Source organism: Oryza sativa, chromosome 5, assembly GCF_034140825.1.
Source record: "Oryza sativa Japonica Group chromosome 5, ASM3414082v1".
NCBI classification, from domain to species: domain Eukaryota; kingdom Viridiplantae; phylum Streptophyta; class Magnoliopsida; order Poales; family Poaceae; genus Oryza; species Oryza sativa.
In genome coordinates this window covers 19,246,074-19,317,486 of record NC_089039.1, presented here as the reverse complement: position 1 = coordinate 19,317,486, position 71,413 = coordinate 19,246,074, and the positions used below count along the sequence as shown (strand labels likewise).

At 43.7% G+C, this 71,413-nt stretch overlaps 6 protein-coding genes, 2 long non-coding RNA genes and 1 pseudogene across 8 annotated transcripts; 5 read left to right on the top strand and 4 right to left on the bottom strand.

Annotated features, from left to right (window-relative positions):
• Positions 1–6,570: 6,570 nt before the first annotated feature.
• LOC136356512 (uncharacterized) lies at positions 6,571–10,395 on the top strand. Its single transcript, XR_010741384.1, has 2 exons — positions 6,571–7,364; positions 9,917–10,395. It is a non-coding gene; the product is annotated as an uncharacterized lncRNA (long non-coding RNA).
• An 8,090-nt stretch (positions 10,396–18,485) lies between these two features.
• Positions 18,486–26,289, top strand: LOC107281072 (small polypeptide DEVIL 21-like). Its single transcript, XM_066310520.1, has 2 exons — positions 18,486–18,734; positions 25,843–26,289. The coding sequence occupies exons 1-2, from the start codon at positions 18,616–18,618 to the stop codon at positions 25,859–25,861; spliced, it is 138 nt and encodes a 45-aa protein (XP_066166617.1). The 5' UTR covers positions 18,486–18,615; the 3' UTR covers positions 25,862–26,289.
• On the bottom strand, positions 21,021–21,791 carry LOC136356776 (uncharacterized). Its single transcript, XR_010741735.1, has 2 exons — positions 21,568–21,791; positions 21,021–21,493 (listed from the first exon to the last, which is right to left on the bottom strand). It is a non-coding gene; the product is annotated as an uncharacterized lncRNA (long non-coding RNA).
• Positions 26,290–32,613: 6,324 nt separating the features above from the next.
• On the bottom strand, positions 32,614–37,679 carry LOC4338698 (protein ALTERED PHOSPHATE STARVATION RESPONSE 1). The gene is made up of 4 exons (XM_015782313.3): positions 36,241–37,679; positions 34,658–34,833; positions 33,728–33,951; positions 32,614–33,570 (listed from the first exon to the last, which is right to left on the bottom strand). Exons 1-4 carry the CDS (start codon positions 37,442–37,444, stop codon positions 32,778–32,780), a joined length of 2,397 nt encoding a protein of 798 aa, XP_015637799.1. The 5' UTR covers positions 37,445–37,679; the 3' UTR covers positions 32,614–32,777.
• A 2,105-nt stretch (positions 37,680–39,784) lies between these two features.
• LOC9269909 (glutathione S-transferase T3-like) lies at positions 39,785–40,698 on the top strand. The gene is made up of 2 exons (XM_026025303.2): positions 39,785–40,329; positions 40,425–40,698. Exons 1-2 carry the CDS (start codon positions 39,862–39,864, stop codon positions 40,692–40,694), a joined length of 738 nt encoding a protein of 245 aa, XP_025881088.1. The 5' UTR covers positions 39,785–39,861; the 3' UTR covers positions 40,695–40,698.
• Positions 40,699–41,405: 707 nt separating this feature from the next.
• LOC107281019 (protein ALP1-like) lies at positions 41,406–43,594 on the bottom strand (annotated as a pseudogene).
• A 4,120-nt stretch (positions 43,595–47,714) lies between these two features.
• Positions 47,715–49,376, top strand: LOC9267318 (protein Rf1, mitochondrial). Its single transcript, XM_015783131.1, has one exon. The coding sequence runs from the start codon at positions 47,715–47,717 to the stop codon at positions 49,374–49,376; it is 1,662 nt and encodes a 553-aa protein (XP_015638617.1).
• A 421-nt stretch (positions 49,377–49,797) lies between these two features.
• On the bottom strand, positions 49,798–55,865 carry LOC4338696 (CSC1-like protein At4g02900). Its single transcript, XM_015782349.3, has 12 exons — positions 55,586–55,865; positions 54,845–55,236; positions 54,536–54,685; positions 53,624–53,759; positions 53,382–53,483; positions 53,030–53,149; positions 52,825–52,905; positions 52,324–52,664; positions 51,164–51,409; positions 50,680–51,004; positions 50,305–50,538; positions 49,798–50,199 (listed from the first exon to the last, which is right to left on the bottom strand). Exons 2-12 carry the CDS (start codon positions 55,156–55,158, stop codon positions 49,945–49,947), a joined length of 2,304 nt encoding a protein of 767 aa, XP_015637835.1. The 5' UTR covers positions 55,159–55,236; positions 55,586–55,865; the 3' UTR covers positions 49,798–49,944.
• Positions 55,866–58,195: 2,330 nt separating this feature from the next.
• LOC4338695 (isoamylase 2, chloroplastic-like) lies at positions 58,196–60,896 on the top strand. Its single transcript, XM_015781810.3, has one exon. It carries the CDS (start codon positions 58,350–58,352, stop codon positions 60,750–60,752), a length of 2,403 nt encoding a protein of 800 aa, XP_015637296.1. The 5' UTR covers positions 58,196–58,349; the 3' UTR covers positions 60,753–60,896.
• Positions 60,897–71,413: the final 10,517 nt, after the last annotated feature.

Below are 71,413 nucleotides of genomic sequence, written 5' to 3'. Positions count from 1 at the left end.
AAGAATTAAAAAGAAAAACATAAAGGTTTCCACTGTTATTTGACATTGCCATAACAACGTGAAGCATGAGCAATTCTACGGTCTTTCAGGAGGTACCATGAGGTACCAAAAATATAGTGTAAAATTTGGTACCTCATAGTATCTAGGTACCAAGACTTACCAAATTTATAATAGAAAAAGTGGTACCTCATGGTATCTCCTCAAGGACCGTAAAATTGCTCATCCAATGGAGTTGATGAATCGGCAAATCACATGATGCAGTGATACATTTATGCATTTAAATGTAATGAAGATGAAAATAAATTAGCACATCGGCAGTTATAAGAAGATGAATGGCTATGGCGTTTCAAGCAGCAGCTTTCAATTATTGCTTTACTGTTGGACTACAATTCTACAAACAGTCAAGTATCCTAGGGGGGCACCGCTCACATTCTGCACTTTTGGGCTTCAGAGAGCAAATCGATCTAACGGCTGGTACTCGGAGATGCATGTTCATCTAGCGGCTGACACAATCTTGATGACGTGGCTCGACGTGAGGGCTGCTTTATAGCAATTATTCCTATTAGTGGGTATCAACTATATAGGAAGAAATGATTGTTCTCCGGTACTATAATGAAGCGGCACCAGGGCAGATTCTCAAACAAGCAAAGAACGTCTATACAGCCAATTTTGCCTCTTTGTACTGTGCTCTGGGTCAGTAGCCAACCAGCCATGGCGCGGGGCAGCGGCGGAGACATCCCCTGACATGCCGATGTGGAATCGTGCGCGGTTCGTGGTTTTTTGAAGTGAAATTTCTCACTTTTCCAATTTCTTGGCCCATGGAATATTCTATTTTTCATATATGGCCGAGTTTAGTTCTAAAATTTTCTTCAAACTTTCAACTTTTTCATCACATCAAAACTTTCCTACATACATAAACTTTCAACTTTTCCATCACATTATTTCAATTTGAACCAAACTTTTAATTTCAGCGTGAACAAACACCCTTACAGAAGGTAACATGAGACCATGATCGAGCAATCCATGTCAAATCGCAAGCAGACTGATCGATCAACCGCTCACACTGTACACACGTACATGCATATTCCGTGACGGTGCAATGCACCAGTGCGAGCGCGTGTCATGCCACAAGCGAGGTAGGCCGATGGACCTTCACCCCAACCCTGCAGCTGCAGGTAGCGACATGTCCATGAGCACAGGTCGGCAGCGGCAGAGGTCGCACGATTCGCGAGCCGTACGAGGGGGCTGCATGGGCCAGCGACAAGCCACAGCCAGCCCGCGCGCGGTCCGTCAGTCCGCGGCCGAGCCGCCGCCAGCGCCAAGAGGCGGCGAGGGCTTCACGTGATGCGCGAACGTGCGATGGCGCCGGGCGCCCTGTGGTGTTGGTGTTCAGAGGGGGCGCAAAGCGGAATGTCGCCCAGCCCACAAGACAAGAGTGCCGATGTGGAGTTCATGCATGGTGTGGTCGACATGGATCAGAACTGGAGCCTGGAGCTGCCTCCTGCCGGGCGACCGGTTGCTCGCGGTTCCACTGCAGGTATACGGGTGTTTTCAAAGCTGGCTGGAGTAGCTCCCTGCATTGGTTCATCTGTTTTCGTATTGTGGCTGTGTTTAGATTTAAAGTTTGGGATCCAAACTTTAGTACTTTTCTATCATATCAACTTGTCATACACACAACTTTTCAGTCACATCATCTTCAATTTCAACCAAAATACAAACTTTACACTGTACTAAATACAGCCTTTGTGTTCCTAGCTACTACTACTCCTCTGTTCTCTTCTTGGTAGCTGCTGCTTCTGTGACTTGTCGGTTCTTTACCAGAAAAGGATATTGTTAAGATGTTGGCGCTGTTTTGCACAGGAGATTGCACAACTTATTTAACTTTTTTACTACCTCCGTCTCAATATAAGTGCAGTTATGATTTTTTATGTCCAACGTTTAACCGTCTGTCTTATTTGAAAGAAAATTATGATTAGTATTTTTATTTCATTAGATGATAAATCATGAATAATACTTTATGTGTGACTTTTTTTTTTAATTTATTCAAATAAGACATACGATCAAACGTTAGACACGGAAACTAATAACTGCACTTATATTAGAACGGAGGTAGTAAGTTTCTATAACTACTTTTGCTATTTTTCAATCCATTGTAAAACAAATTGATTCCTTAGGCCATTCATAATGCGTCCCATCCTCATACCTTGACCCAAGGAAAAAAAGCAAGAGCCATGTAGGCGGGGAGTTTTTTAGGTACTACTTCTATAATACACGGTGTCCTTAATGGATCCACGGTGCTATATGCAATTCAACCCATATATTTTTCATTGAAGTTCTTAGATTATATTCTATACTAATCATTTATTTTGCATAGGGAACCTTACTAGCTCTAAGATGCATACAAAAGAACCCCTACCCCACTAGTTAGTTGTCTCTCTTTTCTCTGCCTCAAATCTTGCCGGTTACTCCACCTCTGTCCTCCGTCACCACTTCCCTCCCATCCCCTCTCTGGCGCTGCTCTGCATTCCCAAAAATGACGCTACTCACCGCACCATCAGCGCTGCTCTCCCTTCCCCCCATCCGTCGACACCTTTCCTACCAACACCGCCGCCGCTCTACCTCCCCCACTCTGCTGGTGCTGCTTGGGAGAAGATGTGGCGGTGGCGGTGGCGGTGACTCGACAGCAGTGGGCATCTCTACCACCGTGGCGAGTTCTGCTCTCCCCTCCTCCTCTCTCTCTCTCTCTCTCTAATGGATTTAGCGGTGGCGGGGGCAAGAACGAGCTCAATGGCGTTGGGCGGCAACGGCGACGCGGCAAGGAACCTAGTGCTGCGAATGGGTCGGTGGCGTGGATCGGGGCACGACGACGAGCTCAGCGAAACAGCGACGAAAATGAGGTTTGGTGCCAAATCTATCGACTCCTCTTCTCCCGTAACCGCCATCTTCCATTCTTCTCTTCTCGGGGTGGTGGCCTCGCCGGCAACCGCCACTGCCTCGCACGGGGTGTAGGGGCGTCGCATGGGGCCACGCCCTCGCCCAACGCATCGCCCAACTCATGCCTCGACCTGCCCTGACAAACTCAGACGAAGAATGGGTGTCTCACTTTGGCTACGTGGTCTTCATGTTGGTAGCGGCAGATGCGGACGTGTTGCGAATCTCTGATGTGGCAGGCCAGGGCCGAACGCCAAATAAGCACACTGTGAATGGCCTTATCTTTGATATTTCATCATATTCATGAGCTGACCTTAGGGGTTGGTATTTGGTTAGACCGACACAATTCGGTTTGGTTTTTTAAATAATTTGGTTAGTTGAAAAATAAGAACCAAAAGTCACTGTACAAAATTCTCAAGACCGAGCGTCTCAGTTCGGTTTTCTGTTTTTTACTGATCTAACTGATTTATTTCATAAGCATCAATGGCATCAAATTTTATAGGGATCGATGGGCTAGGAAGGCTGACTGATTTATTTCCTAGGAAGGCTAGGAGGAGAGGCCGGATCGATGGGTCACTATAAGGAGGTGGAGGGGGGAAGAGGGGGGGGGGGGGGTAGGTGGCTAGTGGTGACAACAAATAGCGGTTGTGATTGCAAGGCGATGGTGGAGAAGTCTCATACTCACGTTGTTTGCCCTAGCTAGGGCCTGTTTCTTTACCCCCTACTTCTAGGCCATTGTGGGCTGCTCTCAGACTAGTTAGATATTCAGAGCTAGAAATTTTTTTTTGCTATATTTCCATTTTTAAAAGTCCATTCGGTTAATCGAGGCTCATGACCAAATTAACCGTACTTATATTTTGGTTAGTTCGATTTCCATTTTCGTGAAAAGTGTTGACCAGAGCCCTTATGTAGTGGCTCAGCTCCCGAACCATACATGAGCAAGCTCGTATGACCCTTCCTAAGAAGGTTGAAGCTCCCCTCTATAAAAGTCTTCACTCTTTTATTTTGGTTAATTATGCCCACTCCTAACTATTCTATCTAGGTATTTTTCAAGCTATCTATTCTTGACAAATTAATTTCTAGGTGTGAGTGAGGGTGGATGAGTGCGTGTAAACAGGGTGGAGAGAGAGAGAGAGAGACGGACGGTGCAATATGGTTGGATATTGGCCATCGATTGGGGGCAAGTGAGGGCATTGGTGCTACAACACAAGTTTTCTTTTTCTAATGTTGGTATAATTGTAGGACCAAATAGCAATAACTAAGCCAACCAGAGAGGGGGAATGGTTGTAGTACCAAAAACCAAAACTTTTAGTGGAATTAAAAATTACCCTTGAATCCAATGTAGATCGGTCTGACCGGAGTTGATCCGCTGGTCTGACCACACCTATGCTGCCGGTTTGACCGGTGTTGATCTCCTGATCGAACCGCCGAGCGATCACCTCTGCCTACTGTCAGTGTCGTCGGTCTGACCGCCGTATACCCGCCGGTTTGAATGGTGCGATATTGTCAGTCTGACTGCCGGTGTCCCACCGGTAGGACCGCCAAACTTGAGCAGACACAAACCGAAGATCCCTCAAAGTAGATTGAAACTTTATTACTTCTCACTGTATTTACAAAGTGCAACAACATCACTCATCACGAAAATTTTGACTAAACTCAAAACCTTAACTTTTCTCTAAACTCAACTCTCTCTAAAACAATACCGGGAGGCCACACACTCCCTCTCTATTTATATCCGAGGTAAGCAGCCTAAAGCCACGAACCAACCTTGTACAAGAAGTCCTAATCCCCTAGGAAACCTTTCTGTACAAGAAATAAACTTTACAAACTTCAATTGTACTAAATTTGGACTCCCTCCAAATTCGACTTCGTGTCCCATATGCACACAGTATCTCCATCGTATGCCATATGGAATCTTCACCAACCACATGCATTGATCTTTAGCCTAAGCATCCCGCATGATATCCTGATCGTTTGGACATCATCTTTTCCCAAGTTAACTCCCGATCCATCACCGGCAACACTCTCCTGAGGCATCAAGACCATCTACATATGCATCAACCAAGAAACCATATCCGAGCACAAGTTCTCACCAACTTGACTCATTGTTAGTAAACAATAGCATTACATAGGCATAGTATCCATCTAGAAGTTATAAACATGAATTATCCACGAATATCCAACAAATCAACTTGTAACCGAAACCGACGTAGAGTCGGCCGGTCAGACCGCGGGTTGGCCGGTCTGACCGCTCACATACAGGGCCGGCCCTGACTTTTTGGTGGCCCGGTGCGGAACAAAAAATAAAGGCCCCCATTCACCATACAAATACAAGATAATATTTAAAAATTCATTGTTATTAACGAATTTCACACTAATAAGAATCCTGCCTTGCCTACAAACTGAAAAGAAAACTATCATTGATATAAAAATCGAAATTAGTTTGAGTACATCTAACTGTTAGGTGGAGAAAATATAGACATGGGAATATGATTGAGGAAGATTTTGAATTGAACCCGCAGACTATGGCAGTCACGAAGAGATTAGAGATGCAAGCAATCGGGCAATGGGATGGGCATGACAAGCGAGTAGCCACGAACTCACGATCTGCTGTGACTGCGGGCTGCGGCGGCCGGGCGGCGTCGCAGCGACGCACTGTCTCCGCGTCTGGCGAAGTCAAGCAATGATGATATGCTCGATCGCTGATCGGTCTTCTGTCTTTTCTCTAAGCCTATCAGGCCTAGTACCATAGTATATATATTTTAGAGGTCCAGTGCGGTCGCACCGTCCGCACTGGCCCAGTGCCGGCCCTACTCACATAGCTCTGGTCTGACTAGCAACACCTGCCCGGTCTGATCGGTCCAGATTATCAGAGTTCATGTTCATCACCTGTAAATCCAATCATCTCCAAAATCACTTCGCCAAAAATCTTCCAAAAATCAAAACCAATAATCTCATATGTCAATTCTTCATCACATAATATGAATCAAACACATTTTGATTTTACAATAATAATATTCTGACCGTTGCAACCATAGTTGCATAAATCCATAATCACTTATTACAAGTTTTCCATACAAAGTGGAATAAAAAACATAAAGCAACTTCCTGAAAACAGTTTGATGAAACACACAATTTAATTTCACTTCGCACACAATCTATTGCCAAACCTCCAACCATGCGTGCTGAATAGCTCCATTACCACCCTCTCTAAAGTCTGTCCACGTCCAATAACCATCTCCCGTTGATCCAACAAATAGCTTTAGCTAGCTGACAAAAAAAAAAGGTTTGTTAGGCGGAGACCTAACCAAGTAACAACACACGGCCACGGGCGAGCCACCACTGTAAAATAGTATGGCAAAAGACGGACAACGTCGGCCAATGCGTTTGGCTTGGCCACGCCATAAAACGAAACATGCCACGAACCCTCGCGGTGGATGCTGTCCACTCCAGCTAGCCTCAACAACAACCGTTTCCCCCTGTGCGCGCCGCTGCGCACGCCAACACCCCTGTGCTGCTGTGCAGCAAGCAAAGCGCCCAAAGCAGATCGAGCTAAGAGAGAGCGGCACGTCGTTGATCTCCTCCCGCGGCTGGCTGGCACGCCACGTTGCCGGTGCGCTTTCCTCTCGTGGCGCATGAGACTCCCGGCGGCCGGCGCGTCCCCGTCCTATACAGTGTGGGGGCTTTCCCCTCGATCGGGTCTCGTCTTGTCTTGTATACTCGTGTGGGCGATTAATCTTGACCGTTCAGTGTTTTCCTCCGTCCAAACTGCTCCTCTACCAACTTCTGTTATTTTAGGTTGTTTAGTTGTTACTACTTCTACTAGTAAGGAATTGTCGTAGGATGGAGAAATAATTTTGGCTCCGTACATCGTCGGTTGTTGAGACCAGGAGGGGGCTGAACACGTCCACGAAAGCAATAGGAGTACAGCTTTGGTTAGCTACTGGAGAGTTGGTCGCTTTCAGCGCCCCGATCGATGTCGACGAGGAGGAGATGGATATCGACCGAAGTGGAGATGCGGAAATGGACACCAGACGTACTGCCAAGCAACACCATACGTCCCGTTCCATCATCGATCTTGCATCTGAGATTCTGAGCTCGCTCGCTCTCTCTCTCTCTGATCCGGCTGTACTCTATATAAAGCTCAGCTCGAGCTGAGCTGCCATGATCTCGTGGCAGAAGTGTGAGAAGAAGACCACCGCGAGAGCGAGAGAGATCGAGAGGCGAGAGGCGAACTGAGGCGCACCACCCGCGCGTGGCCGCGTGCGATCGAGCGAGCGAAGCCAGTCGTCGGTGGGCGCGTATGGGGAAGAGGCTGGAGAAGATCCAGAGCGCGGCGCGGGAGCAGAAGGCGAAGCTGTACATCATCGTCGCCTGCATCGCGCTGCTCGTCTGCGGCTGCACCACCGCCGCCCACCACCACCAGCGCAAGGGTACGTACTACGCAACACACACGCACGCACGCGCTTCTGCATTCGCAGTGTGAGCGATCAATGAAAAATTAATTTGCAAATGGCATCCTGCACGCACTGGCCGACCGACGAGTGACGAGTGACAGGCAGCATTACGCATTCACGCTGTGTCTCCAATTTTCGCCCAGGATATAGGCAATGCAAGTCTGCGAGATGCATTTGGCTTTCTACTGCAATATTGGGTGGTTCGAGGCTAATTAGTTCAGGGCTGAGCTCTAAGGCTAATTAGTTCAGTGGGAACTATGAGCTCTGCTTTAGATTGCCACTATACTCAGTTACTCACTGCTGCCACATTGTAAAATTGGAGCTGTTCGGTAGTACTGGCTGCAGTTTTGGCCAAATTGGCCTTACGCTACCTGTGTGCACGAGCTCCGTGTGTGAAAACATACTCTGCTTTGCTCTGTTTAACTAGTTGAACACAAACTAACATTTTTACTATCAATATTTTAAACAAAATATTAAGTACTTTAACTAGCCTGCACCACTAAATGGCGGGAAGTGTTCCACCTATAATGCAGAGTCACAAAATCCCTTGTTACATCTTGCAGCAAGTAAACGAGCCCACCTGATCACCAGTACATTGCACAAGGCCAATAAACGACCAGATACACTAAACCCCCATTCAGAAAGAGCAGCTTTTATGTCACGAAAGAGACGGCATTTTACTTTTGAAAAACAAACAAACAAACAAACAATTATCACACTCAGGCATAGTAGTTCCCTACTTAAAGAAAACAAAAAAAAAAATCCAATCCCTACAAATTACTACAAACGGAGAAGTGCACAGCTGCTAGAGATGGCAACGGATGTATACCCATAGGGTTCCCTTGCCCCACATCCACACCCGCGATGTCTAAATATTCCCACTTAAATACCCATATCCGTCGCGGGTATAAAATCTTCCCCATACCCACACCCGTGCGGGTAACGGGTATCCAACGGGTACCCATACCCATATAATTGACTTGTAGCATTTATATTTATGTACTATAATTAGCCATACTAGAGTTGTAAAACCATCAATATTTTCTCTAGCAACAATCTATTAACATGAGCGTTCAAAGACGAGTAAAAAAATTATACAACCACGTTACATAATTAAGAAATCAAATAATAATTTCATATAACTAGAATGGAACAATGCTTAAGATGTGAAAGGAGTTTCATACTATGATTTAGTAGTCATTAAGACTTATATTGCTTATAGTTTTAGGCTCAATCAACAGGTTTTTTCACCCACGGGTTGGTGGGTATGGGTGGGTAAACAACGGATCCATACTCACGTACCCAATGGATAAGAGTTTTGCCCATTAGTAAAACCATGGGTATAAGAGTAAAGAGTTAGAATACAATTAGCTCATAATAGAGTAAAAACCCGTCGGGTCTCGGGTTATGGGTTCCCATTGCCATCTCTAACCGCTGCTAACCGAGCCCCCTGCCCCTCCCCCAGTCATGGACGCATTGCAAAGGCGGAAGAGCCCAATGCAATGGCCGGGCTCCGTTCGCCGGAAAATGGCCGGGGCATCGGCAGCCGAGTCGCTACCTTTTTCTTATAGATGAGTTTTTTTAACCGATTTGTACATCCAACCGGATATATGCTGCCAAGGTTCCGTTCTTTTCTTCAATAAGAGTTGGATGAAGATTAAGATTTTCGTGGCACGCTTTTCAAACTGCTAAATAGTGTGTTTCGTGCAAAAACTTTATATATGAAAGTTGTTCTAAAATATCATATTAATCTATTTTTCAAGTTTATAATAATTAAAACTCAATCAATCATACGTTAATACCATATCGTTTTATGTAAAAAAAACTTAATCTTCATCTTTATATACATCTTCAGGAGAAAAGAACACCAACTAATTGGGAATTTAGCTTCTCAAACAATCCAACCTAAAATTCGCTCTTATGAAGATTTAAACTCAGAATTTTGGAGTGCTAAACTAGACTATGGATGTGTTGTTCAGTTGGGTTGGAAACTCATTCCTTCCACACGGAAAACGGAGCGACACATTTTCTTATGATTAATTAAGTATTTACTTTTTTTTTGAAAAATATATTAATACGATTTTTAAAAACAACTTTCGTATAGAAATTTTTTGTAAATATGCACCGTTTAGCTGTTTAAAAAGCGTGCACGTGAAAGACGAGAGAGGTGACTCTGAGAGACAGGGGCGGAGTTAGAGCGAAATGGAGGGTGATGCCACTTGCTTAATTTACTCTACTTTAGATTGAGTTTAAGCTGATGCGGATGCCTAAATTTGTATCGAGGGGGTTGCATACATGGTGAAAATAGGTGAGGTATAGCTAAATTTTTTTTTTGACTGAGTTCCTAGCCACCCCCTAATATATAGTAGCTCTGCCCCTGCTGAGAGAGATAGAGAGAGAGAGGGGTGAGTTGGGAAAGTTGGGAAATACCTAAGGCGTAGTATGCCAAGCTGTCACCGTGATATACGCATATGAGCGACTACGAGTTGGGTTTTGCTGACTCCAGTTACATGCATGGTTGCTTGCAGGGCAGAGACGGGATAGGAATAAGAAGTAGGTCGCGACGGGCAAAAGCTAGCGCTAAAAGTACTGCATTCACCACCATCGACAGTGTGCTATACTCCCCAGCAGACAGCTAATTTAGCTATCGATCGATCGACCAGCTACATTTATGCCTGCGTGCGTGACAAAATGCTGCATATGTTCTTGGTGCTTCATGTCCTAGCTACATATTACCTGCTGGGCACCAAAAGAAACAAAGTGACGGCCTAACGGGCAGGTCAAAGAACTAAGGAAACTGAAATTAAACCAGTACCAAGTGTACATGTAGATCGATCGATGCATGAGATGTCGGGGCACGTACAACGTACAATAGCCGGCCAACGGCATGTAAGTTTATTTTTTTGTCATCCATTAGTCGATTTATTAGTTGATTGATTCAAACCTATACTAGGCTTTATGTATTTGTAAAGAACTAAAGGTGAAGTTAGTGATTGAACTCTGGATATATGCTTCAAAAAATCTCAGCCCATCCACGTGGAGGCCGGGATTTTATTTCTAAATTCCGGCCCAACCACAACAAATACCGGCCCGCCAAACAAGACGGCGTTCGAAAAACGTTCTGTACGGTCGATATTTCACTAATAAAAACTTGAGAAGCAACTAGAGAATTTGGTGAAACTGATAAACTAAAATGGTTCATATCATCGACAATATACATGTTGAAACATAGACGAAATAGGGACATCCAGATGAAATATTATATAATCATCATGCACAAAAGAACTAGAATGTGCGCTCAAACTAGTCTTTAATTTTCACAGCTTGGCAAGCAACCCTGACAAAAAAAAAAAAAAGAAAAGAAGAAGACCTACAGTGCGAACATTCATGCTTGGGTCAGAGCATGAATCGGTGGGAATTCCCTATTAGATAAGTCCACTTGTCATCCCTCATCTTTATATCGAGTTTAATTGGTATCTCTAAACCACAATACCAGAAATCTTCACTCCTATCTTAGCAAAACCGTTTAACTCAAGTCCTAAGGTAGCATGGATATCCGTTTTGGTGATTTGGCATTGTATTGAGAAAAAAAAATTGAAACATGTGAGGCCCACAAGTAAATGGACTTCCACCTATTCCCTCTCTTCCACATGTCCACCTCTCCCCTCTCTTTGAGCTTGCCCGTCTGCACGAGGCTGTAACCACGGTGGGAGGTCGATGACGAGTCGACGAGGGAGTGCCAACGGTCCATGGCGAGGGAGCCGACGAGCTCAAGCCCACCAACCATCCTCGAGAAGGCCATGCAGCCACTATTCTGGAGGAGCAGGACCTCATCTCCACACGTCAACCCCACCATAAACTTTGTCGGTCCAAGCCGTCGAGGTGGCGAAGGGCTCGCTGCGGCTGGGCGCCTGGGGGACCACCAGCCATCGCCCCTCCCTCTGCACTGGACCAATGGGACCAAGCTCCATTGTTGCAGCGGCGCAGCTTCGCCGTCCAAGCCGCTGAGGTGGCAGGGGGCTGAGGAAACACACGGGTTGAGAGGAGAGGTAAGGGAAGGAAGAGAGAAAGAGAAGAGTCACTAATAGGTGGGTCCCACATGCTGACCCAACCTATTGGACCAGGTCAATGTGACACATGAGCGAAAATCACTCTCAAAACCACCGAGAGAGTTAAATTGCATCGATTTTAATAGTTGAGGGGTTAAGATATCTGGTATTGTGGTTCAGGGGTACGAATCAGATTCAGATTGTACCTTACATTAAGGGAGTCAAACTAGACTTAATCCAACATAGAAAATAGTATAGTAGGCCGTAGCGGCTCTTGGCCCAATAGCCCATCTCGTTCACGTTCAAGCTAAGGGGCTGTTCTCCATAGGCACAATGGGCTGCTAGTGGCTAATGGTGATGCCAGAAGGACGGCGAGGCGACAAGGCCTCCGTAGGAGCTACATGGTCACACTGATGGAGGAGGGCGGTGGTAGTGGTGCGGTTGTGGCACATCTGGTGGTGGGAGTCATCAGAGACGAGTGAGGAGGTGGGGCGGTGTACCTCTGAGCTCCAAAAGAAGGAGGTGCTTGGATCATGGCGAGAAGCTATGGCATCAAAAGCCATGGTGGGGGATAGTCGCACATGATTGGGAGATTTTAAAAGAGAGAACCGAAGCCTCTCTCAACCCTCTTTGTAACTACCCTATATGCGTCTGTAGATCAGATTCCTCAAACTAGCTCTAGACTTTTACAGAGGAAACTTGCTCTTCCAACCCTCACATGCCTAGGACTACCTGATCCGAAGATCTTGGCCAACATGCCTAGGACTACCTGATCCGAAGATCTTGGCCAAGAATCGTTCGGTCCTGATACCTTTTGTTAGGTTCCAAGGCCAAATTAAACTAAAGAAAAAGTTCAGAATTTAAGGATGGTAGCTACCTATTGGGAACCTACAGGAAGGAAAGTGAAGAATTTAAAGGAATGTGAAAGAAAATTAGGCACCGCAAGAACAAGAGATGAATTAGGGTTTATCTTCGATTGATAGCAAACAGAGAATCGGGTCAGCTTATATAGAGTCCGTTCCAACGAATCGAGATAAGACAGTGTAGCTTTGTTTCAGCACTAACGATAAAACATAGGGCATCCACAATGTGGTATAAGAGCTTATAATAGCTATTAAAGTATTCCTACTACCAGGTAAGATATATTATGAAAGTAGTAAATAACTACTACCAAACAATAGCCTTACTACCAAGTTATAAGCACTTTATGGTGGGCCATACATATTTTTTTAGTTGTGGCATGGCTTATGTTTGAGGATTTTTTAGGTGGGTCTTATCTTACCACCCATTTTACATATGTATATATTGTGGGATGTTTTCAATCTACTACTCCCTCCGTCCCATTTTAAGGACAACCATGAGTTTTCGTGCTCAATTTTGATTGTCCGTCTTATTTGAATTTTTTTTATAATTAGTATTTTTGTTGTTATGAGATGATAAAACATGAATAGTATTTTACTCATGACTTATGTTTTTAGTTTTTAAAAATAATATGGATAATAAAAGTTGAACGTGGAAAACCATGGCTGCACTTAAAATGGGACGAAGAGAGTATTATCATCTAACACGGGTCCACCTTACTATCTAGTTTTACAAAAAAAAAAATTGGATGCTACGCAAAGTGGACCATAGAATCTTCATTAGCGAATCGGAATCCTGACATCTTAGCCGTCCATCTCCAGGTTACCTCCTATATATTCTTGTTCTTTTGCAACATTCAGAGTTCTCACATCTTCAGACATCTCCTGTCTTCTGCTGGAAATCGGCTGTGTGTCGACCCACCCACAACTAACCCAGGTGCGCAGGATCGATGAGCAAAAGACCACACAACCGTGCGGCACGTATCTGTACACATATTTTCTCTACCTACCTTCCCTCTCGGCCGGTCTCTCGGTCTCTCGGACAATATACCGGTGATACGTTGCGTCAGTATACGTCACCACCTACGGCACAGTACAGTCTCCGTCCGGTCGCGCCGGAGGAATCCCTCTTTCGCCAAGCTAGCTAAGCTAGCCACGCGCGTACCGCGTGCGTCCGCGTGATTGCCGGCCTGCCTCCGTCGCGGATGGCACGATCACGACCAGTGAAAAGATGACGGTGGAGTCCACCGCTCGACGTGGGCGGCGCGTGGCCTCTCGCAGTAGAGGTTGCAAGTGGGCTTATCCACGAATCCGTTTATAGATAAAATTAGTATGTCTATTAATTTGATCTATAAATGGGTTTGTGGATCGACCCACTTACATATTTAAATACGGTAAATCGAACCACGACACAAAAACCGATAAATTATTATTTATTTGACCTATAAGTGAACTCGTGTGTCGCTCCGCTTGCATCCCTACCTCTCGGGATCCCCGGGTTTGCAGCCTGGGCTGCGTGGCCAAAGTCGCCCGGCCGTTTGGAAGCGTACAGGCACTGGACTTCCTCGTCTGCTTTTTCGTTTTCAAGGGAACAGAGCAAGGGACGACGAGTGAATTGTGCTGCTCATCACATCCTGACCACTTGAACAGCCCATGGACTGAACGGATAGACAGGTAGTGTGGGGTGGAGCAGGTGGAGAGCCTTTAATATTTTTTTAAGGGTGGAGGGCCTTTAAATTCACGACTATAGTAGGTAGCTATGGCCTTTGTCTAGAGGAGCTTAAACTTATAAAAAACAGCTAGTTCGTAGTCAGTTTATATTTTATAAGATATGAAAAAGTTAGGTTTTCTAGTTTTTGACTTTTAGTTTGTTTTCTATATAGATCTATATAGTATTAAAGTTTATCAGGATTTGGATGAGAATCAGTATTGTTTGGTGAGCTAGAAATTCGGAGAAAAGCTGCAAATACTAATTAAAGCCCTCTTTGCTTGATTTCCCAGGAATGAGAAGCGGATGCATGTTTTGTGTGTGTGTTAGTTAGTTTGTTGCAGACCGATTGAGAATGCCCTGGCCATCCTGGTCCAACTGGCCGGCCAACTGGGACTGAAATCTCCTCTGTAGTTTCATTTGCTGGACCAGGAGGCCAACTGGACACTGGAGAAGGAATTGGACAAAAGCTTAGGCAGGTCGCATAGCTGGGCAATAATTGGTTTTTCTTCTAGAATTCTAGTGGAACTTTCCAAGTGATCAATCAAACGTGCTGACATGCATGGTTCGTCATCGACTTTCCGGTGGGCTAGCTAGGAGATTCAACATGAACTAGTGGCAATGAATGCCAGGAGCTAGCTAGTCATAATTAATTATCAAAGGAATGCATGTAGAAAACGGAATAGTTACGAAAAAACTATCATTGAATTGTCCTTGTCAAACTGTAGGAAGATGTGGGGATAAACAGATGCAACCATTTTCATAGGATGCAACCATTGAATTGTCCGTGTCAAACTATAGAAATATATTTTCTAGGCGCACATCTTAAGCCGTCCGCCTACGAAGATGTATTTATGCAGGCTGATGGCCATCCCGCCTCCCACGCTAGCTCAATATTGCAGATGATCGTTTTAGAGGAAAAATTAGGCCCACCTGCATAGTAAAATGAACCTCGTCTGTGAAAATAGTTTTTCTAGTAATGACCTGATCAGTCTCTTATTGTGTGATATCTCTACTCACATGTTCGTTAAAAAAAATATATCTCTACTCACATACACATAACAGGAGTAGGATGAGACCCCATTCTTGTTCCTGCATCAACGAATCCTAGTTCCATATATACATAGACAAAATTATTAATTATTTGCGTAAAAAAATTATTAATTATGAAGTCCAATGCAATATTACTCGATTTGTTTTTTGATATTAAACGCACGACGACAGCACGGTGGGTGTGCTCTCAAGCACAAGGACCCTGTGTCGCCCCACTCCAAGGAACCACGGGCGGTGCAACCTCCACCACCACCCCTCCCTCCTCTCCTCTTTTCTCCTCTGCTCCTCCGCCTCGCTGTCGCGAGCGGCCACCGACAAAGCTGGGCGACGACAAGGACGGTAGGGGGGGCTCTCCCTTCACTCAAGCCACGGCGGTTGGGGGCAACACTGAGATCTGAGCGGAGGGGCGGCGGCCGTCAGCGCTAGTTCCGGTCACAACAGATCCGCCCTCCCTCCTCCCGTCCTCAGATTGGGTAGGGCAGCACCGGCGACACCGCTTCTAGCTCGAGGAGGAGGCTGCGGCGGATCTGGGGAAGCGAGTCCGACCCCCCCGCGGGCAGATCCGGAAGTTATCAACAGTGCGGCACAAAAGGCGGCGTGCGCGACCTTGGAGACGCATGCTCGCGCGGGAGGCGCAGGGTGGCCCAAACACAGCCAGTGGGCCGGGGCAGCTGGAGAAGGAGGAGAAGATGCGTGCTACGGTGGCAGGCGCGGGAGCCGTGCGTGACATGGCCGACGAAGGAGGATGGGGTGGGCGACGGCAGGGAGGCCGTCGCGTCCTATGAGAGGGCGACACGTCCAGTGGCAACGAGGTGGAGCCTGATGCATCTAGCAGCGACGAGGGAAGCCGACGCATCCTGGTAGGTAGTGAGGGCAGCTCGGCTAGTAGAAGAAGGTGGCCCCATCGGGTTGCGCTGATAGCAGGAGATGCAACGAGTGCTAGCTGCGCCGTCAGTGAGCTGCGGGAGGCAGATCTGGGCTCGCTGGCGGTGGGGTGCTAGAGCCGATGGAGTTTTGAGTTGGCAGAAGTTGTATAGGCGGTGGAGCTCTAGGGAGGTGACGACAGGGGTGGGTGTGGAGGTTTACCGGTGAAAGACTAGCTTGGGACTGCCTAAGCCGGCAATGGCGACATCTTCGGATGCCGCGTTCCCCTCTCGGGGCGTTGTCGAGCGGCCACTCTCCCCCTCCTCGACAGGACCCTCCAAGTGAAAACCGAGTCTAGTTAGATGGGCAACGGCGATGTCTATGATGCCATGACCTTCTTGAAGGCATTGTCTAGGAGGTCTCCATTCCTTGCCATCGTCATCTTCTCTCTGCTTGGACGCCGGTAGCTCTTGGTTGTCGTCATCAGGTTGGGGTGAGAGACGAGCGGATATCCTTCTCTCGCCCTCTCCCTTTCCTCAATCCCTCTACGTGAGAATAAACGGAACCTTTTCATTGTCTTTCAGAGTTAAGCTAGTGTTTTTGGTGAGGCGTTTGTAACCCCTTTGTTGACCTAGTGATGATCGACCACGTTTAGCGGCAGTCGGCTTGGTGCTAGTGTCTTCTCTGGGGTGTTGTGTGAGCAGCTGCCAGCTCTCACACAACACCCCAGATTTGCAGGTGAGCTCGTTCCTAAATACTTCTTTATGTGCTCTTGAGAATAGATTGCTACCTATTGATTTAATTATGATTAGGAATTATGGAGAGGACCATGGAGCACTTGGAGAGAGGCTAGGAGATGGATCAAGTCAAGATGGAGAACCAACTCATATCAAGTTCGAGTCCACTTCGGGCTCCAGGAGCAGTCCACATTAAATTCGTCGCCCAGGTTGCATTCGGACTCCGGTTTCGACGTTCTTCATATGCATGGAAAGATAACGAGATCAACTTTCCAATGGATCTGGTCCCATGTCAAAATTCCTTCCGAGTCAACAGGAATCTTCGAAACAAATTCAGAATCTGTCGGGGTGCTGCGTCATTGTCTTTGGGCCCGTTGGGCCGTGTATCGAGTCGAAGTCTAATAGGGTCGCGTCCATGGGTCTAAGGTCGACCCTAAAACCTATATATTCAGTAGCCATCATTGTGTTAGGGTTGGGTTTTGCTTAGATATTTCTGCCTTTGCAGTTTCGCTACTAGATCGGTTTGTGAAACCCCAACTTTGAGTCCTTGATAATCATTCATCTGCAATTGAGTTATTGTTTTTCTTGTTCTTACTTGTGTTCTTTGATTCACACGCAGGGATTAGCCTTCTCGGCGAGGTCAATCGGGTTTCGACACGGTTGATAACCAGAGGAGATGTTGTGCTAGGATTGCAGGGTTCGGATCGTGTAGATCGGAAGCCGGATCGTATGTGTCAAGTTTCCACCAAATCGATAGTTATCTTCACCTGACGGAAGATCGGGCATTCTGTTGCCATCACTTCCCTTATTCGAAACACATTTCATGTACTCCGTATGAGCTTTGATTCCGTATAAGACTTGGTATACATATATGGGTGAACCCGCCGAGCTTTAATACACAAGTATAAGGTACCCATATCCAGAGCACTAGCACTTGTAAAACTCAAAAATTCATCTTGTTAATTTTAAATATTTTTTTTGACTATTAAGTGATATGTAACAAACGAGATGATGCTCTTCCCTCAAGGGGTGGACATCCATATCCGCTCTTTTTAGCCATCTCGTGAGTGGGAACCATTCATGGCACTTCTAGTTTAAGCTATATTTTTTTATAACTTCTTAATGTAAAGTTGCAACTTGCAAGCCTACAGCTTCCAGTATATACGTGAACCAAAATAACCTAGCCACCAGTTAGCAAAGGTTGTGAAAATTTTAATTCTGTCATATGATTTTACGACGTTACATTTTGATAAAGGTGCCCAATCTATGATTTATTGTATAAAAAAAGACGTGAATATTAGGGAATAACCTAATATCAAATAATTAGAAGAAGTGATGCTTTGAATTTAGGTCATCTAGCCCATCATCCTATGGAGTTAGCCGGAAAATCCCTGGACGTCTCTCGATTTAATTTATACGATTCTATTATTGTGATTCTACTTAGAACTTTTAGAACTTCTGATTGTGATTCTACTTAGAACTTATGATTTCGGTTTAGGATTATGATTTTGACAACCTTACCAGTTAGGCAAAAAAATATTGGCAGGAGGACTAATAAAGATCACCTACTTAAGTGGCCCATGCAGACTGCATCAGAAAAGATGGACACCACACACCAACCTGTATCTAGCGCAACTGGCCCTGGTTAATTTTTGTACTCTCTTTACTGCAGCATCGATCTTAACTGGAGCATCAGCAGGGGTACATATATCAGCATCAACTTCTCTGGATCACTTTCCATCTCATTGCAACACATTTGCCGGCCCTCACTTTCCAAGAAGTATAGCATATCTGAGCTCAGCGCTGCCTCTCATATCTGTTCAGTAATCACCAGCCAATCTCTCTCTATCTATATATATATAGCTAGTGATCGAGCAACCAAGAAATCAGAGATAGCTAGCTAGCTAGTGAGCAGCAACCCAGAAATTAGAGAGAAGCTGCTAGCTCTGCATATACATGGAGGAATCGAAGGAGAGCTCGAAGCTGGAGAGGCTGCGCAGCACGGCGAAGCAGCAGAAGGGGAAGCTGTACATCATCAAGATCTGCATCTCCATGCTCATCTGCGGCAGCCCAAAGTGTGTACTCAACATGAACTAGCTAGTACTTCTCTCTATCCCTCTCTTCTCCCTAAGCTATATATGGCTAATATCTCCATCCAGTCAAGAAGATATAGCTATATCTCTGTGTCGTTTGTAAACTTGTGCTTCTGCTAAATTGTTCAGTGTACGTAGCATATATAAAAATGTTCCGACTATAATGCTAGATTATGGTATATATGCATGCATGCACGCATGCATATCGAGATGTTCATATATAGCACACAAATTAAAGTTCTAAATTATAATCCCCGGCCCATCTATAGGGTGTATGCATGTCGATTATATATAGGCATAGATACTAGTCTGAATTGATTTATATGTGAGTGCAACTTAATTCGTGTTTAATTAGCCAGCTATCTATTAATTACTTCGTCTGAAAAAGGCTTCCTTATCTAAAAGCTGTGTTTGTCGTCTGAATTAAGCTCCAAACATATATATCGTTTGGTTGATCCTAGCAAATCATTGAAACATTATGCCTCATATCCATCACATGTAACTAATTAATCAGAGAGTGGAAACCACCTCTTTCTTCAAAAAAAAAAAGAAGTGGAAACCACCTGCTAGTCCCCCGTACGTATATATAGTTGTCTTTTCCTGTGCAATAATCCATTGATTGGTATCTAACTATTTTCCTTTTTGCAATATTGAGAAATTTGGGTAGATAATTGTATGTTATGTCGTGTTCTGCTTCCTAGCTCCATTTGTATATATATCTGCAGATGTGGAACCAATATTGTTAACCTTTGGTTTCCTTTTAATATACAAGAGTCCAAGATTTTCTTGGTGGCCAGTTGTTTTTCTTGGCAGCCATTAATGGATAGAGTAATATGCTATCAAGTAGTAGTACATGTGCAAAACTGTAGGGACAAGTAACTAATAATTAATACAAAATATTATTTTAGAGCAATAAAAATAGTTATATTGTTATAAGTTCCATTCAGAAATTAACTCTGAAAATCACAACAAATTAATTTCATTTAATTGTTTGATATACATGATTGTAGAACTTCTCAACTTTCTTCCTACTCCCACATAAATTCAGACATATCAGAAAATTCAGTCTACACGAACATGTGAATCTAACCTTATGAGTTATGATACTTCAAACCTAACATAGTGCTGAACAAGAACATACTCATATATATATATATATATATATATATATATATATATATATATATATATATATATATATATATATATATATATATATATATATATATATATATATATATATATATATATATATATATATATATATATATATTCTGTTTAATATTATAAGTTATTTTGATTTTTTCTAATTAAACTCTTTTAAGTTTGATCACATTTATAGAAAAATATAAATATTTTCAACACAAAAATAATACTATTAAAATATATTAAATTTTAGCTTAGTGTACTAATTTGGTGTTATAGATATTGCTATTTTTTTCCGTAAATTTAGACAAGAAGAGTTTGGTAAAAAAAATCAAAGCGACTTATAATATAAAACAAAAGGAACGGATGAAGGATAATCAATTGGTTTTGAGCTTGCTTGCTGTGGATAGCCGAGCCTGGCCGGGTGCTGTGCATGGCACTTGGGAATGAAAAAGAAATGAGAGAAACTGGTGGTAACTGATATTACTATTTAATTTCAAAAATATGTATTAAGGCTTTATGACGATAGGAGAAACGCCTAGAGATTTTTTGTTAGCTCCACAATGAAAAAGAAAGGATGAATAGCTAAAGTGGTCCTCCAAGTTTCATCAGAGGCTCAGTTTAGTTCTTGATGTTTCAATCCATCCATATTAGTCCTCCAAGTTTTTATTTTAGTTCAAACTTATTCTTTAACCCACTTAGAAGCCACATGGCTAAACATAACCAACAACTCTCTTGATAAATAACACTTATACACTACGCTGGGTAGGGCTACCTGTGACAGGCCCAAAGTGTCACCTCTGACGGATATAGCTCTAGTCAGAGATTAGTGGTCACTGATGACTCTCCTCACCTTTGACGGGGTGTAGACCTGTCAGTGGTGAAGGCTACCTGTGATGGACCACATATAAAACCCGTCACAGATGACTGTTATCTCAAACGACCCATTATTTTGTGGCCCGTCACTGATGTCTTTAACCCAGCAAAAAAAAAAAGAAGCAGCGTGCAACCCGTCACTGGTGTGAAAAACAAACAAAAAAAAATGGTGCACGCTGCTGTGGTGGTGCTCGTTGTCACGGGCTCAGAGCTGCTTTGCTCACATTCATCATCACACAAAAAATTCAAACCGATAGATCTCATATAGAAGTATTCACACAAAGTGGATGGCAACAATTTCTCAATGCACAGACAACAATATCATATCAATGCAAAAGTATAGGGGGCGAGAGGGGCACACCGCACACCGGCGACAGATCTGGCGACCGGCGGGCGAGGGATGGCAGCCATGGTGACCGACCACATCGGCGGGAAAGAAAGGGTGGAGGCGCTAGTGGCCGGGAGGTGGGGGAGGCGTCGACGGCCAGATCCGTGTCCCAGAGGCCAGATCCGTGTCCCGGAGGCAGACTCGGCGGTTGTCGTCGGTGGTCATCGTCGTCGTCGCTCAAGCTTGGCGCCGGTGACCCCGAGCTCCTGAAGGCCGGCGGTCGGGGATGGAGATGGCCCCCGCCGGTCGGGGATGGAGGCCGTGACACCGCCGCCCACCTCCTCCTCGCCTCCGCACGCCGTCGAGCCCTCCTCACCGCTGCCACGCATCGCTGAGCCACACACCAGATCGGAAATAAGAGAAGGGGGAGGAGGGGAGAAAGAAGGGGGAGGAGGATGTGGGTACCGCCATCGCCGCTCGCCGCCTAGCGCCGCCGCACCACCTCACCGCTTTGCCTCCGCACCACCGCTGCCGCCCAGCGCCACCGCCGCCATGCGCCGCCGCACCACCTTGTCGCTGCGCCTCCGCACCACCGCCGCTGCCACGCGCTGCTGAGCCGTCGCCCAACGCCGCTGAACCACCGCCGCGCGCCGCCGCCGCCGCCTCTCTCGGGGGCCGTCGGGTCCTCCGCCGCCCCGCAAGAGCCTCCCCTCTTGCTTCTGTGAGTATGGATAAGGGAGAGAGAGATCTTTTGTTTATGTGGATAAGAGAGAGTGTGTGAGGGACAGAGTGGATAAGGGAGTACATATTAGTATACTCCGCCCCCCCTCCCCACCTGTGACGGGCTCCAGTGATGGGTCCGTTTGAGGTGAGTTAACCTCACCTTTGACGGTTTATAAGGATGCAACCCGTCACAGGTAACTAGTCACCTGTGACAGGCCGGATGTGGAAGCCGTCAGAGGTGAGATTTACCTCACCTTTGACGGTTTCTACTGTGGGACCGTCACAGGTGACTAGTTACCTGTGACGGGTTGCAGAAGAATGCCTCACCGATGACGGCGTCCCATAGGACCCGTCAAAGGTGACCCTCATCACTGACCAATACTAAAGCCCGTCACAGATATGCCGTCAAAGATGTGAGGATCTGGTGTAGTGATACCCCCTCATTCACATATATAAGAGAAAAAAATGCATGCAATGAATTTTTTTATAGATAATGCATAGTAATTTATGTAAAGAAAAAATAAATTATGTACTTACAAGTATATACGATAGCCATTTCTTAAGTTTCATGTGCACATGTTGAAATAATGGGAGGTACAAATGCAATGTTGTTTATTCATCTTGGTTTCTCTCTTTTCTGGTGTATAGTTGTATACAAATTAAGGGCAAAAGGGACATTTTCTAACATAAATACTGACTAAAAATAGCCATATGGCATATTATGTGGGTCCAAGGATGATTTTAAGCCAAAACAAATACTTAGGGGACCTATGTGGACAAAATGAAACATGAAGGATCAAATTGAACCTTCAGTGAAACTTGAGGGACTAAACTAGCTATTCACCGAAAAAGAAATGAGAGAAAATGGCGGAGCTCCTGGGTAAATTTACAAATCTGCAAACCAACCACCAATTTAGTTTTCAATAGTTTCTTAAGGCCTGGAGCCATAATTGTATGCATGTAGCAAAAAAATATATCTAAGCCAAATACTTCCGCTGGTCGTAAATATTTGATGTTTAGAGCAAGATTCATTTAAACTTTTAAAACATTGACCATCAATTTTATATTAGAAAAAGTTTTTAAAATCTATTGAATTTATGATATTACAACTTTAATTTTTCAAAAAAAAGTTATGCATATTATTTTTTGTTAAAACTAATTTAAGAATTTGAGAAATTATTGGTGGTCAAAGTTTCAGAAGTTTAAACAAATTTTATTCTAAGCATTAAATATTTATGATCGAAGGAGTACATATAATAGGTTCCCGCGCGCTTTGTGTTCAAATTAACGGCTGGCGTACTTAAATCACTAATATATGACAAATATATTATGATAATAGGTGAAAATGATGTCAGTGCATTTATCATGAAAAAAACTTTTATTTAGTTATATTTTCAGTAATTCTTATAAATAAATAATTAACAAAATAAATGATCAAACATGCAAATAAAATAAGTGTTGATGTCCAAATCAACAAATAAAAAAGGTATATATTTACCAGCTAAATTCCATTATATTTCTTCAGCTGGCTGCTAGGAAAAATACCATCGGCACCATTTGCTTTTCAGTTTATAAGCATACTAAAATTTAAATTTTAAAACTTAATTTAGTAGTTGATTTTGAGGGTTTATATCGTAGTTTTATTCAGTATTAGCTTTTGAATTGCTAAGGATATACACCCTCCATCCAGGAAGAATAGGATTTGATTTTTCCTGAAATGGAGAGGGTAGATATACAATTTTTACTCACATTATCTTTTCAGTTGCTAACAGTTCTAGGCCAAACAATCTCTTGTACTATCACACACAAGTATGCATGTGAAGTCTCTGGAAGCCCTTTGGGTATGTGCATATATACCCACTAAACGCATGGGCGCATGCTTACTTCTAAAATTACTGGACAATAGTGTTCACAAAATATATCATATTGCTATAGGTTTAAGATGATCATCTATCTAAAGGCAAATACAAATACAGTAGCAGACAGTAAAATTTTAAATATAATATCTATACTGATATGGAAAAGAGAAAATGTCGGGAAATATAAAAGTGTATGCTTTATTTACTGCTAGCTCCAACACAGCCCCCCAACGCAAAGTAGTGGAGGCTAGCGGTGGTAGGGCATGGGCGCATGGTTAGCTAATTGGATGGCATAGCTAAATGATAAGCTTAGTGGGTTCTAAAATATTAAAAAGTACATATGTGCAAACAACCAGCTATTCAATTTTTTTTCTCTTTATTTATTTTTGTTGACGTGGATTATTTTAAAGCTAGAAGTTCTTCGTTTCTCAAGTTTTGTGAGAGATTTTAGCCGCATGTGAAATGAGAAAGCTTATTACAATATGATTAATAGTAGTAATATAAACTTAAAAAAATTATTTGAATTTCTAAGGAGCTTCTATATAGAAAAATTCACAAAATACACCATTATATAGTTCGGGAAACGTGCTAATAAAAAACGAATAAGTTGTTTAGATTGCGGCTTAGAACTCAGCCTAGCTAACTACAGCACTACTCCCTTCCACTGTGGATTTTACCTGGGACTCGGTGGTCCGTAACTAATGCTAACAAAACTTAGTTGTCATGAAAACTCTGTTTTCAATCAAGATAACGTCAAGAATTGATCTACTGCGTGTTGGCCAACGAGCCCGAGCAACCGCGGCTGGGTCGTTGTACTTCTGCCGTCGTCAGTGGCGGACACAGCTTTAAAATATAGATGGGACGGAGAACGGAAATGTTCACTCGATATGAGCATTCGAACATAACGTATATCATATTAATAGTTCATTCGCATATATAACTCCCTCAATTTATTAGGTGTTCACACCTTGTTATTATACCGAATTTTGATGGCCCATAACTACTATAAGAGGGTAAGGGGGGTTTTGAGGGTGTGGGACGACACGAGTCATAGCTGAGTCGTACAACCCACCCCGCCTAATGGGTAGATCCGCCCCTGGCCGTCGTTGCTGCTACCCTATTACTATTTCGATAGAAGTTCTCAGCAATGTCCTAATTAAATTAAAATTAACATGCCTGCTGGAACTTTTAGGACTAATTTCCAAACATGTACCTATATCTTGCATAATGCATTGTTGTATTCGTGTACACACACACACACACACACACACACACACACACACACACACACACACACACACACACACACACACACACATATATATATATATATATATATATATATATATATATATATATATATATATATATATATATATATATATATATATATATATATATATATATATATATATATATATATATATATATATATATATATATATATATATATATATATATATATATATATATATATATATATATATATATATTACAGTTTGCACCAGTTAATAATGCTTTTTATATATCTTGCATTGTGTATTTACGATGCGGCATGGCTGACCACCGTCCATGTCCCCTATGATGTAACAAGAAAAGAGGCGATCGATCGACAGAAACAATTACATCATAGGGGAATAAACGAGTCCACAGAAGTGATATTATCAAGGGAATAAATGAAAGTGATTTGACAACATATAATTGGTTGTAGTTTGGTAATTGTATATCAGTCATGCGCAGAACTACGGACAAAAACTGCACTGTGTGTGTACTGTGAGAGATTCATGCTATACATTTAGCAGACCAATCATGACCAAATGCCAAAAGCATGATAGGAAAATGATCTTAATTCATATATGCGTTTCTTTATTATTCATTTATGCAACTGCTAATTTATTAGCAATGGACGGTTTAGATCAAAGCAGCAAGCTCCCTTCTAATGCGTTATTAGGCTGCTTGGAGCCTTCCCGCTTAGTAAGCCGCCTTCGGCCCTTCCTCCTTCTTACTCTGTTTGGTATTCGCTCGCGGGTTTGTTTTCAGGTTCTTTCGTTCTTGGTTGGCTCTCTCGTGGAGTATATCATATCCTGTATAAATATTTGCACACTACGTAATTCTTTATTGCATGTCCATCATCATTGTCTACATGTATAATCTGCAGGTCCAAGAGAGATGAATAACAAAGAGGATGAAAGCTTATCTGAATCCTCCATGGTCTCATCAGTACATATATAAATTTCAGTAGATATACGAGTGGCGTATAGAAGCACAATGCATATATCTATATGCTTATCCTTCGCTCGTACGTTTCTGATCACTTTATTTCAAGACAAGCTGAATGGCCGGACGTAAATATACAATATTGAAATTAAGCAAGCGAGATTAGATGTGGAAGATATGTGCTAAATAACGAAATGGTCTGATATATATTCCTGAAAAAAAAAGCACTGATTAATGAGATGTGATATATTAATATACATATATAGGATGTGATTAATTATGTCGATCGGAAAGAATATTTCCGACAGAGCGTGTGCATATCTGTACTACGACTTTATTCTGCGATTTGTGTGTATATGGAACTGGAGAATATGCATGGCCAGCAAAGTATCAACGTGTGCGTTTGGATCCCCATGCAAACAAAAACCGATCGATCGATCGCCAACTTTTGTTTTCTCTCGTGTCATTTTCTAGGGACAGAGACGACATATCCACGTGACGCCGAGTGCGGTCGCACGTGAACAAGGACCCATATATCTGTTGGCCATCAAACATCCGTGTCGTCGTTTCGTCAGTGCGTATTAATTTTATCATGCATTGCCACCTTAATTAATTAAATCAAAATTATATTACTTCTGTTTTATATGGTTATATATGTTGGATCGGAATCCTAGGTCCGATGATATATCTTCTTCTTACTAGGACACGTGGATCTTCCACGCTGCTCGTCAAGTCGTTTTCCTAAACTAAACCAGCAGAAGAAGCGCTAATGCAACCGTAAAGCAAGAAAATGTTTGAAAAATACGTAAAGTCTATTCCGTGCGCGCTCTCGATTTAGATTTATCACGCGACACACGCATGTGTCGCGCAATTAAGCGGGATGCGTGTACGGGCCATCTGATCAGCCGTAACAAGAAACTCTAGTGTGAAACATGACACCTATTCATGTACTGAGACCAACACCAACCAATTCACTAGCCCTTCCTTTATACTAACTCATACTCCCTCCGTTTCTAAATATTTGACGTCGTTGATTTTTTTAAATATGTTTGACCATTCGTCTTATTTAAAAAATTTAAGTAATTATTAATTCTTTTCTTATTATTTGATTCATTGTTAAATATACTTTTAGGTATACGTATAGTTTTACATATTTCACAAAAGTTTTTAAATAAGACGAATGGTCAAACATATGGTAAAAGGTCAACGGTATCAAATATTTAGAAACGGAGGGAGTATTATTTTTTTAGGTACAAAACCTTTGACAATTTATGTTTTTTAGGCTGTGTATAATTTTTAAAATCTGTAAAACGTCACTCTATACTCAAAATATATGACAAAACGAGTCCAATAATGAATATATTTAAACATTCAAAAGTAATTTACTTAAGCTCTAGAAGTAACTCAGTTTACAATAGAAGTAACTTTCCGTTGCATTGAAAGTAAACATAGTAGACAATTTTGAAAAAAAAAACTATGTGAAGTAAAATGTTGAGAAGATTCACGAGTAAATGCAATTATATTCTTTATTTTAAAGTGATCACTATGTTTTCTTTTTAAAAAGAATGTAATTTTCATCATATAGGGAGTATAGGGAGTAACTCTAAGAGGATACATGTAACCCTTGATGATATTAGAAGTACCTATATAATAAGGGAACAATAAATCTAATAAAATAATTACAGAAGTACACTACTAGAGAGAAGTAACTCTAACTCTAGAAAAATAGAAGTAACTTTTCACGGTATTAAAAGTAACTCTGAAGTAATAGAAGTAACTCTTCACGGTGTCAGAAGTAGTATATTGGTAGAGGATGCGACTCTCAAGAGAAATAGAAGTAAATTGTCATGGTATTAAAAGTAACTCTTGAAAAAAAATAAAATTAACCATCTAGAAATATCTATACTGTTGCGAGTAGAAAGTGCGAGGGAGATTGGGGGAGAGAGAATTGAGCGAATGAATCGAGAGTTACTTATTGATCAATACGGCACAATATATAGATGCAGAAGGGGTGGCAACCGTAGACACTATGGTTGGCCGTTGCCAAGGAGCACCGAGTAGTTTCTTAATATATACTGCTAGATTCCATCCTTTTATATGGATGAGATCACCCTGCAGTAGTTTCTTAATATATACTGCTAGATGATTTAAAAATAGGAATAAAATTTAGAGGTAATTATAATTTGTGTAAGTTACTTCTAGATATTATTGAGTTGACCTACGTAAATGTCTAAGAAGTAAATTAATTAAATTTTATAGAGTAAAGTCCATTACCGATCCCTAAACTTGTACCGTTGTGTCATCCCGGTCCCTAAACTCGCAAATCGACCGTTCAGGTCCTCAAACTTGTTCGACTGTGTCATCCCGGTCCCTAAACTTGCAGATCACTCGTTTAGGTCCTTCAACTTGTTCAGTTGTATCACCCCGGTCCCTAAACTTGGATTTGAATATCATATGTGTCAAATAAGACAATCTAAAGACTTTATATTTAAAAATAATTCATAACGTTTTCATGTGAACTGTAATGAAGACAAACTTTATATCAAACTTGTAGCCCTCGACACGATCTACAACTTTGTAGTTGAGTTTTTTTTTATTTTAAGTCATTTTTTGTCCCAAAATGTAATTTTAAAATTAAAATTTCAAAATATATAAACATGCAACAATATTTTGGGACCTAAACAGTTATAATTCAAAAACTTTTCAACTACAAAGATGCAAGTCGCGTTGAAGGCTACAATTTTGATATAAAGTTTGTCTTCATTAGAGTTCACATGAAAAAGTTATGAGTTATTTTTTGATATAAAATTTTTAGACCGTCCTGTTTAGGGACCGGGGTGACACAACTGAACAAGTTGGAGGACCTAAACGAGTGATATGCAAGTTTAGGGACCGGGATGACACAGTCAAACAAGTTTGAGGATCTGAACGGTCGATTTGCGAGTTTACGGACCGGGATGACACAGCGGTACAAGTTTAGGGACCGGTGATGGACTTTACTCAATTATATATATATATATATATATATATATATATATATATATATATATATATATATATATATATATATATATATATATATATATATATATATATATATATATATATATATATATATATGATAAAAGTAACTCTCAGATATAATAAAAGTAATTCACAACATTATTTTTTTTCATTAGAATATAATCGTGTAAGATCTTTTTAAAAAGATTTAATTACAACGAATATAATGTTATTATCGGATTATAAATTGGATACGTAATTTGAAAGAAAAATTTATTTGAAACTTAGCTATTAGGAATATATTTTCCTTGAAGTTGCATGGTTGCATACTTTTGGAAAGCACGCTTGATTGGCAGGTTACTAAGGGCATGTACAAAGATAGAGTCAGATATCTAGAGACTAGCATCCTACAACAGTTAAGAGATAATATGGTCTCTAATCATTAATGTATCAAAATACTTTTTCTTACTCTTCTTTCCTATCTTTCACCACCATGCAACAAAATTTGCTCTAATAAATGCTAAGAGTCAACTCTGAGCCGTTGATATGCATAACAACCATACTCCTTTTCTCTTTCTTTCATGCCATCAAATTTACTTGCATGACAATAGAGAGACCACTAATAGACCGTTGTACATGCCCTAATGATGGAAATAATTTAGTTGCGTGTTTAGTCTATTAAGAGAGCATCTCTCTGTAGTGGCGTCCAAAAAAAACGACCATATGTAGCCGATCGACTAAACAACCGTACAGCACACAACATACAACACAACCTCACCACCAACTAATAAACGATAAAGCCCAACATAGGATAATTGGTCCAACGATGATATATAGTGTAATTGTTTATAGTATCGTGCTCATTCTATTATATACTCTACATAAATATATTTAAAATAATTTCTTTTGGTTATTTATCGACTTAAGATATGAGATATATTCCCTCCATCTAAAATTCCATCGTTCAAAATTATCCCAATATATAGCTATTTCTTCAATAAGTAACCCCTCATCTCAATCTCAATCACAAACATCAACATTTAATTTTTTTTCTCAACCAATCACAACATTCCTCCATTTTATTCTTTCTACTTCCGCAATATCTATACCCAGCTCCAAAAACACTTCTGTTTCTATAGCCCATCATGGATGACTCATCTGTGATGGGCTCCAACTCTAACACGTCAAAGGTGACTCGGTCACCTTTGATGGAGTACTTAAGAGCTCATCATGGAGGACTCATTCGTGATGGCTTCCAGTTTCAAACCGAGAACAATATTGCTAAATCGTGATGGGGTATGTTCTGAACCTGACACCGATGAGCTTTTTCAAAAAAAAAAAACATTTTATCAGCTAGCCTCAAGCAATTGCTAGCTATACCTGCTGCAAATGACAGAAACAGAGATATACATTCCTAGCATAACTAGTTAAGAGTATCATTGTTGATATATATACACAAGGTCACCACCCAACGGAGAAGGGATGAACATATCATCTTCATATTGTTCTTCATTTTGTCCACCGTTCACTTCATCTCCAATATTCAACAGCTCTTGCTTTCTATGCATGGTCCAACATGTGTAACCCATCGTGAATTCTCGACATATCAAATGAGTGTGTATTCGTGCTCTATCGGCAAACATCTTCTCATTATTGCAATCAACATGGACAAGCCATATATTCATTGTTCCTCTTGTTCTTCTCTTGCTTCGCAGCATTTAAGAAATCCACAACACCACTTGTGCACTCTAGGCTCACTCGATCACTTTCATACATCAACCTCCCTTCTATGTGCAAATGTGAACATACATTAAATATAATATTTCTAGTTAATTTGTAGTCATGATTTATTTATAATTACTTAGGTAGACACCTTTTTAATTTTTTTCTTCAGATAAAGAGCAAATATTTATCCTTATAGGCTAGGTTGGGATAACCATTCTACACAAGTTTAATGGTTGAGTGGAACACATTTAATGGTTGAGTTTAAATCGTATCTCTCAGCGTAAAATTGGGTAAAACACATCCCTCATCTTTTAAAATTAGTACAAATATAGTTCCAAGATAGAATTGAAGATGGTTTCGGCTAACGTAACACTGGGAGCAAAAATAGAATATAAAATAACATATAGAACCCGCATGCATGTAACTGGAACAGCTATCTTATTCTTTCCTTATCCCTCTTTCTGATCCTCATCCTTAGGCTGCCGGTTAGATGGCATGCTTAGGAGCTTGATGATGATGGTCCTCCGGCCCGTTTCTCGTCGGTGAAACAGTGGAGCCGCTACTAACTGCAGGCTAGATTGTTCTCGACGTGTTGGTGATAGCCTTCGACGCCACCATCAACTACAGACATGAATCTCTCATGCCCATGCTGGTTAAGTCCACCAATCACATGGCACCAACCAAAACAATATGTGAACAAAAGTTGCATTCTTTTCGGATGTGAAGATAAAACCCCCCTAATCAAACCTTAGTAGTTAGCTCACCAAGATCGAATCTTTTCTCTACAAATTTTCTTTCAGGGAAAGTAGAGAAATTTCGATCGATTTTTCTTTACCAGCAATCCAGGTGATGGCCACTGGTTTTTCAACATGCAGCGCAACCGAGGTGCTGGCCACTGGCCATCGGTTGGCTGCATGCGAGGCCAACGAGGAGCAGCCGCCTGTTCCACTCAAGGCAGCAGGAGACGGATCGAGACCGGCAGCGGCGTGCGAGGAGAATAGTGGCAGCGAACATCTGTCATCGCCGCTCTGTTCTCCATCATCTCTCCTGGTGGGGCTCTGGCGGGGATGCGGCAGTAACGATGATGGCACCGCAAGAACACCAGCAACACGACAACAGGGCGGCGGAGTCCGGGAGAGAGAAATCCGGGTCTCATCTTTTCGTTTATACTTACCGTTATCTGTCGAAATTTAAATTTTCAACTTTAAACTTAGAGCTGATTTCGAGGTTTTTTTTTTTGAAGTTTATTTTTCAGCATTTACTTTTAGATCGCTAAGAACATGTATATAAAAGTTTTATTCATAAATTACTTTTCGTTTACAAATACGTCGTTTCGCGGAATAGCGCCGGGGATGAGGAATGGGGGAGAGAATATGAGAGAGGAGAGGGACGAGGTTGACCAGTGGCCCTTCATTAAGTGTAGGACCAGTCACATGATGACTTTATACAGTTAACACGTCATGTCAGTCAAAATCACTTTTGAAACAATCGAAGGTTTCAAAATCACATTTAACACGTCATGATGACTTTATACAGTTAACATTTATACTGATTTTAGACGATTCAATTTATACTGATTTTAGATGTCAAGGGAGACTCGATACCCGGTCTTTTTGCGGTTGAGTGACATGAATAAAACTGGGACTATACTTGAGGCTGAGCGACCTGAAGTGCCCTTTTTCCGCACGTAAATAACGGGCAAGTCCTCAATCTGATGTGTCGGCTCCATCTGTCCATCTGCATGGCCCAAATACCGTCTTGTTGGTCCAGTTGCCCAGGCCCTGGGCTTCCCTTTCGCTCGCCTCCTGGCACCGTGGGCCCACGGCCCATCCACATCAACGTTCAGCCAAGCGTCAGTTCATATCTGAAAGCAAAATTGCAGCACAGCCAAACGCCCACTTGTAGACCTAATAAAACTGGAGAGCATCACAGCAAAAAGAATTGCCATTTGCCAGAGACAAAGGCTGCAGATTCCAGGAACCCATGCCAAACTACCTCAACAAATTTCAATAGACAGACCACCTCACTCACCCAGTTCTCGTCTGAAGAGCTACACATACCGCAAAAAAAGGGGAGGGAAACAACATAACCGTTACAACAGTTGATAGAATTTTCGCTAGCATCCTAACTCCTGTACATGCTCTTCAGCTAGTTGTTACCCTGATCCTGCATGAGTGACATCAACCTCATCTTCGAGTACATCTCGAAAGAAGCAAGAGAGAAGTCGGTGAGGGCACGGAACAACTCAGGCAGGTGCGCTTTCAGGATCGAAAGGGACTTCTCCCTGACTTGCTTCGACAGCTTGTTGTGGGCTTCGACCTCGTCGTCCAGCTTGTTCTTCAAGCTCTCCACGGCAAATCTCTTCTCCGCAACTGTGTCCTTTTGGCTTGTCCCCTCGCCACTCTCTGGATCAACGTCGAACGCCCTGCGCTGTGCGTGCTTGTGATACCAATCCTCAAAAGCCCGAGCCTTCCGCATGTATTCCTTGCGAGTGTGTTCACAAGTCTCCTTTTGTTTCAACTCTTCATCTTGAACACTTAATATGGTGTCCAGGACTGCCCTAAAACTGACAATGGCAGTCTTGGCAAGATCATCAGGCAGCTTGGTTAGATGTTCATTCCACGCTTGGAGGAGGGCTTTAACAGGAGGTTGCTGCACCCTGGGTGGAGATGCTACTTTCTCCTTTAAGCTGCTCTCTATGGGTATAAGGTTCAGTTTCAGCCAGCTATATAGAGCATTTATGTACTCCTTTTGATAACTCATGAGATCGCTAAAATTTGTGGTCCACTTTTCAACAATATCACGCAGCTGGCGTGTGTGGCTGTGGTGATGATCACTTGTTTCAATATGGGAATCAGAAATGTCAACTGACTTCAGATTTAACACAGTTTTCAGCTGGTTTTCATGGTGCAGGTGCATGTCCTCCCACATTTTTGCCATCCTGAAAGCATAGCACCAAATGAAGAATGTAAAGGGTCGTGACTTGCCAGATCTATTCATAAGAGAACTAAATGTTTTTAAAGCACAATAAAAAAAACCAATGGTCACAATACTAGAAATATCATTCATGGTAAAGCTGCATCATGCGTCTAAATTACCTGTCAGCAAGATCCAAAAGTCTTGGATAAAGTTGATTATCACGGAGATGTTGAATTTCTGACACAGTTGAATCCATTGATTGCATATCAACTATGTATCTTGTGTGTAAATGGGTTACAGCAGCTTTAGTCTTCTCCAGAACCTCAGTGGCAGCATTGTGTTTCTTTTGTCTATTTAACAAAGCAACCTTCCTTTGATATTCAAGTTTCATAAGCTCCCCAGCCTGTGCAATTGAGGCATCAAGTGTTGTTAGACAGTACAAGTCAACAAGGATACTGTGGAATAGCTACAGCATCAATTAATTATTTGATCAACAACTATTTTGATCCTTTTCTCCTTTACTATGATGCTACCTTGAAGTTCATGATTATTTTCATTTGGAACATATTTTTCAGAATCCATACCACCTGCTGGATTATTGCCAACTTCATTTGTACTAACCACAGGTGGTAACAGACTAAATCATGGTATATATGAATTCCTTGTATGTTTTTTCCAAATGAGAACCATCATCACTGTCAGAAAAGATTTACAATATTCATTTTGAATTGAAGTATTAAAATGGTATGCATAAAACGCTAACAAATCAATGGTAAATCGTGTACTACGATAACTCAATGTATCAATAATATATAGTATCACGTAATATTATGAAGTGTTCTGCCACATTATTGTACATTCTCGCATGTATACATTTGTCCTAGTAATTATATGTATTAAGGCTTACTCTCAACTTGATGCTTTGAACAAGGCACAGAGAAGAAAGAAAAAATCAGTAGAACTTGGTAATATAATTCCATCTAATACTCTAGTAGAGAATAAATATTAGAATGTCTGTTATTGCAAAACTTCTTCAAACTAGTACTGTAGAAGTTCAAATTTCTAGCAGAAAAAACACACATTATTTTTATCAAAGGAATGAGTAGCACCTTCACTTCGTCATAGAGCTTTTTCTCCCAGGCTAAAATTTTATCTATGACAGTTGCCAAAGTCTCCCATTCATCATTTTCAAAGTCGTCCTTCCCATCATCTCCATTTTGCATGGCTCTGAAGGATCTATTCCATGTTATGATTTTCATGACTCTAGCAGAATGATCGATGTGCCCTGTTAAAAAAGATGTCATGAAAATAAATTTAAAAAATCAGTTAGAAGGTCATTTACACTCGTGTATTTACAAATATATAACTGAACATAAAGATATTGGAAAGGATTGTTATCATTTGAGGATGTCCATTAATTTCAAAACTTATATTGTATGAAGAATAGACAAGATCAGCAATGTTACTATAATATATTAATCAGAAGATAAGAAAAATGCTTGCGTTTCAAAATTAATTAAATTGACTCAATCCAGAAATGAGTGCATGGCGCGGAACAATATATCAAAACTGGGTAGAAACAGTGAAACAAAAGGGGATAATTCAGTACGCTCTAACCAGCTCAATCTTAACCTTTGTTCCTGATTAAAATTTAAGCTGAATCTTATTTGTGTATATAGAGTTTTAATTTAAAATTGGAAAGGTCGCTCAGCTTTCTCTTATCAAGAATCATGGCCAACCTGAATAGGAGAAGTGAGAAACTGACAACAGCAATCATGTGAAGTCCAACAGGAATTGTATTTAGTGATGGAGTAACTGGAATGTGTATAAGATATCTAGTGCTACAGCATAAACCAGCAGTCCCAAGCCTACCCTCTGTGTGTGCTGAACACAGTGTGCAATGGTTTTCTGACCCTCAACAATTAGTAGTGTTTCTATCCCTTCCAAACACATTCTTTAAAATTTGTGCATAATTCTTTCAGTGAGAGCAGCAAAGAGTCTTCTAGCTGTGCATTCCAAACATATAACAACGCATTAATTCAGCCATTCCTGCTTGTAAGTACCTTGTAGCACATCCATAATTCTTCAAATGGACCCAAGCTTCTTGTGTGCTATTTATAATTACGAGCACACATTTCTTCATTATTAACATGCATAGATACTGGATATGGCACTAAAATTGAAACAAAGAGAGGAAAAATATCAGGTCTTCTTGATCATCGTACACTGAAAGGTTTTATTGATTATTGAATAGGTTATACCCCAGAATGTCATTTGTATGCTAATTTCAATCAGTAGAATGTGTCGTCCAAATGGATTCTTTGGACCCTCATAATCAAAATCCATCAAGATATGCATTGTATATTTGTAACTCAAACCAATGGTTGTGTCAAAAAATCTCTTCTTTCCTATAGCTTGCTAGCTGCTACTACAGGAGCATCCAATTTGGAGAAATGGAATTGTGGGGTTTGGACAGCTCACGTGCCTGCCCAAGCAGAGCCCACCACTACCACCAACCTCAAGAAACTAGTTTTTGGTCTCTATCAACCCAAGAATCCATCACGCCGCTATCGCCATCACCCAAAAAGATCAAATTCTTATGATTAAATCATAGCGACAGGCACAAAGCCCCCCACTTTGGGGACTAAAACTTCCAAAACCGCAAGTATCAAGGAGCAATCAAATCACTGACCTCGGGTGTCAACGAAATTGGAGTGGTAATGCATCCTGTTGGCCTCCAGAACCTTGGACACCTCCCCGGCGCTCTCCGACGCCTTGAGGAACCTGTCGTCGATCTCGGCGAGCACCCGCAGAAGATCGATGCGCGGCAACTCGACGGGGACCACCTTCCCGGCCTTTCCCCCGCCGCCGCCGACTAATGTGACCGGCGGCGCCGACTCCGTGTGCTGGTGGTGCGCCGCCCTATGCTTCCCCTTCCCCTTCTTCTTCTTGGACGACACCGCAGGCGGCCTTGGCGGGAGCGATGGCGGCGGCGTGACCATCTCCGGCGTCCGTGGCTCTTCCTCAAACTCCTCCTGTGGCGCCGGCGCTGCTACCGGGGTAGGAGGGGAAAGGGGAGGGCGCGGCGGCGAGGCAGGGACATACTTCTCGTCTTCTGGCTCCTGGATGATCTCGTCGTCGTCGGGGGCAATGGAGGCCATCCCCTCGTCCATGGAGAAGAAATAGTCCCACGTGTCAACTCCGGGCTTCGAGTCCGGTGGAGGCGGCGGCGGCGGCGGCGGCGGCTGAGGCGTCACCGGCGTTCCCGGTGCGGGCGAAGACACGAGCGGCGGTACCTGCGGCCGGTGACGCAGCCTCCGCCGCCGGTCATCGAGATGCTCGTCCTCGTCCTCTTCCTCCTCTATCTCCGCCTCCTCCTCGTCATCCTCCCTAATCGAGTCGCTGTGGAGCACCGCGGGGCCCTTGGTCTGCGGGGGCAGGGGCATGCTCTTGGACCGGTGGATCTTCGCGGGCGACGGCGAGAACTCCGGGAGCGGCGGCGGGGGCGGCGGCAGCGTGTCGATGGGTGGCGGCGGCGGCATCATCATCGCGTCGACCGCGGCCGACGTCGGCGAGACCCCCGGCACGCCCATCCCGCCGCCGGCCGCGAGCCGGTCCGCCGCGGTGGCGCCGCCGCCCACGGGGCGCGCCTCCTCCCCCGCGGCCCCCGCCGCCGTCGTCGTCGTCGGTTGGGGCGGCGGCGGCGGCGGCGGCACGCCCTCCCCGTGCGCGAACTCGGAGAGCGCGGCGCCCGTGTCCCGCAGCGACATGGCGTACGCCGAGTGCGCCGCCGCGAACGCGTTCCGCGCCTGCACGGCCGACTTCATCCACTGCCTCCGCTCCTTGCATCGCGCCACCGCCTCCTCGTTCTCGATCCGCGACTGCGCGCACCCCATAATCCCCTCTCGCGACCTCACCTCTCCCCTCCCCCCTACCCACCCTCTCACCGCATTGCGCACCTACGCGACCAACCAAACCAACCCACCCACCAAGCAGCTCAGCTCAGAGCTCAGAGCTCAGCACGGCGACAGCGAGAGCGAGGCGAGTGGTGGTCGTGGGCGAGTGGATCTAGGAGGAATGGCCTGTTTGCCTCGTTGGGTGCTCGTCCCAAGGCGCAGCAGCCGAGAGAGCGGCGAGGGGCTCGGTGGTGTGGGGTTTAACCCGCGTCCTCTCTCCCACCGACACGTGGGTCCCACACTGCGCGGGGCCCACCGTGGCAGCGAGCGGTGCGGTGGGTTTCGGTGGTGGTGGGGAGTGGACCGTGGTCAGTGCCCCGCGCGTGCTTGTCCTTCGCTGCTTTGGGTGGCGCGGTTGCGGCCTAGCCATACGCGGTAAATAGCGGCAAATCGGAGGGGCTTTTCTTCTGGGTGGTGTGTTTTTTTTATTTTTTTTACTGGCACCTGCGCTTTTCTTCACCGCTTTTTGTTCGCTTCTCTACTTTTTTCTATTTGGACGCTGGCCCGTGTCGTCGGGCGGTGGGCCCGGCGTGTCCGCGGCGACGGGGAAAGACGTTGGTTGGGGCTCGGCCGCTTGCTCTGCAGCCTGCATGCGTCGGCGTATGTGTGCTCTGTTTTAACTCTGTTGCGAGACAGCTTGCGCTCTCCGTCTTTCTCTCGCCTCACATTTGTTTTTTTTTTCCTTTTCAAAAAAATAACCACGCCGTTCGAACACACTGGCTACAGCATACGGGCGCGGAGAAAACCCGTGAGGCTTCCACGTGGGGCCGCGTGTTTTTTTTTTTGACCCACACGTCGGCGTCTACGCGCGTGTCTTCGGGTGACACATTGACACGTGTGGCATATGCGTGTGGTGTTTTAAAGATGACGAGAGAAAAGAGAGCGTTGTTGTTTGTGCGGGGGAGGGAACTCAGGGCATCTCCAAGAGAATGCTAAACAGGTTACTAAAACATAAATTTTAGGAATTTGGTGAAAATCAGCCCTCCAACAGACTCCTAAACATGGTCCCAAAATTTAGCCACCTCCAAAACCAGGACCAACCTGAACCAAATATTGGGCAACTAGAAGCGCTCCCAATCGAAGCAATCGTTCCTGCCCGCGCCGTTTTTTCTTTTCCTGGCGCCAATTTTTTTCCTCGCCCGCGCTTTCCCTCAACCACCGTCTCTTCGTTCGCCGGGAGGAGCCGCGCCTTTCTTCCCCTCCTCGCGCCAGCTTCCTCTCCTCGCGCCAACTCCGTTCAGGGCGCCGCCAGCCGTCCGTCCGTCCGGGACGCCGCAGGTTCTCCAAGGCGTCGCCGGCCCTCCGTCCAGGGCGCCGCCGGCAGCCCATCTAGGTCGCTGCCGCCCCTCCGTCCAGGGCGTCGCCGGCAGCCCATCTAGGTCGCTGCCGCCCCTCCGTCCAGAGCGCTAGCGGCCTCCGTCCAAGTCACCATCGACTGTCAATCCAGGGACCGTCGGCAGTCTGTGCCCCTTCGTCCACCTCGCCTCTCAACGACGTGAGTTGCTACTGGATTTGTTTGAGGTAATTTCAGAGTAACAACTCATTTATTTTCTGCTTCTCTCCATGGATCTAACTCTCTTTGTGTTCAATTGAGGTTGACTCACTGATATTATCCCCATTGATATCCTAGTACTGACAATGTCCTTATGTGTATTTCTTTGTTTTCGTTGATACAAGTCTTAGATGAATATGTCCAAAATAGTCTTCACAAGTTGCTAACAGACCATATTCTTCTCACCCTAAAGTTCTATTGAAGTCCACTTAATTGTACTAAAACTATTTTATTCAAGAAGACAAATGGGACATGCTAGTTTCATATTCTACTGAAGATTTTATTTCTTTACTGGTATAGTTGAGGTTTTTTCCCCTGAACTAGTATAAGTTTTTTTTCCCTAAACTGCTATAGTTAAGTTTTTTTTTCACTGAACTGCTTTGCTTTGAATGTTGTATTCATAAAAGTCAGTATCACACTGCACTAAGGCCTAATCTGAGGTATGTTTCCATTGACCAGTTCCATCTGTTGTGTGTCATATGCTTGTGCCCACTTTTACTTCTATCATGATTAAGGTCAAAATTAAGGTCGAAATTTTTTTGAACAATGTTAGTATATTTTAGATCTTCAGGTGTGGCATGCTATCTGCCATGGTGCATGTGCACTTAAGTCAGCACACCACCTGAAAGGCTGCTGTCTACAAATCTAAAATATTATATCAAACGAAAAATCTGAATAGCATCTATCATCTTGTTTTTTTAGGCAGACAGACAACATTGCATTGCTTAGATAGACATGTAAACAAAATAATCATCTTCCATTTAACATACATGATGGAGATAATTGCTTGTAGGTCCTACTGATAATGGAAGAAGAAGGATTCTATACTAATTTGATGAATGAGGGGAACGATTCCTTAGATTGGGATAGTTTGAGTACGATGCCTGTGGAGGATGATATGAGTAACCAGCTTGATGAGAATGGCATGAGTAGCGAGCCTGTCACGCAGCAGTTCCCCACTATTGAGAGGACTACCGTGGCTAGACCAAATCAAAAAAGATCGAAGAATTTTAGTGAACAAGAAGATAAGATACTTGTGTCGGCGTGGTTGCATGTAAGTTTGGATCCAGTGCTAGGCACAAATCAAACTCGTGCTGCATATTGGACTAGAATATACGAGCACTTATACAAAACGAGTAAATCCACACCAGATCGCAGCCAGAATTCACTTATGCATCGTTGGAAAACTATACAAGAGAATGTCAACAAGTTTTGTGGATATCTGAGCCAGATTGAGGGTAGAAGACAAAGCGGGGTTAGTATACACGACAAGGTACTACATAGTTATGTAGCTTGTGTTTTTATGTTAGTTTATAAATAAAAGATATGATGTTTGCTAACCACATTCACTTGACTTGACATGTGCAGATTGCTCAGGCCATTGCTGTATTTAAGGAGTTGGAAGATAAGCCCTTCCAATTCCTGCACTGTTGGACTCTCTTGAGGTCACAATCCAAGTGGCATGATAAGATGAAGCAAATAACATCCCAAAAACCCTGTGCCACCAAAAAACAGAAGGCAAGCACAGATGGTTTGGGAAAAGCTATACCCACAAATGATGATACTACCAATCATGTTAATGAAGATAATGAACCTACAGAGACCGAAGAGCCGAAGATCAAATACCTTGCTGCATGATCAACTGATCCATGTGAGTGCATATTCAATTTCAGTTTGAATGATAGGTTACTGAATCCATATTTTCGACAGTGATCAGTCAAAAAAATCACTTGCAGTACTAGCTAGCTTCAATTATTGTTTACAGTACAAACATATAGGTAGCTTCAAATATTGTACATTACTAATTAAAATAGACTAGAAAACTTGGCAGCTCTATACTCTGTACATGTATTATGGTTAATTCGAACTCCATCTTATTGCTATCAACAGGGAAGCCACCTCGCTGAGACCTTCGTACATGTGAAGAAGCAACTGAACAAATTGTGACCAGATCAGAGAATGGGAGGGAAAGAGATGGCAATCGTAGCTGCAGTTTAGATCAGTGGTTTGTTAGAAATTTATCTAGGTTTACTAAGTCTGCAATGCAAACTATTTATATTCAGAATTGTGTCTTTTTGTTTTGTCCGAAGTTGGTGTTAGTAGATGGGTACTTCCCTTATCATGCCCTTGGTGTTAGTCTGTGTAATGAATCAGACTTTATGAGAGCCTGATGTTGCTATTGACCTGTGGTAATCTGTATTGTCTCTCACTGAGAGCCTGATGTTTGATTGTTTCCTGGCATGATTGAAAAGCTTCTGGGGCCTCTACCTCATCTGTGGCTTTTCATGATTGACAGGAAGACCACATGACACATTTATCACTGCCAGCCGACATATTCAACAAAATGCATAAAGGAAGTGCACTTTTATTAATTCTCCTGTACTATTCTTAAACCGAACAGTACACCATTTATTCAATACATGAAGAACAAATTAAAATGATTTTGCAAATCCTCACATATGTATACTATTTATTACATGGAATTCAAACATATAAATAAAACCTCAATATTTATCAGGATAATGTTGCCACAAGTGCTCCACTAGGTCTTCACGTAGCTGATAGTGAGTTTCGTCGTCCCTTATTTTTTTGTGCATCTGGATAAAATCATCAAGATCAGGTATTTCATCGTGGGACACTCTGACATTTTCTCCTCCCTCTGGGAACCGTTCTTCCCAATCAACTTCTCCCTCATCTTCAATAATCATGTTATGCATGATAACACAAGCTTTCATGATGTATCCCAGAGTCTTTTCATCCCAATGTCGAGCTGGCCCTCGAACAATGGCAAATCGAGCTTGCAGAACCCCAAAAGCTCGTTCGACATCCTTCCTTATTGCTTCCTGTGCTTTGGCAAAATATTTCCTCTTGTTGCCATGTGGTTCTGGTATGGTCTTCACAAATGTGGCCCAAGAAGGATATATGCCATCAGCAAGATAATATCCCATCATATAATCGTGTCCATTTATACTATAGTTCACTTCAGGAGCCTTGCCTTCAGCTAGCTTTGCAAATAGCGGGGATCGATGAAGTACATTGATATCGTTATGAGACCCAGGCATACCAAAAAAAGCGTGCCAAATCCAGAGATCCTTTGAAGCAACGGCTTCTAAAATTATTGTAGGCTCGTGCACGTGCCCTTGGTACATACCGTGCAATTCTGTAGGGCAGTTCTTCCACTTCCAATGCATGCAATCTATGGAGCCTAACATACCGGGGAAACCTCTGTCCTCCCCAAGTTCAAGTAATCGAGTTGTATCGTTCTCATTGGGTGATCTTAAGTATTCATGTTCAAAAACTTGTACAACTGCTTTCACAAACCTTCTCAGGCTCTCTATAGCGGTACTTTCTGCAATACCGAGATATTCATCCAAAGCATCTGCTGCTATACCATAAGCCAACTGACGCATTGCTGCAGTGACCTTTTGGTGACAACTGAACCCAATTAAACCAGCTGCATTTCTCTTCTGCACAAAATAGTCATCGTGATCCTCTACTGCATTCATTATGCGGAGAAACAGAGGCCTTCTCATTCTATTCCTGCGAATCATAACTAATGAGACATGCATATCTATGCATATAACAAAAATAAATTATATAAAATTTACTTATACAAACCTGCGCCTGAATAAAACTGGGCCATAGGTAGGATTATCGGAAAAGTAGTCTTGGTATAATCTCAAGTGCCGTGCTTCTCTGTTGCGATCAATCACTTCATGTCCCATGACTGACCCACCATGTCTTGGTGCATTGACAGAGTGCCAATAGCTATGGACGATTTGTGCCGTGGCAAAAAAAAAAATCATCGTCATCGTCAGACGATGATTCATCCACGAGTTGTTGAAACGAGGAGCGAGGTCGACTCATCTTGGATCAAATCAACTGCCAAACCATTATTCATCACAATAAATTAAGTTTTTCCCCTTGCGACGTTGTCAGATCAAATTAAAAAAAATGTGATTGGCCTTCCGTTTTTCCAAATATTTATTCATCATATCAAATTAAGTTTTTTTTCCATCAAGACATTGTCAGATCAGAAACATAAAAAAAGGAAATAGAACAAAGTAAAAAACATGGTTGCTAGCAAAATTTTGCTACTCACGCACTGCACAAGAGCTTGTGCCTGTCACCAATCGTTGCTGCTTGCTGCAGTTGCCTGATTAAGTGAGGTGCTAACGTCGCCGGCCCTGACAGAGGAAGAGCTCTGATTGAGTGAAGTGCTAACGCCGCCGGCGCTGACAGAGGAAGAGCTCTATGTGCGTCTATAGCACTGTGTCCTTCGATCAATTTCGTATATCGCTGCGTCTGATATATAACCTCGCCAACGGTATCAGTTGCGATCTCGCGCGCGACTAGGATGAGCAGCCATCTCCTTCCGTCCGCGTGCGTCGCGTCGACCATGCCCATTCCCCTCCGCATCCGCACGCCGCGATCTCCTCCTCGCCTCTCACGCGCGACGCGATCTCCCCCTCCGCTCTCGCCTGTGATTTTAACGAGCAGGTAGAAAATTAGTTGGGAAGGACCCACTAATGATGATGTGGAAAAATTTTAAATTTTTGGGAACCAAATTTTAGTCATCTATTGGAGAAGAGGGTGTATTTTAGGCTAAATATGTTTTTGGCTGTCCCCAATACAGGATTTTTGGGAGTTTAATTTTAGTCATCTATTGGAGATGCTCTCAGGGAAGGTGAAAGGTCCGACCAACCAACCACTTGAAAGGTCCAACGGCTCGCCGGGGGGCGGAGGAGTGGACGTCACGAGCGGGCGGGCAAAAAACCGGGTTGGCGCTTTGCGCTACACACGCGGCGGCTGGAGTTTGGCCGAGCCGGAGAGCAACGCTCCAACACAGCGAGCGGCGCGCCGGGACGCCGGGTAGTTGGGGCGACCCGCTGCATGCATGGCATTGCTGACATGCTGAGCCTGGCTGCAACGACGAAATCCATCTTACTGTACCACACATCCGCATCCGGTACGTAGACGGTGCGTGTCTGAAGGCCGTTAATACGGATACGGCGAGCAATTAGCCTCTACATTGTATTAGTCGTTATCTACGATTAATTGGCCGGTTTTAGTATAAACGCCCGTATAATGGGCGTATTACAAGGTCCAAACCACGATATCATCGGTCGATCAGTTTTTATCTCTAGTATTTGATGCATAACTATGACCGTTGGGACCTATATTCAATGTAGTATATATATGGTGACTAACTGACTAATGTGGTTGTTCATTAAGAAATAGTAGGAATCTATTTGATATACGTGGCTGTATGCATTTACCTCTTAAAAAGCACAGACTGTCATCAAATACGTACATTCGTATATACAAACGTCACATTTTTTACCAAATTCCGATTGATTGGTTGGCGGTACCCTCTTCGTCGATATCCGCATTCCGTCATCTGCATATAATGATATGAAGTATATTCGAGAGTAAACAATACTAAAGATCATCCTAATCTTTGTGACGTGTACACTCCTGTTTTAAAAGACAATACTGTTGGTTTGTACATTTCGACTGAGTGATTTAAAATCTTTATATATTTAAGATTTGAGTTAATAGAATAGTTGCATTGAATAAAAGATTTTCCTATATTACAATGTAAAATATAACTATGTTGAGTGAAAATTTTGGTTCATGTACAAACTCGTGTTTCGCTTGAAGCCTTGAAGTACAAGGCTAGCTAACTTTCGGAGGGCACGCGCGCATATACATACACACACATATATATATATATATACACATACATACATATACATACATACACACATATATACACACACACACACACACACACACACACATATATATATATATATATATATATATATATATATATATATATATATATATATATATATATATATATATATATATGTATATATGTATATATATACATATATACATATACATATACATATACATATACATATACACATATGTCATGTTTGGCACGGTTCTAGGGGTCATTCTTTCTTAAGAAAAAGGTGTTATATAGTCCAAAATAATATAATTTAATATATGTACTTTTATCTAAAATATAAAATAAATATCTTGTCGTAATAATCTTAATCTATCACCAAACTCTAACTTCAATAGTTAGTTTGTGGAGCTAAAGATATTCAGCTCTTAAAATATCATGCAATTAAAGTTATAACAAACAGGGTATGCATTGGATCTGATGTACTCATATGTCCTAAATTGTAGGGCACATCTTTTTTTTTTTTGAAAAATTAAACTCGATAACTTTTGACTAATAACCATACTAACCATATATATGCTAAATATTACGCATGCATATTACTCACTAGATTCATATTTAAAGTATTTTTCATGTAACGTTAATTTCATATTCGTTAGAAACATAACATGGAACAAATTAATGGTTAAAGTATGTTATTGAGAACCTTGTAAAGAAAATATGTCTACATAATTTGGGACGGAAAGAGTATTACTTAGACAGCTACATCGTATGGCAATCATGAACCTTGTCTATATTCCGTGAATTTTTGTCTACGGCGATGGAGTTTCATCTCAGTTTCAAAATTTCCATCTGACAATCATGGATCTTATCGATATTCCATGACCACGAATTGCTATCTTGTATGGTCATCGATGGGTTAGGATCACCCTACTTCATCGAACTACATGCGGTGCACATGAGAGCTAGGGATCCAAAATGCTAAAAGATAAAGTGAGAACAAGTTAATTTCTTCTTCTTCTTTTTTTTTTACAAAAGTTCCCTTTTATCTTGCTCCGACTATGGCCCATGTTCTATGTAAAATAGTGTCTCCCCATATCGGCTAAAAGGCCGATAGGCTTGACCCTTTTTAATCATGATAAATTAAATACATCAGTATAGCCAAATGCTCAAAACAAGATGGCCTAAGTCTATCCCTGACCCTAACTGTGTCCATCATCCATTGTCTTGGGCCCTAACTGGGGATCTCAAGCTTTTGATAAGTAATTGTAAAAGCTAGGAATATTTTAAGTTTCTAGAATTTAGTTATTTTTAAAATTCTATAACTATATATCCACGTAAGAATCTGGAGAGTTTGAGATTGATGGAGATTCTCAGAGAAGTTGTAGTTGTTAGAAGCACCCCAAATAGGAGCTTGGTCTCTCCGAGACTACACATATCTATGGATTTCCTAGACCATAGAGGGAAGAAGATGAAAAACAGGGGGAAAACACTCCCTATTCAAGTTGAGAAAATGATTATCACGTCCAATTCAAACTTGATGTCCTTAATCTTGAACTTGAAAGTGGTGGATTTCTAGTTGAAGTAGGGGAATTCTATGTTGAAAGTAGTGGATTTCGACCTGGAAGTGGGAATTTGTGTTACAAGCAGGAATTCAAGTTAAATGAGGTGGAATTCTGAATTCAAGGACCCTTTGAAATATAGGAATGAGAAAGCATACAAATAAATAAAAAGCAAGAAAGTTTATAGGCATACAGGTGGGAAACAAAGGATTGAAAAACATAAATGGCTATTTATTTATTTAGATTGCAGGAAAAACACATGAACTAGATGAGAGATAAAAACTCGAAAAGCTTCATAAGGTTAGACATAATACTAACTTTCCTCTAAAATCTTCTTGTCTTGGGCCACTTTGTAGGAAATCCATAAGATTTTTTTATATCCCAGCCTTTGTTTCACATGACTAAATATGATTTTTTTAATATAAGATTATAATTTTACAAATTTTTTTTACATTTTTGATGCAAATCAAAAGGACAAGATTATCCATATTATAGGTAAAAAGTGGTCCATATAACTCTATATAGCGTGTCTCACAATTGTGAGAGTGTGATCCATATACTCTTTTGAACCTAGGGTCATTCTCGTATTTTTAAAGAATTTCTCTCTCCAATTAAGACGAAAGTGTCATCCAGCAAATTACTAGTTATTAAAGTGTCTTTCAGCCGTGACTTTTTTTACTATGTCTACCAACAAACTATATAAATTTTTGGGTGTCCTATAGTAAATTTTACCAATGACATCGTTGAATACATTTGCATGCAAATAACCAAGATTAAATTCTATTGGTGCAACGCTATGCTATATTTAGAATATGACGCAATCTACGGGACACAAAACGACGAAGCACCTTGACTAATAAGGATTAATTTCTAAATGATAAAAGTTTTGTTGTTATGATGACCAAACTGAGATGAAAAGAGTACATTGCAACAACTACCTTATACATTGGGTTGAGGGTTTTTTTGGTTGAGTTCGGCAAACTGTGTTGGGAACTCATCCCACACACAGAAAATGAAGCGACTCATTAGTGCATAATTAATTAAGTATTAGTTATTTTTTAAAAAATAGATTAATATATATTTTTATTTTTTTTCCTAACCTAGGGAAGATGGCTGCCGAACACACAGCCGGTTGTAGCGGTCGTCATATGGGCTCCGAAGCTGACCTGCGCGGGTGGTGGACAAGAAGAACAGATACGTAACACAGCCCTCGGCCACGTTTCAAACTTCCAGAGTTCCGGCCCATTTCCGACCCACTGTTACGGAACTGCCCGTCCCACTGTCACCCCCACCCCTCTCCCGAACGTCGCGCGCTCCGCCGTGGGCTGCAAGGCTGCACCCGCGGCCGCCGCTCTCCGATGTCGCCGCCGCCGCCGCCTCCTCCCGCACCACCCCATGCGCTCCCCCTCCCGTCCCCTCCCTCGCCTCCTCCTCCTCCGCCGCCGCTGCCTCTCCTCCGCCCCACACCGAGACCGCCGCTTCCTCCCCCTCCTCCGCTTCGCCGCCCTCGCCAAGGAGCTCTCCGACCACCGTCCCCGGCCGGGAACGCCGCCGCCCCCTACACGGCCGCGGTCCCCGCACCCCTACGACTACAACCGCCTCATGTCCGCGCACGCGGGGACGCGGGACGGCGCCGGCGCGGACCGCGCCCTCCACCTGCTCGACGAAATGCGCGCCCTCCTCCGGCGCCGCCCCGACGCCGCCTGCTTCACAACGGTCGCCGCGGCGCTGTCGTCCGCGTCCCGCCCGGGCGCGGCGCTCGCCGTGCTCGACGCCATGGCCGCGGATGGCGTCGCGCCCGACGCCGCGGCGTGCACGGTGCTCGTCGGGGTGTACGCCTGCCGCCTGCGGCGGTTCGACGCCGCCTACGAGGTCGTGCGCTGGATGGTGGCGAATGGCGTGGCCCCTGACGTGGTCACCTACTCGACGTTGATATCTGGGCTGTGCAGCGCTGGGCAGGTGGCTGAAGCTCTCGGCGTGCTGGACTTGATGCTGGAGGAAGGTTGCCAACCCAATGCGCACACATATACACCTATCGTGCACGCATATTGCACGGGTGGGAGGATACATGAGGCGAAGAGGCTGTTGAACACTATGATTGCCAGTGGATTTGCTCCAAGTACAGCCACTTACAATGTCTTGGTTGAAGCTCTCTGCAAGGTTGGGGCTTTCGAGGAGGTAGATGCCCTTCTTGAGGAGAGCACTGCAAAAGGGTGGACACCAGATGTAATCACATATAGCAGTTACATGGATGGGCTATGCAAAGCCGGCAGAATAGATAAGAGCTTTGCATTGGTTGATAAGATGTTATCCAACGGGTTACAACCTAGTGAGGTGACTCTGAATATCCTTCTTGATGGTGTTTGTCGTAGCTCAACTGCATGGGCTGCAAAACGCCTCTTGGAGTGCAGCGCAGAGCTTGGGTGGGATGCCAATGTTGTCAATTATAACACGGTGATGAGGAAGCTTTGCGATGAGCACAGATGGCTGTCTGTTGTCAAACTTTTCACTGACATGGCCAAGAAAGGCATTGCTCCAAATAGCTGGACCTTCAACATTGTTGTCCACAGCCTCTGTAAATTGGGGAGACTTCATAAAGCGCTTTTTCTGCTGAGAAGCAAAGAGTTTGTAGCTACCGTTATCACATACAATACTTTAATCCGTCATCTCAGTATTTCTGGGGAAGGCAATGAAGTTTGCCTCTTACTTTATCAGATGATTGAGGGAGGCATTGCTCCCAATGACATCACCTACAGTCTTGTGATTGATTGTCTCTGTAGAGAAGAGAAGTTCTTGGTGGCTCTTTGCTGTTTTTACCAATCACTTGAGGACGACTTCTTCCCATCTGCATTTCTCAGTATTATACGAGGTCTAATTGTTGGTGGTATGCTTGGTCAATTGCATACTCTAATTGGATGTGTTCTTGGACAAGGCTTTATAATAGAAGTGTATATTTACCAGGAACTGATCAAGGCTCTTTGTAAGAATGGATACTGTCAAAGCGTAGAAATGTACAAAGTTTGCCATATATTGGAAAGAATGCTCAGATTGAGATGATCTTTTGTTCCACCAGTTAACACAAAAGAATTCTGTACTTTGAGCTGCTAATGTGCATTGTAGTTGCAAGTTCTCAGTATTATAGGCTTAGTTTACTCTCATCCTTTTTTTAATAAATCTTTGTTTTTTTATTCTTTTTCTTGTTTTAAGATCATTTCTGATCTTATTTAAAATTGACTATGCAATTTGTTTAATTAAAAGCCTTATGAATTTAGTTTGACACCGCCAATCTTCTCACAATCAACTAGTTTCCTAGTTAGCACTTAATTGTAATCCATCATCACATGCCCTATCATCATACTTGTTAAACTAATGGTTTAATTATATGATAGTTTGACTGGTTGGTTTGATTAGGTTAAGTGCTTAAAGGCTTAAATCATCGTCTTCTGATGGTTGTAGTATAAGATTTTACTGAGGCAAATATTCTAATGCAGTAATGTAACTGCTAATCATGCATACTATATAGTCTTATCCAACATTGTTTAAACCTTGTATTTCCTTTTTGCCTGAACATTTACAATATTACCAAACTGCAAAATGTTTACATTGACTGATGAAAAATCAAGCTTCAGGTAGGAGCCATCCGACTGAACTCTCCTTCATTAGTGCCAGAACTGGAATTGAACTTGCTATCTACTGGTGTGTTCATTCGCGATTGGCGCTTCGTTGCAACCATGGGGTTCTTCTCTTCCTCGTCGATGCCAGCAAACTCATATATGTCATTTTTTTGGAACACTGGGTGCACATATGCATCCTTCAGGTACTCTCTCAAATTCAGGGTTGGGTCATTTGCCCGTTCCAGTGTATCCTTTACCATTGCATCCTACAAGACCAAAATGTTTATGTATCAGGATTGTTCTAGCTTAGTTTTTAATTTTACTATATGCTATGGTGAATGCATGTGTGAAGAGTAAAGTTTCAGTCTAACCTGCAGGGGGAACTTTATAAACGCTGGCTCAAAGCGGCCCTTGCAAACATAGTGGAACCATATGGACAGTACAGGAAGAGGAAGAAGAGCAACAGTGGATTTCTCTGCTTCCTGCGTGCTCAGCAGTCCCAACAGGAGGATTTGTGATACTATCAATGCTATAACCAGTCGTCTTTGGACATCTGGCCAGAATTGCGCGCCACTCTCATATTGCTGATTGTAGACATTAATGATCTTGCAAAAAAGAAGCAGAAAAAAAGATTAGCAGACCGTGCTAAGAGAAGATTGAAGAATGACCGGAAACGTATGCTTCTGCCATTGTGAATGTGGCAATATGATAAAAGGGTATATTTAAACTTGAAGGCAGACTAGTACCTGGTGTCTGAATACTAGATAGGCAAGGCTAAAGAACACTATGATGAAAGGTAGAAGAATTGGTGTCACGACAGCATATACAAGCCCAAGCAGAAAGTACAGTTGTATCCTTGGTTCTGTGGTGCCAAAATCCAGGCTCCCAGGGTCCATGGCCTGCTCTCGATCTCGCTCGGTTCTGACCAAGAAAGTATTCTTTATATGGAACATGACCAATGGCTTCAACCTAAGAACCTCAGCGGCAACACCAGCCCAGCCATCAACCATTACATATGTGATGAAAAATGTTGCTTTCATGGGGATGGATTCTCCGACAATCTCTGGAATTCTTGTGAAAACAAAAGGCAAAAGGTGTCAAGGTAAGGTATTAGTATTATTGGCTAGCTGGTAAACATTAACCAACTTAACCAATGTGGGTCAGGGGGTTAGGGAAACACACCCCCTAACCCACATCCATAACAAAGAAGCAATGACAGATTGAGCATACTTATTAGCTGACTGATGGATAAAATTGTTGAGTTGTTGGAACGCTGTTCCAGTTATTACACTCCCCAAGAACACATTGACAAATAGGAACAAATAATACTTCGACGCAGTCCTCCTGTCCAATCCAGATAGTGATGTATGACCTTCAATTTTGCTCATCATCACAAGAAATGTTGGGAGAAGTATAAGGAAGATTTTCAATGCGATTCCTGGCAAGAAACCTTGCACAATTGACTTCAGTGAATTTCTGCAGTACATTGCATCAGAAATGATTTTAGATCCAGAAAAACACTATGTGACAAACAGTAAACAACAGTAATGTGACAAATGTGGGGTTTGTTAAATTTATTTTTCTTTTCTTTACTCACTTTGTTATCTAGCCAGGGAAATTTTGAAGTGTTTAAACATGAACCCAAGTCATGCATCTATGCACTTGTGGAGCATTATTTCTGTTATGATATACACGTTTGACCTGTCATTATCTAAATTTGGTAGCCCTATAAATTTTCAGATTCAAAGGAATGCAAATGAACATCCAGAACTGAACACGTCCAAGCATAGCAGGGTGCTAACTCCAGGAGTCACACACCCAGCAGCAACACACTTTTATGGGTTTATCAAAAGGTTGAAGACAGCAAAATGAAACATTTTAATGGTTGTACTCAATTCCAACATTCAGACATTACTCCTTGTTCAATGATAAAGAAATGTAGAAGGTAACTGTTCACTCCTACAGGCTACAGCATGTTCAACAAATCCAAAAGTCTACTTTATTACAGTTTATTATATGAGTGGTTCGATTCCTGTTGCTTTATATTATATCCTAGTTAGCAAGAAAGAGTGACTTAAAGAAATAAGTACTCAACAGCGTGCTAAACAAATGTTTACCCAGAAATTATGTCAACAATGTAACATAATGAATTGCAAAATCTTCCAATCATACATCCAGTTTGAAATGCATATGCATTTATTTATATGAAATTGGATGTTATTTCAGTATGGTACCATCATACCAGTATCATTACTAGTCAAAATTTGGACCTATCTAACTGTTTTCATGATAGGAAGGCAAAAAATATGTAGATGCACTGATCAACAACATGCTGCAAATGCATTTTTTATGGAAATTAAACTGCAAAAACAATGGGTAATAACAGTCACCTTTCTATTATAGGTTTCAGGAAAGGAAGCATCCGTTCAATGTCATCCAAGTTTGCCATTGATTGGACAATTGCAATTGGAATCATGAAGAAAAAGGTCAGAAAGAAGAGTGCAACGGCCATGATAAGCCTCCGGACTGAGAGCTCGACGAAAGGGATCGCGAGATTAGGCCAGAAAACATCCCGAGGTTCTGGGGCCCACTCGGTAAGCCACAACGTTGGATTGCTCGTCTGTTGCGTTTGAGCGCAAACAGCAGCTCCCCACCGGCTTTTGAAAGATACAAATGCAGCTGGCATAATAGCATTAGGATCAGTGATCACCTTGTGTCTCTCCTCATCTTCCTGCAATGCAAGTGTGCAATTTCGTTTGGTATTTTGATTGTTACAGGGTAAATATATGTTTATCGAAGGAAAATTGGTGGTCAAGTAGTCTGGTAACACTGTCGAGTGTCAACATGGTGAAAGCATGAAAATGCTTCCAATGAATTACTGAAACTTGCACCTGTTTGCATAACTCCTCAATGGCAGTGGTGTAGTGTTCTATAGCATCCACTCTTTTCCCCCAAAGGCCCCACAATCCTGTCTACAAGAAATGTAGTTGATTCATGCCACTTGCAAGATTAGCAGAAACTAAAACAATAACTTCATACTAGTAGATTAAAAAGCTTTGGGTCCATGAGAATAAATCTGCAACAGACAACCCGTACCTTCATAGTTGGTTTTTTTGCAGGGTTTTTAGCATGCTGGTTTTCGTAGTAGACCAGCCAGTTTTGCAAGCCTTTCTTCTGCTCAACCAAACCGGCAAGGGTGTTTGCATTGTATACGGTCTGTTGGTCATATGATAAAAAAGAAATTACTCCAAATGAGGAGCACACATTTGAGCTGGACTATTTGTTATGTGCTAAGAGTAAAGAACTGTCGGTAATTCAGGAGAACAGAACAAAAGGAAATACAATGAGTCGTTTCTTATTTGGATTTCCTTACAACTTAATTATCTAGTTTTTCCACAAAAAGCAATGCTGAAGTCCACAGCGGATTGAAGATAGCAAAATTTATTACCTGGTGACTGAGATAATGATCACGATGATTGACAGCAAAGAAGTGCTCAACATGCTCACTAACTGTTTCATCTGGGTCAGGTGGTACATTTCTCACCAGGACCTAGATAAATAAGAAAATTTTCACCGCCGTAAATTCAAAAAAAAAAAGAAGCATAACTATATAATAAGTTGCAAAGTTGAAATAATCTAGTAAAGAAGTTTAAATTCGTTGATCTGAGTGTTACGGGAAAGATCTCTCACCGTAAACTGATCAGCTCGACGATTCTGAATAGCAAGAAAGCGCAATCTCATAGTTGTTACAACCTTGTATTCACGATACAACACGAAAAACGTCCAAAACGTAAATACATAGGCCATCACTATGTGTGCCCAAAATCTATTGACAGGGAAAAAACATAAATTCATTAGAGAAATTATCAGCCTATCAGGATATCGAACACAAGATATAAATTCGGCTAAACTCTCACTAGTGAAATTGACAACGAAAAAAAACTAATTAGTAGGCATTTGTGTTGGTTAGAAAAATACCGCAAGAGCCTGATCAAATTCTAGTGCTAGAGCATCATAAAAACTGATTTGATAAAAGTGATGATGACTAAATGCTAGAATAATCATCGATAATTGGGAAATTATTTGGAGGCAAAGCCTTTGCATTCATTTATGTGAAAAGCTTTTTTTTCTTTTTGAAGAAAGGGCAGAAGGTTTGCCACTTCTGTATTAATAGAGCAGATTTATGTGAAAAAGTTAGAACATGCATCAATTTCGAAGAGGTCCAGTTTGGATTATTAGTCACACCAGTCTCCATTAATTGTTACAATTTTAGGTTAAGCATAGGTTATCACTGCATAAATATTTTTGTACTAAATTTATTGAAAGTATCTAATAGTGCACCGATATTGAAAAACTTCAAACATATTCACAAAATTCCAAAATGTCTGACCGCCAATTTTTCAAAGTACAGATAGGAAAGGAAACCTTCAATGTCATTATCTTGTTCGAAGGATATGATGGTATGCATTATACCGTGAATGAGAAGTAAAGACTAGCGGTAACATTATACGCGACACAGGTAATTATTCAAAGAAACAAAGGCACGATCCATGGTGGTGCGGCAAGCATTAGGACACACACATGAAGCACAGAGAATTATACCTTTTCGATCCTTTTCCAAGGTTAGATATTGAAAGCTTGTCAATTTGATCATAACTTAGACTCTTTTCCTTCTCCAAAGTTCCACTAGCCCAGTTGATAGGAACAAGGACAATGAATGCCAGCACAGCAATCGGCACAAATATTTTTAACCTGCATAGCAAGAGAACTATGCAGTAAGCATAATACACCGAATATGTTCTGACATCCAATCCAAATCATATAGTCACATTTATCAGTTGAATTCAACCTTTTCGGAAACTTTAAAGACAAAAAAAAAGACCAATTGCGAAACACGAACAGCATGCTCACCCAAGAAGATATATGCGGACATATACCGCGGAGTCGAGGCCTGCGTGCTCAATCAACTCGGGCTCAGGCATTTGCAGCGCTGCAGGCATCCAATTCAGGAAGCGGATATACGTCGAGAGATCAGCATTGACAAACTTTGAGAAAACCGTTCCCATGCTTCTTGGGCTGCTTCTTGTCCCTTTGAGGTACCATTTGGGAAAGTAGACCCTGTCGTTGATAGGCTGTATCCTGAGAACCGCAAATGCGAGAAGAAAACCCAATGCGGACAGTATGTTTATTCCTGCGGCGACGCCGATATCTGTGAGAGAACCCATTTCTCTCTATCTATGAAGACTCAGTTCAGAACAGGCATCATACAGAGAAGTAACGGGAGTTGTTGGTAGAGCTGGTATCTGCAATGAATTGGAAAAATGGTCAGAAAGAATTTGTTAATTCTCAGTTGTAACACAATAAACGTGACAGACTATTGGTGAAGTCGAATAAACCTAGGTGATGATCATCACAAAGTAAGAAGGGTATGAATGGTGAATCGAGATAACGGCAAATATTGTTCAAGGTGTTTGACAGTTTGAGAAAATGAAAAGGATTTATTCAAGAAGTAACGCGCCCAAAAAGAAGGAAGCGATCGATGAAAACCGAGGAGGAAGAGAGCACATCGCAATCCAATTCGACTGCGAACAAATCGAGGAGTAGGGCAGGAATGGTCGATCGATCGAGGCGCAGGCGCACGCGCACGATTACCTCGTCAGGCTGATCTGCGGCAACGGCGCAGACAGACGTGCGCGTCGCCTGTCTCTCGGCCTCCGGCGTCGGAAGCAACGAGGACGGAGAGGGCCGAGACGCGGGTGACTTCGGGCCTCCTGTGGATGGTAGTAAAACGAGGGAGAGACGCGTGCAAATGGCTGTCCTGTCAGATCACGATCGGCCGGCGGCCGGCCGCCAACGAGGCAGATCGACCAGCCCGGTAGGCGGTAGGAAAACCGGGAGAGGAGAAGATCTCGCGACGCCGCCGTCGTTGGCTATTACGAGGGAATGATCGCGGTGGGATTTTGCTGGTTTTGTTTATGGGCGAGAGACGGGAGGGAGGGGCCGGCACGACGGACGTGCGTGCGTGCGTGACGTTCGCCTCGTCTTGTTGGTTGGCTTCGCTTGGCTGGCGCCTCCATTTGTTGCTCGGCCCGTGCAACCGCGGGGGTGGCGGTTTGCAACCGCCGGCGCTAGCCGGCCGTTCACCGTTGGCCCGTGGATCGTTGGGCCGACTCGGCAAGCTCCGACGCTCGCAAAAAATGTGCGAATAAGTTCGCCAGCCATCCCTTAGAGTTACAGCGAGTTTGTTTAACATCCCTTACCCCTAATATTAGAAATTTTCACCTCTAAACTACATAAAACCGTACAACTTTGGTCCATAGCAGTATTGCCAACTGGTTTTAGCTGATGTGACATCCTAGTCAGCAAAAAAAAAATAAATGGTGGAGCCCACATGTCAGCTCCACTCCATTCTCTTCTCTTTTTTGGTGGCGTGGTTGGGGTCGGAGGGGAAGTCAATGTCGTCCAAGTCCCGGTTGCCATAGACGGCGGTGTCGGGGAAGGAGAAGGAGGCGGCGGCAGAGGGGTCATCGACGATGGTGGGGAGTGTCAGCGCACGCCTCCATGAGTCTGTGACGGACAAGCTCCCCGACTGACCGACTCCTCTTCACCAATGACTTCCCCACGGCGGTCACTGACGGGGCGGTGAGGGTAGCTTGACACAGAGGACAGAGGCGGGTTGGGCGGAGGAGGCACCCAAAACCCCCCAAGAAAACGCCGCCTTTTCTTGCCTTGCACAGCTCATCGATCCGTCGTCGGTGAGATCCCTTCGGTTTTTGCGTGTGCAAGATTGTGTCCGCAGGATTTATGAGGTGAGAGATAGCGACTGTGAGGGTCTTGATTTGATCTGTTGTTGCTGTTATTGTTGCGGTGGGGGTGGTGGTGGTTGGGCGCCATGGTGGCACTGGGAGGGCCAGAGCAACGGCAGAAGGACAGGTTCTTCTAGGGCACATAGGAGGTGCATGAACAGGGAGGCCTTGGTGACTTGCGAGGAGACAGGGCTCGTGACGAGGCCAACAAGTGCGCCACACATGTTGTGGGCTCTCTAGATGGCCTCTAGGGTGTGGCGGTCGCCGGCGGAGGCGAGCTCACGGAGCACGACGGCGTCGCTCATCCGCGCGGCCAAGATCTTCACGAGCGCACCGAAGACGGCGTTGGCGGCGCCCTCCACGAGCTCGAGGCGGCGGAGCTCGGCTGGGCTCGCAGGCCTCCTAGCTCGCTGAAGAAGAGTAGAGAAGAAAGAAAAGAAAAGAGATGAGAGGAGAAAAAGAAAAGAAAGAAGAGATGCAGTCTCCACTTTACTCACTTATATGTGGGCCCCATAAAAATTTAATTTTTATTTTGCTGACTAGGATGCTACGTTAGCAAAACCAGATATACATACTGCTATAAGACCTAAATTATACGGTTTTATATAGTTTAGGGGTAAAGATTATGGATGTCATACAACTCGATGAAAAGTTGAGGGACGATTTCTGAACTTATTCCAAAAATCTTTGCAATGGCCCAGCCTGTTGATGAAATGGATCGACAACGGTCAGCCCAGCCCAGAAATCCAGTAGACCGTAGACAAATAGCGAAAATCAGCTGAGAGAACTGCTGGCTGTTGACCTGTTATGTTCGCGAACGGCAGAATTTGCAGCTGGAAACTGATCGATCAAAGAGATCCGTGCAACGTGCAGGCTCGAGCGGCACATTGGGCGGACGATAAATCTCCACCCGTTTCTTGGATCTTGTCACTTTTGGAAACCACCATACACCACACCACGTGATCACGTAGCGAGTACATGTGCTACTTGCAGCGGTCTACGCCACCGGACAGCAGGACGACGCCACGATCACATCTCCACTCCACATCGTGACGGGGACGGGGCCCAGTGCGCGCGAACAGCTGCTGTACATGGGACACCCACGCGAAACGGACGGATGCGGCCGCACCACCCCGCCGCGCCGAGCGAGCCTGTGTGCACTCGCACCTGCACTGTGCGGTGACAGCGACACCAACGGTGCCGCTGCGCGACGGCGTCACCTGCGACGCAAATGAGCAAACCAACCCCCCCCCCCCCCCCCCTCTTCTTCACGAAATAGCCGTGCGAAAAGCGACGCCCTCCCAACGCAAACGCACGCAACGTCGTGGCACACAACGGATCCCGTGCGCGCCGCCCACCGTCGCCCGCGCGCCCATCCCGCTCTCCGCCTCCACGTGTGCCGCCCACCGCGCGCGCCTCCCCCCTCGCCTCGGCTCCTCCCTCCACTCCACTCCACGCCCCCGCGCGTGCCGCGCGCTCTCTCCCCACCCTACGCGGCCCTTCCCTTACAAGCGACCGGGCCCTGCTGAAACCCCGATGCCCACCACCCGCTCGACGCAATTCCGCGCCCGCTGATCGCACCGTCAGGTCCGGTCAGCCAGCCTCAGCCCATGGCGTCCCTCCCCGCGCCGCCCACGCCGCTCGGCTCCTGCCCCCGCGGCCGCGGCGGCGGAAGAGTTGTAGCGCGGCCCCGTCGCGCGGGTCTCGCCTGCGCCGCGCGGTCGTGCTACCGCTTCCGGACCGACGACGACGGCGTGGTGGACGTGGCCGTCTCCGGGGAGGATGGGGACGGCGGCGGCGGGGGGTACGCGGTGTCCGTCGAGGTCCCTGGCACTCGCGGGCGGGAGGGCGGGCTAGTGCTCCGCGCCTCGGGGTCCGGCGAGGGCGTCCCGCTGGCGCCGGCCGCCGGCGGCGCCTCCCTCGCGGCCGAGCTCTCCTTCGACCCGACCCGCGCGCCGTTCTACCTCTCGTTCCTGCTCACGGACGCGTCGGGGGCGGAGATACGGACGCACCGCAAGACGAGCTTCCGCGTGCCCGTCGGCGTCGGGCCGGGCAGCCCCGCGCCGCTCGGCATGTCTATCTCAGGCGACGGCGCCGTCAATTTCGCGGTGTACAGCAAGAATGCCAATGCCGTTTCTCTCTACCTCTACGCCGCCGCCGTCGGCGGCGGCGGCGGCGACGAGCCCGCGCTGGAGATCGACCTCGATCCGTACATCCACCGGACTGGCAACGTCTGGCATGTCTCTCTGGCGAGCGTAGATGGGTACGTCAGCTATGCCTTCTGCTGCGGTGGCATCCGCCGCCCACTGTTGGACCCGTACGCCAAGGTGATCGGAGACTTCGTCTCCAGCAACTCGGTTTACGACGAGGGTGTCACTGCGCCGTCAATGAGGTGCTTTGCATCGTTGGCGATTGCGCCGAGCTACAACTGGGGAAGGGACAGGCACCCCCGTCTGCCATTGGAGAAGCTGGTGGTGTACCGGGCAAATGTGGCTTTGTTCACAAAGGACAGGTCGAGCGGGCTCCCGGATGACGCTGCCGGCACTTTCACCGGGCTTTCTGCTAAGGTAGAGCACTTCAGGAGCCTTGGTGTCAATGCAATTTTGCTGGAACCAGTGTTCCCATTTCATCAGGTGAAAGGACCTTATTTCCCGTACCATTTCTTTTCACCGATGAACTTGTATAGCAGCAAAGGTTTGAGTGTTTCAGCCATCAAGTCCATGAAGGATATGGTCAGGGTAATGCATAGAAATGGAATAGAGGTCCTCTTGGAGGTGGTTTTTACACATACTGCTGAGGGAGAATCAGAGTGTCAGACGATATCAATGCGTGGCATTGATAATTCCTCGTATTACATTGCCAATGGGATCGCAGGATGCAAAGCGAGCATACTGAATTGCAACCATCCGGTGACTCAGAAGCTGATTTTGGACAGCCTCCGCCATTGGGTGCTTGACTTCCATGTTGATGGGTTTTGCTTCATCAATGCCCCTTTCCTTGTGAGAGGTCCTGGTGGTGAATATTTATCTCGACCTCCCCTTCTTGAGGCGATAACTTTTGACCCGGTTCTTTCCATGACAAAGATCATTGCAGATCCTTGGTCTCCACTTGACATATCTAACGTGCAATTCCCATTCCCTCATTGGAAAAGATGGGCTGAGGTGAACACAAGATTCTCTATTGATGTGCGCAAATTTTTGAAGAGAGAAGCACTTATTAGTGATCTTGCTACACGCCTGTGCGGCAGTGGGGACCTGTTCTCAACCAGAGGGCCTGCATTTTCATTCAATCATGTATCCAGGAATTCAGGGCTTTCTCTTGTTGATCTGGTGAGTTTCAGCAATGATGATCTTCTTTCTGAGTCGAGCTGGAATTGTGGTGAAGAAGGTCCATCAGAGAACAGTGCTGTCCTTCAGACAAGGCTAAGGCAGATACGCAACTTCTTATTTATTCTATTTGTATCACTTGGTGTTCCTGTTCTGAACATGGGAGATGAATGTGGGCACTCTGCTGCTGGTTCAGTATCATACAAGGATAGAGGGCCTCTGAACTGGAGAGGCATGAAGACAACATTTGTTAAGGAAGTGACCGGATTCATTTCATTTCTAACTGCACTCAGGAGTCGGCGAGGCGATATCTTTCAGAGAAGGGAATTCCTAAAACTTGAGAATATACATTGGTATGGGAGCGATCTATGTGAGCCAGGTTGGGATGATCCTACCAGCAACTTTCTTTGCATGCACATAAATGCAGAGGTAGATGAAATGGCGGCAGATTCGGTCAGAGGCGACCTGTACATCTGTTTCAATGCAAACGAGGAATCAGTGAGTGCTGCCTTGCCTGCTCTTGCAGAAGGATCCGTGTGGTTGCGCTTGGTTGACACATCACTTGCATTTCCAGGTTTCTTTGCAACCGAATCTAATCCCAAGGTGCAACAAGTGCCAGGATTATCCTCTTATCATGTGGAAGCGCATACTTGTGTTCTATTTGAATCAAAGAGCGCTCTTGCCTAGTTTCTGCAGTCAAAATAAGGATCACAAACCTATGATAAGTACAAATTTTTGTGTATATCTACAGTCAGAAACCTGAGGTCCCAATAAGTTGTAGTGGTTGTATATGAGAATGTTAATGATAATAAAAGAATGTATCATTTTCCAGATGGATGTTACTCCTATACAGTTACCTTCATGTTCCCTGACAGAGTTAATTGATCCCATTACTTGGTGTGCTATATTTCAGCCATTCAGGTTTGCTTAGTTGCTAGTTTCACTATCACGGCTGTTTGCTTAACAAATGACAAAGCAGCGTCGCTATCACGGACATTTAACTTTTTGTCACTTCTAAAATGTGGCAATTAAGAATTTATCACTCACTCACTCCATGCCAGCGCCGGAACAACGCTGTGGTCTCCCGGCGCTGGGGAGTATGTTCGAAGGCGTTCCCATCGCCTCGCTGAGCTTCTTCCCGCAGTAGCTACCAGAACATGTTCCTAGTCAATCGCCTGTTCGATTTGCTACGTTGGTGTTTGCAGATGAAGGCGGCGCAAATGGAGTCGCCGTCGTGGCCTTGCTCCAGCGGCGACAGTGTTGGAAATTTGGTCATAATTCGGTATATTTTAATCCAAAATAACAAGATAATAAACATGATATTTACAATGGGATTTGATCTAGTGATAGTGGTGAATGTAATCAACATGAGCATAATTAACGTAGAATAAGCATCAACAATCACATGATAGCACAATGTTGACATTGCGATCAACATTAACCGTAAAACTTCTAATTGAAATAATGTAAGAAGGTTATACCTCAAGAATGGTTCTCCATTGGAGTTTGAGGTAGTATTGCCTCCGTTGGTGTTGACGGGAACCTCCTTCTCCTTGTCTCCAGTGTTGCCGTTGTGTCCAGTGTTTGACATGTTGGTGAAGACGAAGTAGACATTGACGAACAGTGAGTAGTCGCGCCTTGCGCTCCCCAAAAACCTGATCGCCCGCCCGTCCGTGCAAACATCGCAGCAGTGTGTGGTTTCGGAGGCCTACTCTCCCAACGCGTGTGCACACACTCGTCAGGATGGGATTACCGTAGCAGCAACAACCTTGGAAAATGGATGAAAGTGTATCTCACTTCTCACGCAGAAGATCAAATCCATTCTTCTTTTACATGAGGAATGGAAGATGAAGAGTAAGAGTCATGGAATAGTAAGAGGAACAAAGTAACTAATTCTCATCAACTAGCCATCAACTATCTTCCACTACACAACCATCAACCAATCACCAATTAGGAGTAATTGATATATGTTACCAATGTAATAGGAAGAGGAATGGAGCAACTAATTATCATCAACTAGCCGTGAACCATCCTCCACTACACCACCATCAACCATCCATCAATTAGGAGTAATTAATATAATTCACTAATCAAATGGATTAATTCTTAAAACTCTTCATCTCACTGATATCTCATAAGAGAATGAATACATATGAATTCCTAGCATAATGAGCCTTGGAATTTATTTGATTTAATTGATTTAAATGGATCAATTACCTAATTAAATCTAACAATCCCCACCAAATTTCAAGGCTCATGAGAATGCTCTCTATTCCATAGCAGATTTTATATACCAGTGTTCCGGTGAAGACTGTTAAGTTGAACTTCCATCTAAAAAAGGAGCTACACCTGACCACAACTGAACAATGGACTATGCCTTGAATTGTCAGTCTTGTGTAGTTAGGTTTCACTCAATTCCATAACTGATACTAGGTAACCGTTAGTATTCCCTCGGGTTGGAGTATATAAGTCATACTCCAGTCCTTTCATGAGTATCTAGAGATCACCCAAATCTCATAGACTGTGACTAGCAGTCGAACTCATATAGGTGTGTTCCTTCTAAGATGTTCCGCAGATCAACATCTCTGCTTAATGAAAGCCACTCGGAACACATTGAGGCATAAGCCATCCTACCATACAGAATAGAAGAGAAGTACATCATGAAAATGAGCCCATTTAAGGGTCTCTTCTCTCGGTTACACAATAGTTTGTTTCGCTATCCAAATTCACGGGATCTCCGATCCCAATGGACATGTTTCCACTGTTATGCAACTCTAAGTGGGTCTCAAACCCATTTCCCTCGATGCACTGTCTATCACATTATGTAGTAGCCCCTTGGTAAACTGATCTACCAGATTTTTAGCTGTCTGGACATAGTCCAGTGCTATCACTCTGGATTTTTTCTGCTTTCCGACAGATTTCAGTCTTCTCTTTACATGCCTAGCTGACTTCATGTTGTCCTTCGAACTATTCACCTTAATAATCATTGTTTGATTATCACAGTTCATTAGGATAGCTGGCACTGGTTTTTTAACCACCGGCAAATCCATCAGGAGTTCACGAAGCCACTCGGCCTCAACTGTGGCAGTATCTAGTGCTGTGAGTTCTGCTTCCATTGTTGACCTCGTTAAGATGGTCTGCTTGCAAGACTTCCATGAAACAGCGCCACCTCCAAGTGTGAACACATATCCACTTGTGGCCTCTATCTCATCAGCATCAGATATCCAGTTTGAGTCACTATATCCTTCCAGTACTTTTGGGTACCCAGTATAGTGAATTCCATAGCTCACTGTGCCCTTTAGATAGCGCATTACTCTTTCCAAAGCTTACCAATGATCATCTCCCAGATTTGAAACAAACCGGCTCAGCTTGCTCACAGCAAATGAGATGTCAGGCCTCGTTGCACTAGCCAAGTACATCAATGAACCAATGATTTAGGAGTATCTCAACTGATCCCTTGCTATTCTTCGAATTTTCCTTAATAGCACACTGGAGTCATAAGGAGTAGGAGTTGGCTTGCAGTCACTATAGCCAAAGCGACACAAAACCTTGTCCACATAGTGAGATTGCACGAGTATAATCCCACCCTCATCTCCTCTCAGTAGCTTAATGTTAAGAATAACATCAGCCACTCTCAAATCCTTCATTTCAAAGCTTTTGGACAGAAAGTCCTTAACCTCCTCAATCACTTTGAGGCTGGTTCCAAAAATCAATATGTCATCGACATATAAACACAAGATCACTCCCTCTCCCCCACCATAGCGATAGTACACACATTTGTCAACTTCGTTCACAACAAAGCCAGCAGATGTAAGTGTTGTGTCAAACTTCTCATGCCATTGCTTAGGTGCTTGCTTTAGGCCATACAAAGATTTCAACAGTTTGCACACCATTCCCTCCTGACCTTCTAGTACATACTCATCTGGTTGATCCATATAGATCTTCTCCTCCAGCTCTCTATTTAGGAAAGCTGTCTTAACGTCCATTTGATGAACGAGAAGACCATGAGAGGCCGCCAGAGCAAGTAGTACTTGAATCGTGGTCAAGCGGGCTACTAATGAATAGGTGTCAAAAAAGTCCTCGCGTTCTTTTTGGGTATAACCCTTGGCCACAAGCCTTGCCTTCTACTTTTCAATTGTACCATCAGACCTAAGTTTTTTTCTTGAAAACCCATTTGCATCCTACAGGCTTGCACCCATATGTACGCTCAACGACTTCCCAAGTACCATTAGACATAATTGAATCCATCTCACTACGTACCACTTCCTTCCAATAGTCAGCGTCAGGAGATGAATATGCCTCTTCTATGGTTCTTGGAGTGTAATCCATGAGGTATACAATGTAGTCATCTCCAAAGAATTTTGCAACCCTTTGTCTCTTACTCTTTCGAGTATCTACAATGTTATCCTCCTCAGGATTTTCCTCAGGCGTTTGATCATTGTGTTCTATCGGTGCAAAGTGCTCATGGGGTAAAACAGGTTCTTGACTAGAAGTGTTAGGTGTATTTTTCATGGGAAATTCATTGTCAAAGAATGTGGCATCTCTGGACTCAGTAATTGTACCCATACACATGTCGGGTACTCCAGAGTTTACTATTAAGAACCAATAACCCACGCTGAGGATAGCGTAACCAAGGAACACACAGTCTACCGTCTTTGGTCCAAGTTTACGCTTTTTGGCTATAGGTACATTCACCTTGGCCAAGCTGCCCTATGTGCGTAGGTATGAGAGATTTAATTTTTTCCTTTCCCATTCCTTGAATGGTGTTACTTACTTATGCTTTACTGGAATTTTATTCAGGACATGAAAAGCAGTCAAGATTGCCTCACCCCAACCATTCCTTGGAAAGTCCCGCAGTGTCTAACATGGCATTCACCATCTCAGTTAGAGTGCAGTTCTTTCTTTCGGCTACCCCGTTTGATTGGGGTGAATAGGGAGGTGTCCTCTCATGAATAATTCCAGACTCTTCGCAAAACGACGTAAACTCATTAGAAAAATACTCTCCACTCCTATCGGACCTCAACCGTTTGATTTTCCTTTCAAGTTAATTTTCTACCTCAGCTTTATAGATCTTAAAGTAATGTAATGCTTCATCCTTTGTTTTCAATAGATACACATAGCAAAATCTAGTGCAATCATCTATCAGTGTCATGAAATATTTATTTCCCCCTTTAGTCAACATGCTGTTCATTTCGCACATATCGGAATGAACAAGTTCTAGAGGTACCAAAGTCCTCGCCTCAGATGCCTTGTGAGGCTAGCGAGGTTGTTTTGATTGAACACAAGTATGGCACTTGGAACTTTTGACTAAAGTGAATTTTGGAATTAAACTCATGTTAGCCAAGCGCGTCATACAACCGAAATTCACATGACAAAGTCGCAAATGCCACACATTGGACTCATCATTCTCGCTAATATGGTTCACAACATTATTATTACACATGTCATCCAAAGAAAAGCGGAACAAGCCTCCGCTATCATAGCCTTTTCCAATAAAAGTTCCATATTTAGATACGACACATTTATTGGATTCAAACACAAGTCTAAAACCATCTCTACACAGTAGAGAGCCGCTAACTAGATTCTTCTTTATTGAAGAGACATGCTGCACGTTCTTCAGCTGCACGGTCTTTCCCGAAGTAAACTTCAGATCAACCATACCAACACCATGAACAGCCGCAAGCTATCCGTTTCCCATCAACAAAGAGGAACCTCTCCCGACCTGATAAGAAGAAAATAGGGAAATATTAGCACACACATGAATATTAGCACCAGTATCAACCCACCAATCAAGTGAATGAAAAACAGAGAGAACTGTAGGTAAAAAATTACCGTACCCCAATGTTCCTCCACCCTTGCTAATAACCATGTTGGCGGACTTCTTGTCCCTACGATCAGGACAATTCTTAGCCCAATGCCTAGGTTTACCGCACACAAAGCAGTTGCCCTTGGCCTTTCCCTTGCCTTTCTTCTTAAAATTGGTAGTAGCCTTTGAAAAACAGAGAGAACTGTAGGTAAAAAATTACCGTACCCCAATGTTCATCCACCCTCGCTAATAACCATGTTGGCGGACTTCTTGTCCCTGCGATCAGGACAATTCTTAGCCCAATGCCCAGGTTTACCACACACAAAGCAGTTGCCCTTGGCCTTTCCCTTGCCTTTCTTCTTAAAATTGGTAGTAGCCTTTGGTTTGACATCAGGCTTGACTTTCTTGTTGTTGTTGTGAGATGCGTGAGGGTTCTTCTTCTACACCAAATTGGTGCTGGAACCTCCCTCGATCTTATTGCCCCGGTTGTCCTTTGCCCTCTCCTTCTCCTCAACACCCAAAGAGCCAATGAGATCAGTAACACTGAACTTTTGCCTTTTGTGTTTTAGAGAAGTAGCAAAGTCCAACCAAGAAGGTGGCAATTTGGCAATAATGCCACCCGCCACAAACTTGCCCGGCAACTCGCAGTTGTTGTTCTCAAGTTCCTTTGCCAGCATCTGAATCTCATGAGCCTGTTGCACTACAGAATGGTCATCGACCATCTTGTAGTCATAGAACTGCTCCATGACATACAGCTCGTTGCCGGCGTCGGAAACTCTGAACTTGGCCTCAAGTGCATCATACATGTCCTTCCGTGAAGGCATGTGAATGTACACGTCCACTATATTATCAGCGAGTACACTGATCAATGCTCCACGGAACAGGCAATCCGAAGCCTCGAACTTAGCCTCCTTCTCAGAAGAGAGAGGCGGTTCACTCTGTTTGCCCCGTGAAACATAGAAGCATTGCATCGCTGTCAACCATAGTAGTGCACGTGCTTTCCATCTCTTATAGTTCGAACCATCAAAAGCATGATGTTTCAGTGTTGCGGCAAAGCCAACTACCGAAAAGGACCTATCAGGACTTTGGAGTGTTGGAAATTAGGTCATAATTCGGTATATTTTAACCCAAAATAACAAGATAATAAACATGATATTTACAATGGGATTTGATCCAGTGATAGTGGTGAATGTAATCAACATGAGCATGCTTAACGTAGAATAAGCATCAACAATCACATAATAACGCAATGTTGACATTGTGATGAACATTAACAGAAAAACTTCTAATTGAAATAATGTAAGAAGGTTATACCCCAAGAATGGTCCTCTGTTGGAGTTTGAGGCAGTATTGACTCCGTTGATGTTGACAGGAACCTCCTTCTCCTTGTCTCCAGTGTTGCCGTTGTGTCCAGTGTTCGACATGTTGGTGAAGACGAAGTAGACATTGACGAACAGTGAGTAGTCGCGCCTTGCGCTCCCCAAAAACCTGATCGCCCGCCCATCCGTGCAAACGTCGCAGTAGTGAAGCATCTAGGCCCCCGGTGTTAATTTTGGTAATTAATGACAAGCACTAATTGTGGACTAACCGTTGTCTTTGAGCTATACATTTTAAGTTAGGTCCACGTCATATGCGCGCATGGATGATTATCGATGGATTAAAATTGACGGCGCAAAGCAAAGGGAAAGAAGACGGTAAAACTAGCGCTTTAATTTAGAATTGATCGAGGTGTAGGGCGATCAAATTTGCTAGTTTAATTTTAGTTTCGTCGTACTATTAAGAGGGGTAATGACCTAGCAAAGAGATGATTTTAATTGCCACATTAGGTCATTGCATTTTCATTTGTGCTCTCTTTTTCATTACACAAATTCACTGGGTTCAGCCTGACCAGGGGCGGTCAGACCGGCCACATAGTGGCGGTCTGACCGGCGTGCCCTAGCCGGTCAGATCGGCTACATAGTGGCGGTCTGACCGGCGGCACTTTCCCGGTCAGACCGGCCTCCTGGAGGCCGAGATGATGCTGCTCGGGATGGCCGATACAGAGCCGACGGAGCCGTAGTCGGTCAAACCGAGCCAATGGCGGTCTGACTGAGCCGAGGCCGGTCTGACCGGCCACCCCATGTCGATCTGACCGGCCAGGCCGATGGGGCCCTCTGACAGGACTACAACGGCTAGTTTTCTAGCCGTTGCAGAGTAGCACGGTCTGACCGGCCGCATACCTCCGGTCAGACCGGCAGAGCACAGAGTTGGGGGATTTCGCCCCCAACGGCTAGTTTTGGTGGGTGGGAGTATAAATACTCCCCCACCAGCAGCAAGGGGGCTCTCTTGGCACCCAATTCAATTGCATACACTCCTTGCACCTCTCTCACACTCACTTGAGCTTTGTGGTCATCCATAGTGTGTTAGAGGGTTGTTTAGCCAAGAGTCAAGTGCATTTGCTTCCATTGTAGAGCTAGTGTGGCACTTGATCATCTCCACACCGGGTCATTGCTTGTTACTCTTGGAGGTTGCCGCCTCCTAGACGGCTTGTGGAGGAGTTGCCCGGTGACCTCTCCGAGAAGATTGTGGAGGAGGCCCGGCGCCGGTTTGTGAGTGGTTTGGAGTTCACCACCTTCGGAGTGAAGGAAGAACTACCCTGAGTGATCGAGGCTTGGGTAGTCCTCTCCGTGGGTCGGCTCCCGCCTTGCCCACCCCTTGACGAAGGGGGCGTGCGGTGGCTTCGTGGTTGAGCGGTGAAGTTGGGCTCGCCTCAACGGGGAGTAGGAAACCGGCGAGTTTCCGAACCTCGGTGAAAAATCTCTTGTCTCATTGTCTCATTTGATTGTCGCATTTACATTTGTGCAATTTACTTTTCTAGAGACACACTTGAGATCATATCACCCTAGGATTGCAAAACATCGACATAGGAGCGTGATTTACTTTCCTAGAGATATATTTGAGCCACTATCACCCTAGGTTTGCAAAACATAACTTAGTTGCTTAGTTAGAGTTCACCCTCACCAAGCCTAGCAACTTAGATTAGATTTGATTAGGTGTTATTTAGTTTTAAATCGCCTATTCACCCCCCCTCTAGTCGACATCTCGATCCTACAAGTAGCGCGTGGTTTCGGAGGCCTACTCTCCCAACGCGTGTGCACACACTCGTCAGGATGGGATTATCGTAGCAGCAACAACCTTAGAAAATGGATGAAAGTGTATCTCACTTCTCACGCAGAAGATCAAATCCATTCTCTTTTTATAGGAGGAATGGAAGATGAAGAGTAAGAGTCATGGAATAGGAAGAGGAATAGAATAACTAATTCTCATCAACTAGCCATCAACTATCCTCCACTACACAACCATCAACCAACCATCAATTAGGAGTAATTGATGTAGGTTACCAATGTAATAGGAAGAGAAATGGAGCAACTAATTGTCATCAACTAGCCATGAACCATCCTCCACTACACCACCATCAACCATCTATCAATTAGGAGTAATTGATATAAGTTACCAATTCACTAATCAAATGGATTAATTCTCAAAACTCTTCATCCCATTGATATCCTATAAGAGAATGAATACATATGAATTCATAGCATAATGAGCCTTGAAATTTATTTGATTTAATTGATTTAAATGGATCAATTACCCAATTAAATCTAACAGACACCTCCACATAGGGCTTCGGCGCATGCTGCAGGTCGGCCATTCACGGCAGTCACGTCGTCCCTCCTGAAGCTGCATGCCAGTGTTCCAGATGAATGAACGATGCTCTATGCAAACTAGCTAAATTTTCTTGGCAGGCAGTTGATCGATCATTTATGCATGATCGTTTAGGGCAAGTTTTACGGTGGAGGTGGATGTCACATACTCACATCTAATTTAGACCATGTCATCTTCTCATTAATTAAGAGCAAGTATAATAGTGAGCTATAAAAGCTTACTATAAGCTTATGTGGAGGAGAGAGGTAACAAAAAAAATCAAAGGTGTTGGCTCTTATGCAAGAGCTAGCTTAACACAAGCTCCAAGACAAAAATAATAAATGTGTAAGTGAGAGATACAGATAGGAGAAGAAAATTATAGCCAACCTTATAGCTAATCTATTACTTCTATATGTGTTAGCTTTAAGATGGGCTAATAGTAGATAGTGATCTCTACTATTATCCTTGCTCTAAGAGGTAACACATACAACATATCACATATAATACACTAATCCCAATATTAGTTCACTCTCACATTGAACGCGCTGATGAAGCCTAGAGGGGGGTGAATAGGCTGTCCCTGAAATCTTAAAAACAAATCGCAGCGGTAAAATTCAAACAGACCCGGAACTTCCTGGTAAGGAACTCCGGAACTTCCGGCCTGCCAAGCCCGGAACTTCCGGTGTTCTAAGACAGGAACTTCCGAGTAACAAAACAGAGATGAAATTCAAATTTTGAAACAGGAGACTAAGCCAATCTTCACAAAATGGTGCACAGGTATTCTAAGCAGAGGATATATCACAGAATCATTCACAGAAACATCACAGAAAGAGACAAGAGCGATTTTTTCCCGAAGTTCGGATCTTGCGATCCTACTCTCCGTTGAGGAGCTCCAAAGAGCTGGGTCTCGATTAACCCCTTGCCTCACTTGTGCAAAAACCCCTGAGGAAATCCACAGCCTTCAACCCCAAACACCCCTAGGCAAATTTCTAGAATTGAGTGACCACCAAGATCCAACTCAACCTACTTCTATAAATCCACTACAAATGTGGGTTGCTCTACTTGGAAAGCCTTTAGAATCTCAGCACAAGAACTTCACTAACTTACCTCGTTTCCTTTCGGAGGAGAGGAAATCCTTCACAAACTTACCCGGGACATCCACAATATGCAACGGATTCTCGCGGGCGACACCTAACCGTCTAGGAGATCATCTCTAAGAGTAATAAGCACCGAGATGACAGCCCACGAGATATTCCAAGTGCTCACCCAAGATCCTAGTCTTCACACATCTCCAAATCTTCTTCTCTCCCTCTCAATCTCTCTTTCTCACAAGAATTAGGCTCTAGATTCAGTGGAGAAGGCAAGAAACACTTGGGAAAGGCTAGCAATAGCTCTAGGTTTGAAAAGTGAAAGTGGAATAGCCCAGGACGAGCTGGAAACGAGCTGTATATGTATAACGGCTAGGTGACGTCATCTAGCCGTTACTCACAAATTTGAACTGGAAACTTGACAGGAAGTTCCGGACCTAGAAGACCGGAACTTCCAGACTACACTTGGGAAAATCTTTTTCACAAGACCGGAACTTCCGGACTTGGAAGACAGGAAGTTCCAGACTTGCATTTTTGGACAGATGGAGTATTTGCAAAAATGACTCCTAGGGAAACTTGACACTTGGTTCACACTAAGAGCACTTGATATATCTTAGAGCATCACCTGGAACCCCTCTTAATAGTACGGTTTTTCCTAAAAACTCGATTTCAAAAGATAAACTATCCTATGCACTTCTCGAGTTCCGGTCCGCTTTGATTTTGTACTTTTTTTTTGGGGGTCTCCAAGCTTCCATCTTCCACACCTTGGA

Coding starts and splice junctions, on each gene's coding strand:
- LOC107281072 (XM_066310520.1), top strand. CDS start 18,616: ATGGAGGAATCGAAGGAGAGCTCGAAGCTGGAGAGGCTGCGCAGCACG.
- LOC4338698 (XM_015782313.3), bottom strand. CDS start 37,444: ATGGGGTGCGCGCAGTCGCGGATCGAGAACGAGGAGGCGGTGGCGCGA. Junction 34,834..36,240: donor CAATTTCGTTGACACCCGAG/GTCAGTGATTTG, acceptor CTTTTTTAACAG/GGCACATCGATCATTCTGCT. Junction 33,571..33,727: donor CTTTTGGATCTTGCTGACAG/GTAATTTAGACG, acceptor CTATGCTTTCAG/GATGGCAAAAATGTGGGAGG.
- LOC9269909 (XM_026025303.2), top strand. CDS start 39,862: ATGGAAGAAGAAGGATTCTATACTAATTTGATGAATGAGGGGAACGAT. Junction 40,330..40,424: donor GGGTTAGTATACACGACAAG/GTACTACATAGT, acceptor TGACATGTGCAG/ATTGCTCAGGCCATTGCTGT.
- LOC9267318 (XM_015783131.1), top strand. CDS start 47,715: ATGCGCTCCCCCTCCCGTCCCCTCCCTCGCCTCCTCCTCCTCCGCCGC.
- LOC4338696 (XM_015782349.3), bottom strand. CDS start 55,158: ATGGGTTCTCTCACAGATATCGGCGTCGCCGCAGGAATAAACATACTG. Junction 51,410..52,323: donor CTGAAACCTATAATAGAAAG/GTGACTGTTATT, acceptor AATGTACTGCAG/AAATTCACTGAAGTCAATTG. Junction 51,005..51,163: donor ATCCATCAGTCAGCTAATAA/GTATGCTCAATC, acceptor TGTTTTCACAAG/AATTCCAGAGATTGTCGGAG.
- LOC4338695 (XM_015781810.3), top strand. CDS start 58,350: ATGGCGTCCCTCCCCGCGCCGCCCACGCCGCTCGGCTCCTGCCCCCGC.